This window comes from Crinia signifera, chromosome 11, assembly GCF_055691185.1.
Source record: "Crinia signifera chromosome 11, ASM5569118v1, whole genome shotgun sequence".
Lineage (NCBI taxonomy): Eukaryota > Metazoa > Chordata > Amphibia > Anura > Myobatrachidae > Crinia > Crinia signifera.
Genome location: NC_139227.1, coordinates 74,128,694 through 74,200,782, shown reverse-complemented (window position 1 = coordinate 74,200,782; position 72,089 = coordinate 74,128,694). Strand labels below are relative to the sequence as shown.

General features: G+C 44.5%; 1 protein-coding gene across 1 annotated transcript; it reads right to left on the bottom strand.

Annotated features, from left to right (window-relative positions):
- Positions 1 to 29,441: 29,441 nt before the first annotated feature.
- On the bottom strand, positions 29,442 to 66,608 carry LOC146045788 (solute carrier family 22 member 6-B-like). The gene is made up of 10 exons (XM_083164846.1): positions 66,234 to 66,608; positions 56,718 to 56,821; positions 51,717 to 51,871; positions 46,698 to 46,866; positions 44,442 to 44,565; positions 35,101 to 35,219; positions 34,785 to 34,999; positions 33,429 to 33,537; positions 33,146 to 33,346; positions 29,442 to 29,591 (listed from the first exon to the last, which is right to left on the bottom strand). Exons 1-10 carry the CDS (start codon positions 66,606 to 66,608, stop codon positions 29,522 to 29,524), a joined length of 1,641 nt encoding a protein of 546 aa, XP_083020972.1. The 3' UTR covers positions 29,442 to 29,521.
- Positions 66,609 to 72,089: the final 5,481 nt, after the last annotated feature.

Here is a 72,089-nt window from a genome sequence, read left to right as displayed (position 1 = left end):
AAAAGCTCCTGCGCCAAAAATTGAGCACAGATGTTGGTCAGTAACGTCCGTCACTGATCAGCGCTCAGCGGGCACAGGACACCCACAAAAGCACCGTGGGTGTAAAAACAATAAAAAAAAAAAAAACCACAGCACTCTCCAAAAAAAAAAAATTAAAAATAACTGCTGTGTCAAAGGCAACAGAAATTTGATAAAAAAAAAAAAAAATTAGTTCAACCCTGTGCCAAAAATGCTGATCAGTGATGTACGTCACTGATCAGCGCTCAGCGGCCACAGGACACCCACAAAAGCACCGTGGGTGTAAAAACAATTAAAAAAAAAAAAACCCACAGCACTCTCCAAAAAAAAAAAACTGGTGATCAGTGATGCAACACTGATTAGCAGTGAGGGGCAGCAGCCACACAACTGTGGGTGCAACCTGACAGGGTATATATAAAAAAAAAATAACCCCGCACCCCAAAAAAGGTGATGATCAGTTAGTTTATACTGATCAGCACAAAAGGGGGGCAGCAGGGGGGCAGCAGATACAAAATTATAGCACACAATATATATATCTCTGACACAATGACGCTGCAGCAGCAGCACAAGCAGACAGGAATCAAGAGCAACCAGGAAGCAACCAGGAATAGCTGGCAGCACGGATGCCACCAACGCTGATCAGGTCAGTATAGGGCACAGATGGGCACGAAGACCGCTCTGCACGCTGTTCCTGACCGGAATGGCGGCTGCAGGGCTGTCTCCGTTACCTCATTTGAGGTGTATTGGCGGTGATTGGTCCGTCGGTCCGACGGACCAATCACAGCCTTTGGGGGCAGGTGGGGTGAGGTGGGGTGACCACCAGTGACACCCTTACACCCGTGGTGATTGGTGCTGTACTTAACAGCACCAATCACCACCGATCCCTGTGTCACCGGCGAACGTTATTCGCCGGTACACAGAAAACGCTGTAATTGGCTGTTCACATTGAACAGCCAATCACAGCGATCGCCGATGGGTGGGGGCATCGCTGCCCCCCCTGGGCAATGAGGGAAGATGTCTGCTGTCAGGGACTGCAGACATCGTCCCTCTGTCACCGCGTCTATAGACGCGGTGACAGTTAAATGGCATGACGTACATTTATGCCATGTGTCGGGAAGTACATCCCGACCATGACGTAAATGTACGTCAAATGTCTGGAAGGGGTTAATTGTCCCATTGTGCCTAATCCACACACCTTGCTGAATCAGATCCCACCATCAGGGGCCTGGTTCACGGTGATCGATCTGGCGAATGCATATTTCTCGATGCCCATCACTAAAGACTCTCAAGAACTGTTAGCTTTTACACATGATGGCAAACAATACTGCTGGACAAGATTGCCTCAAGGGGGCGCCACTAGCCCCAGTGACTACTCTGAAGCCATGTCACTGGTTCTCCAGGCTTGGAGACCCTTTTACTCAGAAGAAACTCAGCTTATCCAGTATGTTGATGACCTCTTGTTAACTACAACAACTCAAGACAAATGCCAGCAAGAAACAGTGTCCCTACTCAAGTTCCTGGGAGAACAAGACTGCAGGGCTTCAAAAGAAAAACTACAGCTATGTAAACAAAAAGTTGTCTTCCTTGGACATTGTATCTCTCAAGGCATCAAACACCTGACAGAAGACAGAAAGAAGCTAATACTGCAAGCCAAGATACCAAAGACTGTTAAACAAGTCAGGTCATTCCTAGGCCTGGTGGGCTACTGCAGGGACTGGATACCTCTTGCATCAGTTTACATGCAAACACTATACAATACAATCAAAACAGATGGTCCGCATCCAACAGATGAAGAAATGGCTCAAGCGGTTCAGCAATTAAAGTTGGCCATTGCCTCTTCACCTGCCCTAGGCCTACCAGACTATTCTAAACCTTTTACCTTGTATTGCCATGAGGAAAAAGGACATGCTTTGGGAGTGTTAACACAAAGCCACGGAACAAGACAAAGACCTCTTGCTTACTATTCCAGCAGGCTTGACAATATCATTCAAGGATCACCTACATGTATTAAAGCTGTAGCAGCGGCTGCTGTATTGAAGGATAAGTGCATAGACATTGTTCTTAATCATGACCTAACCATACAAGTACCGCATGCTGTAACAGAAATCCTACAACAAGCAAGAACCAAACATCTTTCAGCAGCTAGACTCACCAAGTACGAAGTGTCCCTATTGAGTGCAACCAATGTGACAATCAAGAGGTGTCTCACTCTAAATCCCGCAACGCTTCTCCCTGCCCTGTTGCCAGAACTGAAGGAGTATGAACATCAATGTTCAAAAGGAGGGAGAATATCTACAGCAGCTCAGAGAATGGAAGTAGATCCAGAAGGTGAAGATGAGGACAAAGATGAAAATACTTGTACTCAAAATTTTTCTCATGACTGTCTTGCTTTGATGGAACAAGAAACCCAAACATTGCCACATGTCCATAGATATGCCCATACCCAATGCTCATTACGAACTATATGTTGATGGGTCCAGGTACTATGAAAATGGCACACCCTACACTGGATATGCCATCACTACCGACACTGAAGTAGTAACTTCTGGAGCCCTACCAGCACAAGCAGCTGAACTTGTGGCCCTTACTAAAGCATTGGAGCACGCAGAGCATACAACAGCGAACATTTATACAGATTCTATATATAGCTGGGGAGTGACAATGGACTATGGGTTGATCTGGAAAAGCAGAGACTTCAAAACAGTTACAGGTAAACAGATACAACATGCTGACCTCATTAAAAAACTTTTTCAAGCATTAATGAAGCCACACAAAGTTGCCATCATCAAGATTCAAGCACACACAAATAATCAAACAAAAGAAACAAGAGGAAACAATCTTGCAGATGCAGAAGCTAAGAGAGCAGCTAAAGCCCAGCCAGTAGAAAAAAGACACTACTTGGTTGTGACAGAAACGGAAGAACCACAACACATGGCAGATATGCAACAATTAAAGAAATTCCAAGACCAAGCAGGTCCAGTGGAAAAAGCAGAGTGGCAAAGGAAAGGAGCAGCAAAAGATGAAGAAACAGAGCTCTGGAAAAAAGATGAACTGTTATGTCTACCCAGAGTACTGTACCCAGCCATGTGCCAAGTCACTCATGGACAGACCCACCTTGGGAAGGATCAAATGACTGCCATTACTAAAGATAGATGGATTGCTCCAGGATTCCAATCGGCAGCAGCATGTCACACACAAGCATGCTGGATCTGTGGAACAAGCAATCCAGGGATAAGAGTAAAAACTCCACAAGGGGCAATACCAAAAGCAACAGCTCCTTTTCAGAGACTGCAGATTGACTATATTCAGATGCCTAAGTGTGGAGTGTATGAGTATGCACTTGTAATAGTCGACATCCTGACTAAATGGGTTGAGGCTTTCCCCATGGCAAAGGCCACAGCAAGGAACACAGCTAAGAAAATCCTCTCAGAAATTGTCTGTAGATATGGTGTCTCAGATGTCATTGAGTCAGATAGGGGTACACACTTTACAGGTGAAGTAATGAGACACATAATGCAGGATTTAGGTATACAACAGGCTTTCCACTCGGCACACAGGCCAGAGGCCTCTGGCTTGGTGGAGAGATCTAATTATACTTTAAAATCCAAGATTATGAAGGCAATGAAGGACACAGGTAGAACATGGGTAGAATGTTTACCTCTAGCACTTTTTAGCATGAGGACCATTCCTCACAAAAAGTCAGGATACTCTCCATATGAGGTCCTATTTGGTAGCATACCTAGGATTGGATGTTACTACCCACAAGAACTTGTGCATAAACATGCAGATCTAACCTGTTATGTAAAAGAACTAACTAAAAGACTAACCCAACTTCATGTTGCAGCTTATGCTTCACTTCCAGACTCTACAGCAGAGAACAATCCTCATCATCTCCAGCCAGGAGATTGGGTATATCTCAAGAGACACGTACGGAAATCGCTTGAGCCCAGATATGATGGTCCATTTCAGGTTCTACTGACTACACCAACATCCGTGAAGCTAGAGGGAAGAGACGCATGGGTTCATGCCTCCCATTGTAAACAATTACTAGTTAAGTTTGGAGATGCAGTTTGCTGAAATGTTATTGGGGCCCAAATCCGATAAAAGTCTATGGGGATGTATTATGTGTTTGGCAACCACAATAGTGGCAATAATATGGTTATGTACAGTACTAGAGGTACCAGATTATGCTAATAACAACAGTACAGTACAAAGCACCTCCATAGTCTATCCCAGACCACATTATGTGAGAAAAAGGGAAGTAACAAACCCTGATCATGAATGTAGAAATTTACCACTCATCTCAAGGTGTATTTGTGAGTATTGTAGACAACCACCTGAGGAGACATGTATAGAATGGTGTAAGGCCCCTACTGGAGGAAACCGAAATATGTTGTTGCAATTACATAATTTGGTAGGGAATGCCCTTAACACTACAAACTGTTGGATCTGCTCTCAAGGTCCTACCTCAGGAGGAGGAGAGTGGACATTTATCCCTATCACATTTGAAGAATGGGCACTATTTGAAGATAACCGTGCAGATAGTGAACCATTCAGAGCATCAGTAAGCCAATACTTACGCAAGGAATCCCCTAAACTGCTAGCACACCTAATTACCCCAAATGTATCTTTTTGCATTGAATTTAAAAAAAAAAACAAGGTGAAACCATACTTGGCTTTAATAAACAAAAGGTTTCCCCCTCAAACACCTACTTAGGAACATTTCATCCTTGCTCAAAGGCCCCTTTTAGAGTTGGTAGTGCCCCTGACACCTTCGAATCAGGAGTACCTCCATACCAAATATTTTTAACACCATATGATGATAAACCTGCACTAAGGGAAATGTTAAATATTGGAGTGTGGCCAGGGCAAGGATTCCCTAGTTGGATGAATGAGACAGGAAGCAATCCTGACCAGTTCGTAGTTAATGGTACAGTAGCAGAAAAAGGATTGGTTAACCTAAAACAAATGTGGGATAGCATACCTCCAATTCTCCCAAATAATTTGTATTTTTTATGTGGGAAATATGCCTACAAGTGGTTTGTTTATGGCGACTATGGAAATTGTACACTAGGACGCATAGTACCTGCAGCACAAGTGATAAAGCATGAAGATCTAAAAAACATAATCAAAGGCCAAGAAGGCCAGGTAGGGAAGTATAATCCCATACACAGGGACAGAAGGGAAATAAAAGAAGCAGGGAAAAAGGCAAATAAACTAATCTACACACCCTGGCATGAGAGAATGGGATTTTTGGACCTATTTGGGTCAAAATCATATTATAGAGTTGAATCACTTGCAATGTTATTAGATAACATTACTGAAATATATGATAACACCTTCAGATATGTAGGAAGAGAAATCCAAGAAGTAAAAAAAGAACAGTTACAACACAGATTAGTTCTGGACCACTTAACGGCACAGACAGGAGGCTATTGTATGACCTTATATACTCAGACAGGAATATTGTGTTGTACATTTATTACCAATGAGACTGACAATGCTCAAGAGACAATAGAAAAACATATACAAGAGATAGAAAAGGAAAAACGGATTTATGCCACTAAGCATAATACACCTGACACTCTAGGAGGAAATTGGGGCTGGCTATCATTCTTGAATCCATCCACATGGTTTTCAGGAATCAGTGGATGGTTTATGGGAATTCTCATGTTCAGCCTAAAAATTATAGGATTATGCATACTGGTTTATATTGCTGTCAAGATATTGATGTGTGTTTTCTCTGTCTGTTCGAAACAGTGCCAGTCTGCAATAACTACAACCAAGTTCAAGAAACTCATATCTGGAAGGACACAGAAAGCAGAGGATCAGTCTATTCCGATGGATGTGAGCCAACGGCCAGTTGCCCTCTGACGACAGGGAGTAGCTACCCTGTTCTCAGGGATATAACCCACTAGACCCATCTGATGTGACTAATCCTTAGCATAGTTAGGCAGTTTGTATTGTAAGATGTCCAACCACTATGAGTTTTTTCTTACATTTATAATCATTTTTTGTGTTTTGTTTACTACTGTATGTAAACAATGTAATCTCAATTGTAATGTTTAATTATTATAAAAAAAGGAGGGAAAATGATAACGTTATAGTACTTAACATTATAATTTTTATATCATATTAGACTTGCCAGCCAGTACTAAGTATTGCTGAACTTTATTGTGCCTTTCTCTCCAGACTGCTGAAACAGTTCAATTCAAATGTATATCTCTCTAAGTCCAGTTTCCATTAGAAAAACTAAACATTACTGAAAATGGGCCCATTCAATGTAAACTAAGGGAGTACAGAAATGTATGGGGCCTCATATGTTTATACGAAAAACATGTGTTTCTACTTAGACTTACGGGAAATAAACTGCAAGAGTCAGCATAATATAGAAGCAACTCCCAGTCTATAGAGGTTCACTCCTTAATGATGTAAGAGATACCATTTATCCTATGTATTCCTACGTTTCTCACGTCGAACCAAAGTTTTAATTGTTAACCCCCACCTTAGGGGTGTGTTAAATATGAAAAAGTATGTTTTTTTGTACTAAGCACTCCTTTATGGGAGTGAAGGAACAGTATCTTTATGGTATAAAAAGGAACGAGCTGATAATAAAACACATCTTCTTCATCTTCTTCTTGAACTTCTGTCTGACGGTCAGTGTAACTGTGTCGTGTGATTTCCGAGTACTGAAACTCTCCAGGGGCTCAAAGTACAAGCCATCAAATCCATACAGTATCTGCATCTTCCAACAGAGAACACCAACGTGGATACTGGGGGCAGCGCCGGTGCAAGGCACCGGAGCGCCCCAGGCGAGGGGGGGGGTACCTGCGGCGCTGTGTGATCTGGCGGCGGGGTCCCTGCAGTGATGCGTGCTATCCGGCAGCCAGGCGGCGTCGTGGGAAGCGCTGATGGGTTTGAAAACTCGCCGCACGCTGATTGGCTGAATCTCAGCCAATCAGCATGCGGAATGTTTTCAAACCCAGCAGCGCTTCCCGCGCCCCCTGGCTGCCGGATAGCACGCATCACTGCAGGGACACCGCCGCCAGATCACACAGTGCCGCAGGTACCCGGCACGGACACCCCTGCAGCCTCCATGCGAGAGGCGAGGGGCGAAGTGCCGCCCTCCAGTGGCTGGCGCCCTAGGCAAATGCTTAGATTTGCCTAGTGGTGGCGCCGGCCCTGACTGGGGGTATGACATGGATAGTGGGGATATGATGTTGTTAGTGTGTGTGTGTTGTGTGTGTGTATTGCTTTATACTTACATGTCCCCGGTGACAGCGTTGCGCTCCCCCCTCCTGCAGCGCTTGCCACTCTGCTCCGCTGACCAGTCACTGTGCCCCGGTGCCAGATCCGTAGTGCCGCTGGGGGAGCAGGGAAACCATGTGATTCTCCCCCAGTGGCAGTACACTGAATTACGTACATTGCTGCCGCCTTAGCCCAGGATGCATCTCCCCCCTGCCGGGTGCTGGTGTCCGCTGGGTTCTGGCGGTATCTCCCCCCTCTGCTGCCCACTGCTAAAGCCTCGCCACCCGCCGCTCAAGCCATGCCGCTTGCCCTTCAGCCCGCCGAGAAATTATAAAGGCACATATTAGTAGGGCGCCCGGCAGCGCTGCGCTGACAACGCAGCCTAAGGTACCGGGTGCCCTGCTAACACACAAGTACCGGATATTTAGCTCAATCTCGACTAATTTCTTAGGGGGCAATCCAGACCCGCTCAGTGCGGGCCGAATTTGCTCCCCCATCCAATGTTAGAGGTTTGTGCATTTACATGTGTGATTATGCACATGTGCAACCCCCAGAGCGAATGCCTTCAGTGAGTTTCACACTCGTTGGGGTGTGGGAGGGCTGGAGGCGGGCAGGAGACCAACCAGCGTTTCATGGGTGTGCCCACAAAAATGGAAATGCTGAGTGTTCCTCTGCAAACGCAGACATGTCAATGCCTACTTGGGTGAACGACCATCAAATGATTTTTCTTTTGTGTGGCCGCAGGCGAGTGGATCTGTATACCCGAGTCCAGGTAGCAAAACTAACCCTGAAAATGTTAGACTGGTCAGCCTTACATCCATTGTGGGGAAAGTATTAGAGGGAATAATAAGAGCGAGTATCCAAAATGTCTTAGAACAGGAGAAGGTGATAACTAAGGCTCAGCATGGGTTCGTCAAAAATAGATCATGTCAGACTAATTGAATTAGCTTCTATGAGGAAGTCACTAGGGGGCTGGACTTAGGGAAATCTGTTGATGTAATACTTTAAAGAAGCCTAGAGCTTCGAAACGCGTTGGATGACAGAGACTAAGCCACAAGCAAGCCGCAGACGCGCCGAGCAGCTGAACACGCTACCCGGAAGCCACGGACCCGAACTTCCGTTATCGAGTGCACGCTCTGGCATGAGGAATCCGCCACGCTGAGAAGCCGGCAGAAGGAAGGTAATAGATAGGGACCGATAGGGATCCCTGCTACCTGCCTCCTGAACGCTCCCAGTAGTCGGACCCACCTTGCATTAACATCCAGGCAACGGCATCTCACCAACCCTACATACTCCCAAAAGGAGTTGTAAACATTTGTAATAAAGGTGATATACTTTTTTTTTATATTTTAAAACGACATGCTATACATATCCATATTATCATTATTTTAACATATTTTCTTCACAAAGCACTTTTTATATAGCACTTTTCCTGATATGACTGCACAAGTATTATTTATTTTTTCTAGCAACTGATGATAATTCTGTACTGGCAGGGAGCATGGCCAATCAGCCCACCTCCTAACGGATCATTTAAATGATAGCTTCTGTGCAGCAGCACACATTGCACAAAGGGGTGCCTGATGAGGACACATGGGTGGCTGCAAAGGCAGCTGAGAGTGGGTTTTGCTGGTGCGATCCCCCACAAGTCATGCAGGAAGAGAGAGAGAGGACACTACTTCTGCAGCTGCCTCTCTCGCCAGGGCAGTACACAGCACCATGTGCTTTGTGCTGTGGGACCTGACCTTGCTGGGGCCTGGGTAAGAAGTGTCCGCTCCCCCTTCCTGATTTTTTAGAGAAATAAATTGCATATGCCATGGGAGCGGGTGCAAAAATGACATGGTCGCACTGCATGGGGCATGGCCTTGCTGCATGGGGCGTGGTCTTGCAGGAAAGATTACATTACACTCCATACATTGGTCAACACATGAAGATCAGTGCATGACATTATTATACAAGGAACTTACAGTAAAACAGACCGTGTATGGACAATACACGGTCCGTTTAACGGATCCGTTCGGGACTTAATTAGTACACATCGCATGCCTTGTGCATGCAATGTGTATGCAATGTGATGCGATGTGTAGCTAGTACAAAAAGTATGTGCAGCACATACTTTTTGTACCGTACTATGTGATGCGCGGGAGCCGGTCCACAACGGACCGTGTATGGACAGCTTAAGACTGCAAGGCTGTAACCAATGATGATGGTAGGAGGGCGGCCCGGGAATGGGGTGCTAGTCATGCTACAATGCGGTGTGACATCATCATGTCACACGTGCGTGTGCACTATTTTTTGCTGGTGTGTCCGAAGGGAGGGGGGAGAACAAGGAAGCTAATGTAAACTCCTGGTGGGTCTGCAAATGCAGAATGACCAGGAGCCATTGCCAGAGGGTAATAAAAGTAATAAATGATGTTTTAGGCACATGGGTGGTCCGCTGCACAATGCCCCCCCCCCCCCCTCCCCAGTTTTACCTATGGTGATATTATGTGAATAAAAATAAGCATCATTTTTGTGTGATCATAGCTACATTTTAAAAACTAATAGGTAAATGTTTAAATTGAGGGCAAATACTCTAGAGTCTTTTTTTTTTTTATAGCCAGAAAGGTCATTTCGCCACCTCTAAGGGCAAATTCAAATGGAAAACCAGCCCCCTGAAGCAGCCGTAAATGGTGGGGGTGTTTGCGGATGGGGCAGGAGACCGACTCTTTAGAAGCAAGAGGCCTATCACATCTACATGTTGGGATAAATGTAATAGTCTGCTATTGCAATCATACATTGAATTTTTTGCAAACCAACCTGCAGCGAGATGGGAAAGGGGAGGCCTGTAAGGAGAAAGTTGCATTAGTCGAGTTTATAATTTATGGAAGATTGGATAAAAGTTTTCAAGACATACTAGGAAAAGAAGGGTCAGATACAAGCAATGTTGGGAAGCTGGAAGGGGCACGATTAGACAATAGGTAGAATGAGATGGGGATGGATGGGAGGGATGAGCCAAGAATGACAGCTAGACAGGGGAGTTGTGTAAAGAGGAGATGGTGGTTTTGTTAACATTGATGGAAAGGTCAGGAGGGGAAAAAGGAGAGTACACAATGGGCGGTATTCAATGTGAATACCGGCGAGGTGCAGCGAATCCTGTTTAGGATTCGCTGCACATTCGCCACGTTCCGGAGCCTCGCCGGCTCCGGTATTCAACGAGTCGCTGCCCCTGACCGGCGAATATGAGCTCCTGCGGCGAATGCCGCAGGGAGCCTGAGGACGGTGGCAGGCAGGGAGATGGAAGTCTCTCTGCCTGCCCCAGAGCGTGTGTGGGGGGAGGTGGGCTCCCCGGGTGCCAGGCAGCACAGGCTGCCCCCCGGGGGTGCCAGCAGGGGACCGGGTATATTCACTACACCCGATTGTGCATATATAACGATCGGGTGCGGTGAATATATGAATATCTAATGAGCGGCTCGGCTCCGGCGCCCCCTGCTGGCTGCTGTGTAAAAAAAATATATATATATATTTTTTTTTTAAATAAATATATATTCATGTGCTTACAGCACATGAATAAAAATAGCATGCCCCTCCTCAGAATAAAAGTAATAAATGATGTTTTAGGCACATGGGTGGTCCGCTGCACAATGCCCCCCCCCCCCCCTCCCCAGTTTTACCTATGGTGATATTATGTGAATAAAAATAAGCATCATTTTTGTGTGATCATAGCTACATTTTAAAAACTAATAGGTAAATGTTTAAATTGAGGGCAAATACTCTAGAGTCTTTTTTTTTTTTATAGCCAGAAAGGTCATTTCGCCACCTCTAAGGGCAAATTCAAATGGAAAACCAGCCCCCTGAAGCAGCCGTAAATGGTGGGGGTGTTTGCGGATGGGGCAGGAGACCGACTCTTTAGAAGCAAGAGGCCTATCACATCTACATGTTGGGATAAATGTAATAGTCTGCTATTGCAATCATACATTGAATTTTTTGCAAACCAACCTGCAGCGAGATGGGAAAGGGGAGGCCTGTAAGGAGAAAGTTGCATTAGTCGAGTTTATAATTTATGGAAGATTGGATAAAAGTTTTCAAGACATACTAGGAAAAGAAGGGTCAGATACAAGCAATGTTGGGAAGCTGGAAGGGGCACGATTAGACAATAGGTAGAATGAGATGGGGATGGATGGGAGGGATGAGCCAAGAATGACAGCTAGACAGGGGAGTTGTGTAAAGAGGAGATGGTGGTTTTGTTAACATTGATGGAAAGGTCAGGAGGGGAAAAAGGAGAGTACACAATGGGCGGTATTCAATGTGAATACCGGCGAGGTGCAGCGAATCCTGTTTAGGATTCGCTGCACATTCGCCACGTTCCGGAGCCTCGCCGGCTCCGGTATTCAACGAGTCGCTGCCCCTGACCGGCGAATATGAGCTCCTGCGGCGAATGCCGCAGGGAGCCTGAGGACGGTGGCAGGCAGGGAGATGGAAGTCTCTCTGCCTGCCCCAGAGCGTGTGTGGGGGGAGGTGGGCTCCCCGGGTGCCAGGCAGCACAGGCTGCCCCCCGGGGGTGCCAGCAGGGGACCGGGTATATTCACTACACCCGATTGTGCATATATAACGATCGGGTGCGGTGAATATATGAATATCTAATGAGCGGCTCGGCTCCGGCGCCCCCTGCTGGCTGCTGTGTAAAAAAAATATATATATATATTTTTTTTTTTATTAAATATATATTCATGTGCTTACAGCACATGAATAAAAATAGCATGCCCCTCCTCAGAATAAAATTCCTGATTTTTTGACACCAAATGTAAAAAACAAAACACTTTATTTTAAAAGTTCACATTCCACTTCTCCATAAAAAGATAGCGATTGCTACTCGGTGAATCATGGCGAAAAAAACCTTCAAATGTATTCGCCATCTGGTCATTGAATAGGGTGATTCACCGTTTTAGTCAAAAATTCGCCAAACAGCACAAATTCTCCATAAAAACATGGCAAATCAGGCTCATTGAATACCGCCCAATGAGTTCAGTTTTAAAATGTTGAGTTTAAGAACGCATGAGGACATCCTGGCGGAGATGGCAGAGGTACCTAGACACGTAGGAGAGGTGGGAAGGGGAGAGCTCAGGAGATAAGTGGTAGAGTTGGGTGTCATTTGCATAGAGGTTATAGTGGAGGCCAAAGGAACTGATGAGTTAGCCCAAGGAGGAGTACTGAGAAAAGAACATGGGGACGAGGACAGATCAATGTGGGACTCCTATGAAAAGGCCAGATGGATGCAAGGTCAGTGCTCGGGTGTTCAGCTCACCCTATGGACAGGTAGTGGACAGCAACAAGTTAAAGAGATGGATTGTCTGGCAGTGAGTAGTTTGGCAGAGACATAATTAACCTGTCATAAATGGTATTTAATGGTGAATTAAATAACATAGTGGAAATGTGGTGCGTTAATAAATGCAGTGACTACAGATGAGGTATGGATAGTGTGAGAAAGACAATCAACCGCGTGGTAGAAAAAAGATACAAAATAGATGACGCAAGTAATGTGAGACAAACAAAAGGGTGGACAAAGGAATGGCAAGAGAGTGTGGAAACTAATGTGGGGTACACACCAGGACGATTTAGATACAATCTTGACCGATTGTATGTAAATCGGCCATGTTTTGGCCCATTTCGCTACCCTTTTGATGCGATCCTGATCCGATGGGCGGCCCGCGGGTCATTAGGTCTTTTCTGAGATCCTACCTGCTGCAGGTAGGATCTCAGAAACGACCATTGTAGTGGGTGCGGGTCGCGATCGGATCGCGATCACATCAGGGGCTTTTTCTGTGCCGGTCGGCGGCGGCTCGGTCAGCTAGTGAGCGGGTCGTACGTTCCTGTGACGACCCGCTCACAAGCAGCATCGTGCTGGTGTGTACCCAGCGTAAAGCTCTCAGCTAAAGGAGCACAAGATGCTGAGGTCAATGGCACAGAAAGATAATAAGCAACAGTATTATCGTGAAGGGGGACAAGTGTTAGCAGCTCCACGATGTATGAGTGGTGAGAGGGTCAGTGTGAATTAGAGTCAGACTTGCCTACACAGTCTAATTCTGCTTTCCATCCCGATGCCTTGGGGCCACATATCAGGATTGAAAATGCATCGAATGCTGCTAACACAGGGACTATATAGTCCAAATCGAATTGAAAGTGACCCTTTTGCTATTGAGCCTTAATAATAAGCAGGGCCGTAACTAGGGTAGTGCTGGTGGTGCCTTGCACACATTGATTATGGGTGCAGAGTGGTCTGACAGCACCCCCTGGCCACTCACTACTGCTAGCTGCAGCGCTGCTCACTGTCATGTATGTAATGGTGCACTCAAGCACACCACTACATACATGACAGTGGACAGTGCTGCATTCCCCCCCCCCCCCCCCCTTGCATGCTCTAACCCTTCCCAGCATACCCCGTCTCCAGCTGCAGATGCAACGTCTTCTAACAGAGACATGATAGCATCTCTCCCAGCCTGCTCCCATAGTGCCCTTGTGCAGCAAGGGGCCGCAGTGTTTGGGTGGGTGGAGGCAGTTGGTATTCCTCCAGTGAAAGAGTTTGTCAGGCAGTAGCACCAGTTTGAAGTCAATTGGTAACTGTACCTCCATCCATAAATGCTACAGGCTGGCTGATCATGGCATCACACTACACCTTGCTAACACACACACACACACACGCACACTAGACCTTACACCTTGCTCACATACGCAAGCACACTATACCTTGCTCACACTGACACTGCACCCTGCCAGGGCAGAAGAGGGGAGGGAGGATTAAGTGGTAAGTATAAGTGGCTCTGGAGTAACATGTATAAGGGGCTATACTGTGAAATATCTGTTATAACTGTGAAATTCCATAAATGTAAAATTTCAAGTGTAGCAGGAGGCATCTGTAGGAGATAGGTGACTCTGCATGCATTAGCAAGGATCCAAGTGCTGATTCTGAATTCACAGCCTAAGATCACCATCAAGACCAGCAGTCATGATCTGCAATGGTTACAGCCACTGACAAGCTTGCATAAGCTGAAGCTTTCTCATGATGTCTGTAGGATCCAGACACCAGGGCCCAGGAAGTGTACGTCCAACCACACAGACTCTGGACCCATCGAACTTTCAAATGGGGGCAACACTGTCCCTTTTTGAAGAACTGTGTTAGTGATCATCATACTGGGGCTGACAGGGGCTGCAGAACTTTTGCCTGGACAAACCCAAACATCGTATTTTTATGCATTTACTAATCTTTGGTGGTCGTCTTCATATTTGGTGGTTGTATATACGGTCACCAAATACGAATCGGCAACCAGTGCAGTCTTCACTGTGTAAAAAAATAAAATAAAAATAACGACGTGGGGTCCCCCCCCCAACGGCTATAACCAGCCCCGGGCTCAAAGAGCGGTCATGGTTTTAGAAATTCAGGGTTTAAAACAGATAGGGGACCCCCACAATTTCGAAAACCAGCACCAGGCTCATGGGCCGATCATGGTTCCCAACTTACAGGGGACAAAATGAGTAGGGGTCCCCCTTATTTTGAGAACCAGCACTGGGCCCAAAAATCCAGCAGGTTAATGCCACAGCTGGGGAAAACTATTTAAGTTCCCCCTCCTAAAGCATTATCCCCCTGACTGTTCAGTCGGGGCAATTCTGGGTAATTCTGGAGAAATGGGGACGCCCAATAAAGGGGTCCCCCCTCCAGAATTACCTTTGCCTGGGCTGAAGCCCGGGGCTGTCCCCAGTGCCCCAGGGCGGTGGGAACCGGGATGATTTAAGTGTAAAATGACACAATAAACTATTGTGGTATGTTGTGGAACTACAAGTCCCGGAAAGCCTGCACCGCATGCAGGGACTTGGAGAAAGACAAGTCCCAGGATGCAAGGCATTAAAGGACCTGCTGGTGCTTGTAGTTCTACATCATAAATAGTTAAATAATACACAGACACAGGACAGTCAAATTTTATTACATACTACAAAGATTTACACTATACTTACCTATTGGTCCAATAGAAGTCCATACGGATACCTGTGGAAGGAAATTATGCTTGCTGAGGCCTTCAGTGAAGATTGCATCCTCTTGATTCCATGTAGCATCCACAACAGGTTAAAAAAAAAGCGACACGTGTACCAACGGACCTGGAGTAGCGGAGAATGTATTGTTTACATTCTCCACTCCTCCCCCAAACTGCTGGCGGTTTTTGAGCCTGGTGCTGGTTCTCAAATTTTGTCCCCCGTACTTTGATTGGTCCTTGAGCCTGGTGCTGGTTTTAGAAATTGCAGGGATCCCCTATCTGGTTAGAACCCTGAATTTCCAAAACCAGAACCAGCTCTTTGAGCCTGGGGCTGGTTATAGCTGTGGGAGGAGACCCCACACCGTTTAAAAAAAGTATTTCTTTCTTTTTTCTACACAGTGAAGTCTGCACAGATATGAAAGATCTGTGCAAGCTTCAGCCAAATACACCCAGTGATTCATATTATACACCTGATGATTCGTATTATACACATGGTGATTCGTATTATACACATGGTGATTCGTATTATACACATGGTGATTCGTATTCTTTTGATGGCATATGCATTCGTATTGGGAAATACAAATATGAATATGCCTTGAATACGAATATGAATGCCCGTATACGTATACAGGTCTTTGTAGATTTGAAAATACAAATTCACAGCCGTATATGGGTATGAATGGCTAAGAATAGGCGTATTCGTAGCCATTCGTATTTTAGTAAATTTGTCCCCTCATGTTTTAACTCATAATAGTTAAAATTCATTCATCAAGTTTTACTCAGAATAGAATAGAATCAACTTTATTGCCCATGTATGCTTGCGCACACTAGGATTTTTTTGTGGATTACTCAGCTGTTGTAAATCAGCAATGGGGACAGAATAAAACCCCAGTTACTCTAATTTGGGTATCAGGAAAGAAAATGTATTATTATGAAAACAAATAACAAATGATTGAACATTAGGCATCAAATTCATAATGTTATGGTTTGACAGTGCACGAAAGAAGGGTTTCTAATGGTGCCCACATACGGTGCGATTATCCTGTGCGATCTGATCTTTTTAGTTTGTACCGCATCACGTCTAGTTCAAATCGCTCTGAGTTTATTTGCCTTTGCGATGCAGAGCTCGCTCCCGCTAGTCAATATCACAAGGCAAAAAATGTATTTGCATGCAGGCATTTTTGGTACTTGTGTATTTTGGCGGCGCCCATCGCATCGCATACCATAAGGCATACGATGGTATGCGATGCGACGCGATATCGCGCGATATTGTACAATGCCATACAATTTTAAAATTGTATGACATTGTATATGGCATACAATGCCATACAATGCGATGCGATTAAACATTGTATAAGCACCCTAATGGGTGCTTACAATGTTAAATGCACCCCCCGCCACCCCCCCACTATAAACGTGAACCCGAAGCATGGCGAGCGCAGCGAGCCCGCGAGGGGCGGCGGTACGCGTCCTCCGACCTGTTCATACCCCCACTATCCACGTCGGCGTGGAGTTGAGAATAGAAAGTGTGGCGAGCCCGAAGCGTGGCGAGCGGACGCGGATACCTGTGAAGGCCGCGAGGGGAGTCCGATACCTGTGAAGGTATCCGCGTCCCCACGCTGCGCTCGCCACGCTTCGGGCTCGGTGGCTCGCTGCGCTCGCCACACTTTCTGTTCTCAACTCAACGCCGACGTGGATAGTGGGGGTATGAAAAGGTCGGAGGACGCGTACCGACGCCACTCGCGGGCTCGCTGCGCTCGCCACGCTTCGGGTTCACGTTTATAGTGGGGGGGTGGCGTGGGGGTGCATTTAACATTGTAAGCACCCATTACGGTGCTTAAAAGCACCCTTTAGGGTGCTTATACAATCTTTCATCGTATAGGGGGCAAAAATCACGTCGCATCGCATGCCATCGGGTGCATGGCATGCGATGCGATTAAAAAATTGCGTGATGGAAATCGGGGGCGCCGCTATAATACACAAGTACCCATTTTTTAACTAGTTTGCATGCTCTGTAACTATTGCATTGTAGTCAAAATTGGGTGTAGTTCAAAATGTACCCATTAATTCTGCTAATATATTGGACAAAATGGTTTACTGCAGGGGAATAGCAATTTTCTTCCACACATTGCAACAAATCGTAGAACATAGCAATGACGTTGATGCTTTGAGCTACTGTGTCTACATTTCACAAGTTGTCATCTGAAGGGAGGGAAAAGAAATGTTCCTTTCTCCCAACTGACAAGTGTGAGCCAAAGCTGTCCTAATACATATCGTTTTAAGGAACATGATAAAATGTATTCTGGCAAATCAAGTGAAAGAGGCTATCCGAAAGAGCTACTGAAAGAGTAGTCCATAAAGCTGGAACTCAAAGCAGATGAGAACTCATTTTATACAAAGGAATGAAATCACAGAATACAGATTCAGCACATCAGGCACAAATAAGCGATGAGCTTGGGGTGGTGTATGTGCTGATCAGCAATGTTTATATGGCAGTATGTTGCTCTATATGTGTAGTGCTGGTATGAATGGCACACTGGGCATTATTCTGATCGGAGCGGCCAAACGTGCGTACGTTCGCCATTACCGCACGCTAGCCGTACGCGGCCGTTAGGGTTAAGTCCACCCACAAATCAGCCGCTTACGTACGGCCAGAAATACCGTAGAAGGGGAGTGGCGTACAAATGAGCGTACGGCAACGTACGCGGACGGCCCAGCCCTTGCACTCCTACAACAGGCGTACAACTGAGCGTACGGCGCCGTCTACGGCCGTCTTTCCTCCGTCTCACCACCGCCTTCTTGCGGAGATCTGAGCGTACGCCAGTTTGCACGGACGGGTCCCTATTGTTTTCAATGGAAAACTCAGCTTATGTCACCGCTCGTGAGAGTGAGCGTACGTCCGTGCACGCTGGCATACCCTTCACATATATGGACCTGCAAATCTTGCCTCTCAACTACTAATCTGACAATTGATTAATTAATCTATTTGTTATTCACTTATTGTTTTCTATTAACTCAATTGTCTACCTTAATAAAGATAAATAGTGGTCATGGGCTTCAAACATTGCTGAAACATCCTTTGTAGGTGTTAGATGTGGTTTATGTTATTGTATCCTAAATACAAAACCTATGTTAGTATTAGAGTGAACACGTTGACACATGTCGACTTGTGTAGATTGAGTGTGCTACTGCGTAAAGTCTATGAAAGCAGGTAGTGAATGTGTCTGTTTTTCAAATACCTACCTTAGCGTATAAAAAGATTCTTACCTTAAATTAAACAAACCTTTAAATGTGGAGAAGTATAGAAACATAAGCTTCCAATGTGTTTGCGTGCTGCATGTGTGGCTTGCAGGCAGTGAAATCATGGTTTGGAGTTAATAGACTGCAGCATTGCTTATTACATTCAGGTGTATGTGTTTGAGTACTAATCAGCGTTAATTAGCCAACTCAGGCGCACGCTGGCAAGCGGTATCTGTAGGAGTGGTTTTAGCTGGCGGTTGGCGGCCGCCTGTTTGGTGTCCAAAACGAACGGTGCCTCAGTCGATCGTGCGGTAGTAGCACCGCTCATTTCTGGTGCACACCCCCGTGTACGCCCATATTTACGCCCATTTTCCCTCATTATTTCGGCCGCTCCCATCAGCACGCCCCTATGCCGCCCCATTACCCGTACGCTCGCGTACAGGTTTTTTCGCACGTTGAGACACCGGCCGTAAGCGTTGTGGAGTGCTCGCGCCGGCGCATTAGCGTATTTGCACATGCGCAGATCGTGAAAAACCCCGGGACGTACGCGTACGGCCCGGACGCTCCAAGCAGAATAAGGCCCACTGTCAGTATTATGAGAGCACCCAATATAAATGAATCTTGCTTATTTATTGTAACTTAAATGTAACACATAATAACATCAAACGACTACTACGTAACATAGACCAAACAACACAATGATTGGTCTTTATGATGAAATAAAACAATAAATGGGAGCGACTAAATTAAGATGACATTTTAATCAGCTTTAATATAGGAGTCGGCTCCTTGAACTTGATTGCAGGAATCTGGTAGGCAGATGTAGTCACATTGGAACACAGCCAATGCCTGATATATATCTAAAGATATATCGCTACATCGTTCTGTGTGTATGGGCGATCAGCCCACTGACCGTACAGCCGAGGCAGGAGCTGCCGCTGATTGACATCAATGTGTGAAAACACATAATTAGATTATTGGTGATTAGGAGGCTCATTTATCATTAACTATTTGTGGAATGTTCACTAAAACACCTGTTTTTAAGTAGATACCCTCAAATATTAACATCTCAAGCCTCTGTCACTGCGTGTGGTTATAGACACATTCCGGTGGTAGTATCACATATTACAATGTATAGAAGGTTTGCTGCGCTCTGCCTCTTAAATGTGTCAGTATCTAAACAATCATGGATGGTGACTACACTTATGGTCTTTTGGTTCATATATTTATTAGGATAAAATTACTTGTCTGGCTGGACTTGCTATAAAGTATCATTGGGTGTATATCTATATCGCTCAAATAATGTAGTCCTAAATATGCTGTTATTTGGAACAATGGAGGTTATTCTGGTTGACTCGCAAGACTGCAACTTTTGCAGCCTTGCAAGTCCACCAGACACTACCCGCACGGCCGCCTGCCCCCCCTCGCACGCCGCGTTCCCCCACGCGGCTGCGAATGGATGTTTAGCATAAAAATCCATCACAGCCTTATGGGGTGGGGAAAAAATTATTTGAAGGTCGGTGACCACCGAATGTGATTTCTCCAGTGCTCACAGATCTGAGACACCTATGTGGTGTTTCAGATCTACGGGCGCCCTGCATGGGAAGCGGGCGGGCAGCTGACATCTGCTGACATCAGCTGCCCACTCTCTGCACCCGCATCATCAGGGAATTACCATGAGAACTCCCCGGCCATCCACACTGTTGTGTGCAAGCGCCCGGCAAATAATCTATTTGCCGTGGCCACTCGCACACAGTGGCTGCACATGCACATAACTATGCTCATGCACAGCCGCAAAAAAATGCTCCCCTGTGAGTACATACGCTGACGAATAATGGGCCTTATTCTAGTTCACTCTTTCTGACAAAATCCTTGGTACTTCTGTAGTTTCACGGCTCCAGTATGGCGCCGTGCGTCTGAGTCCCCTTGTGGGGCTCGCTTCGCTCGCCCACGCTGCGGGCTCGGTGGCTCGCTACGCTCGCCGCGCTATTTAAAATCAACTCCATGCCAACATGGATAGTGGGGGTATGAACTATCCATGTTGGCATGGAGTTAAGTTACTTTTTTTTACATATTTCGTAACGAGCGTAGTACCCGGAAGTAGCACGGCGCCATGCTGGTGCCGTGAAACTACAGAAGTACCAAATCCTTCTTAGATGGACAAAACCATGTGCACTGCAGGTGGGGCAGATGTTACTTGTGCAGAGAGAATTAGATTTGCGTAGGGTTTTACTTCAAAGTGAGATCTATATTGCAGTGTAAAAATAAAGCAGCCAGTATTTACCCTGCACAGAAACAAAATAACTCACCCAAATCTAATTCTAACTGCACCTGTTACATCTTCCCCCCTGCAGTGCACATGGTTTTGTCCATCTAAGAAGGATTTTGTCAGAAAGAGTGAACTAGAATAAGCCCCAATGTGGAGGACTCACTTTTGGTACAAGCCGCAGCACATCATGCTTATGGGACCTTGTGCTTAATTGAATGTATCCCTAAATGAAAGAAAGAATGGGGAGTTCAACAAAGGTTAATAAAGAGAGAAATGGTTTCCATTTTCACTCCACAAATAACCTAAATGAGGCTGCAGACATGACAGCCTGTATTTAATTAACGATCAGTAAAAAAATAAATAGTTTCCCTTGAAATACACTGTACATAAGAATTTTGATAGGATTTGGCAACATTCCAGTGATGTTGTTATAGTTAATTACCCTTAGGAAATCTTGTTTTGAATATCCTATTTTTTTTTGTATATTCTGTGTTAATTAATACATTTAAAAATTAGGACCATATTATTCATAATATATATACTGTATATATACATCAGTACTATTATGAGGGTAATCCCCAAAAGAGTAAGACGTTGCTACAGTGTGTGTGTGTGTGTGTGTACAAAGTTGTGCCAGGAGTGTTTAAAAATGTATTTGCTGCAAATATATAGATGCTCTTTTCTGTAATATATATAAAGTATGACCCAGACTATATACATATTTTATAATATTTTGAGATTTTATCTCTCTCTACATCCCACCTTCCTACACTCCCTTCTTTGTTCCCCTCCATCCCCCTCCTTCCTTCCCTACTTCACTCCCTCGTACACTGCCCTCTCTCCTTCGCACCCACTACTCCCTCCCTTCCTCTCTCCTAACCGCCTCTTTCCCCTCCCTCCATACATCCCTCTCCCCTTTATGCCCTCTTACCCTCCATCCTTCCCTTCCTCCCATGCAGCACATATGCAGTCTGCTGATAATTGCTCCATTGCGTAAGCATCGGCCATTGCTTACAAACATGAATCAGGCCCACTATACTAACAAGTTATTCAATTACCTGCATTATTTGCTAATCCCCAAAATACCCATAATTATTGCTACATATTATCAGAGCCATAACTAGGTGCGTGCCAGTGGTGCTTTGCCCACAGTGCATTTGCATTCGCTGGCATACACCTACTCTGCAGAGCGGGTAGATGCCGGGCACTCTTCGTGCTCTGAATCCTGCTGCACCAACTGCACTTCATGCTTTAGGGGGAGGAGCTACTCTACTGCGCTTTGACGGGACAGAACTTTAGGGACTCAACAGGGCCGCCGATAGGGGGGTACAGGAGTCCCAGGCCTGGCTAGAATTGGCTGCCAGGGAGTCAGGGATGCGGACAGCAGTAGCGCATTACGAATGCACTAGCCGCCAGCCAATAGGAGCTTCCTGATTGGCAGCCCACCTGGAGTGCTTTCTGTCCGGCATGTCCGAGTCTTTGGTGAGGTGGTACATGGAGTAGCTCTGCCCGACAGGTGAGGAGGGGGAGCTGCTGGGTTTCTGGCAGCATGAGCGGCCCCATTCCCTCTCCTGCTACTGACCAGTCCCTACCATCTCTGCAGCTGCAGCCTGACAGGTGAGCTCCTACGCTGCGCTGTTTCTTGCCACCCGCCCTCACTCTCCGATCTCCAGAGAAGGTCCAGGAGGCGGCATGAGGATGCAGTACGGGCGCAGACTACCCGCAGCATACCCCACATAAGCTACATCCTGCTGCCTGTACCGAGCTGTGCTGTACAGTACAACGCTGTGCAGCTGGCTGAATGTGCAGGTAATGATGGCCTGTGACTGTACAGGAGGCATTGAGAGGTTTATTCATTGAGAGAAGGAGGGAGACACAGGTACAAGGGTTCCAGGTGGATATATGTGTTTGTGTGTGCCACTTATGCTGTAGCACCCTGACTTTCCCCCTTGGGGGCCCTGCTCATTCTGTCAGTCTCGGGCCCCATGATTTGTGATGGTAGCCCTGGGACACAATAAGGAGGGGAGCTACGTGGGAGACTTGCATGGGCAAGGCTAATTATACAGGCTTTCTTTTTAAAGTTTGGGGATGGGGCAAGAGAATTCCCTTGGCACAGGACACCAAAATGTCTAGTTACGGCACTGCATATTATATTGGTCAACTAAAATAATTAAAACTGTTTAAAATCCCCCCCCCCCCCCACACACACACAAGAGGATATTGTAAAATATATCGTTCAGAAAGGGCCTTCAATATTGTTAACAATGTGCTCTCCCACTCATCGTTAATGACCCATGCCGTCTTCTAAGCATGCAGGTCAATTTGGTCATACTCTATAATCAATAACCTCCAAGTTTAGCGGGTCCCACTTACATCACTGACCGATATCGTTTACCGATATCAATCAATGTGTGTGCTCATATCGACCATCCTGGGCTGATATTTTTTACAATGTTGGATGCAACCCGGGTCGTCTAGTGTGTATGGGCCTTAATAAACTTTTCCTTTTATGTCCATAATGGGTGAAACAGTCATACAATACATGACTGCTATCAATACATGAGCAATTTGATATAGATATTGTCATGCTATTTTTAACTTTTATTTATTTATTTATTCTGAATAAACATTCTTTATGTATTTGGCAGGTATAAATGTATTTCACAATGTATTTGAACAAGTCTATAAGACACTAACAAGGGAGCAAACAAGGCTGAACAAAAGTGACTGTTACCAGCTTATTGGGACAAGTTTTTTTTGTTTATTATCTATGCTGCATCCGTCAACTGTTAAATCGCTGCACCTGTTGTTTGGCTTTCAAAACGCCTGACTCTACCTATAAACATGGCAGGATGTTTGTCCAGCCTATACTGTTATGCAGGTCCAGTGATCCCAACCTGATCCCTTTCCTGAAATTCTTGTCCACAGTGGCTAACATACAAGATCAGTTGATTTAACCCTTTAAGTGCCAACATCTTTGCGCAAAATATCTGCTAAAAGTGCCAGTGTCGCTCACATTTGTTATATAAATTCAAATAAAAAAGTGTTGTGTAAAAATAGATTGTATATCCTACATAAAGGTAACAATACAGGTCATTATGATAAATAAAAATATTTACTTGGGAATTTTGACACCTGTTTTGAGTTAAATTAACTTGGCACTCAAAGGGTTAAAACTGAATTTACAAGGTCTGTTTCACTTTCCTACTTTTTGTTTTAAGTTGTTTTAAGAATATTTTCACCTATCAAATTTATTTTAATAATTGATTAAGTGACCTATCCTACAATTAGGAGTACTCAACTCATTTTAAGATTTTGTAATAAAAGTTATATTTTATATTATATTACATTCTAATTATCCATTTATTCATCGCATCTAATTACCGTGTTCATGACGTTTTTTTGCCGGTTTGACCCAATAATTGGTGTAAAAGGGGATACTGGGTCCTGCAAACCTGTAGCAATGCGGCAATATGAACCGGTAAAAAACAAGGGTTCTTACCGACTTGTTGCCGTGTTGCTTTGCGGTGTGAACGGGTTAATCGAGTTGAGTGACTCGTTTCCCGTTCACACCAATGGAGGAGGCAGCGTTTCCTCCCCGCCCCCGATGATGCTCCTCCGCTCTGCCGCACCTCCGGATGATGTCAGTGAACCACTAATATTGCCGGTTCACTGAGGGGATGTGAACAGACCAAAATACAGGGTCGCACTGGGACTGAACCGTTTCAAACTCCCGGTGCGACCCTGCATTTCGAGATGTGACAGGGTTATGAGTTTCAACTTATTGTGACCGCGCATCGCTATCGCTCTGCCACTACACACGGAGCGTTGTAGGGGCATTTTCTAAGTGAGATCGATTAGTAAATGCCCCTACATCGCTACATGTGTAGGCCCCTTTACAAGCAATTCAAAACCCAATAATCAAATTTTAAATCTGAGTTCTGATCCACTCGGATTTGGAATTAAACAAGATGTTGTTTGTAGCAGTGTTTTATGGTCCAACTAATCAATTACCACTTCACATATTCACAATAAACAGTAGGTTTTAGCATCTTAAGGCCCCCATACATTAGGCCGACTTGTCCTAGGGACAAGTCGGACCCAATTTACCTGCGAGCCGCCCGGCAGCTCCCCGGGAGGCTCACATACAATTTGGCACTTGATGTGCCATTTTTTACATGGGATAAATCGCATGCGATTTATCCCATGTAAAAAAAACCTGGGGAGCTGCAGAGCGGTGAGGAGTAGTGGGGGCGGGCAGCGGCAGTAGTGGGGGCGGGCAGCGGCGGCGGGTGCGGTGAGCGCTGCTGACCTGGCCGGGCAGTGTACTTACACATAGCAGCAGCGGGGACGGGCAGCGTAGTGGCGGCTATTAGATTTTTAAAATACTTGTCAAATGACCGGCCGCTCTCTGATTGGCCGGAGAGCTCTCAGCCAATCAGAGAGCGGCCGGTCATTTGACAAGTATTTTAAAAATATAATAGCCGCCACTGCGCTGCCCGTCCCTCCCCGCTGCTGCTATGTGTAAGTACACTGCCCGGCCAGGTCAGTCAGCAGCACTCGACGGCGCTCAGGGACCCGCTGCCCGCCCCACTGCTCCCCCGGTGTCTGCATGCATATGCCTGTCAGGTGGCAGGCATATGCATACAGGGAGGTCGGACGTGATCGTATGTACAGACCGTCCGACCTCCCTGATCCGGTCCGATGCGCACGGGACCGCGCATCGGATCGGATCAGATATCACACACCTACGATTTTGGGCCGATATCACCCGATTATCGGCACGAAGTGCCGAAATCGGATGAAATCGTCCCAAAATCGCATAGTGTATGGGGGCCTTAAGAAGAAGTTCATTAACACTGCTAACAAAAAATGTAAATCTATTTACACCACTAATGATGCTAAATTGAGGCAGTCAAACTGACAGTTATAAGCGCTTCAATCTATAAAGGACACATCAAACTTCTGTCTGCAATGGCTCATGTTAACTGATACTGTGCAAGGTATTATGAAAAAACTCTTTTTTAAAATATTCAATATGCAGTGTTACAATGCAATCTACAGAGTCTCTAATTACTTAGAAACTAAAAAGGTATAGGGCAAGTTTCATCATGTCTTATAAAGCTTTTATAAACAATGGAAATGTTTTACGGATTGTCTTTATTCTCCATTAAACATTTTATATTTAACCTTAGTTATCCTTGGAGTGGCATGGGTCACATGGGTATGGTAAAGCTGCCCGACAGTCAGTATACCACCATCGGAATCCCAATTACTGATACTCCGACAGGGGGAAAGCGCATTGAAGCCCCTTGTAGGCTCGCTGGACCCCTACAAGGGAGAAGAGCCCCTGTAAGTCGAGATCCCGATTGTTGGGCATTTAACAGAGGTATGGCTCATAGGGTCGACAGTATGAAGGTTGACATTAGGTCGACCACTAAAGGTCAACGGGGCTTAGGTCGACATATGAAATAGGTTGACAGGGTTGTAAGGTCGACGCAAGCATTAGTTCAACAATAAGAAGTCAGAAGGTTGACATAATTTTTTCACCTTCTTTGTGTGTATGTTGACATAAGTTGACATAGACATCGTATCAGTGTACCGCGCCCCCTTGCGTGGCTGGCTGAGCTCGCCGTGCTTCGGGCACGGTGCCTCACTGCGCTTGCCACACTATTATATTCTCCCTCCATGCCCTAGTGGATGGTAGGGTATAAAATACCTCCTGTTTTTGTATTTTTTTTTAAAAAGTAATGTTGACCTTTTGACTGTCAACCTTCCCATTGTTGACCTAATGCTTGTGTCGACATTCCACCCTGTCGACCTTAAGCCTGTCGACCTATTTCATGTGTTGACCTTAGCCCTGTTGACCTTTAGTGGTCAACTAAATGTATGTCAACCTCCATATTGTTGACTTAACAACCATATCCCTTCAACAGTCAGGGTTCCGATGTCAGTATACTGACCGTTGAAATCCAGACTGTCAGGAAGTCATCCGACACCCATTCAAATGTATGCAATTGCAATTTCACTTTACAAAATGAGGAAACTGTGAGGAAGTGGAGGTAGGATGGCGACACTAAAGGGGGGGGGGGGGACTAAATTGGGCGCTAGGCAGTGGTGTATTTATAATGGATGCATGGGCCCATGAGTCTCAGGGGTGCCTAAACCACACACTGCACCCATTTTTGATACTTACCCCTCCAGAGTCCCAAGATGAAGTCAGCAGCACTGGTGGAAAAAAATTATTGCGGTGCCGTTTTTCGGAGTCCTGCACATACGCAGTAGAGTCTGAGCCCTTTGCGGCTCAAACTCTACTGTGCTGTGCACTAGAGCGGGGCTGCGGCAGTGGCCAGGAGAGAGAAGGGGGCCCGAATAGAGGAGGCTGCACTCGGACCTCCTCCTCTCTTAAAGTGCCTCTGGCACTAGGTTTAGCAAGTAAAACCTGACGGACCTCGCACCCAGGTTTGGATTACCATGGATATGCACGCTCCCGATACCTGTGGTATCCAATTTAAGAAAATAAAACATGGTTGGCAAGAGCAAAAAAAAAAAAATAGAATACTTATTTCTCCGGTGGTATAGCAGAGGGGGCTGCTGACAGACGAGGGGGCTTCTTGGAGGGGAGTTGGCTGCTGGGATATGTAGTCTCTACACAACAGTGCTCACTGCCCCACTGAATTGCTGGACTATTATTGTAAAACTTCTGCATGATGTCAGTATATAGCAGAAATATGTAATATGTTGTATATTATGACATTTAGGGGTTTATGAGGCTGATTTATCAATGGGTTTTATCATATGCAATGAGTTTTAAAACTTGTTGTATATGGTAAATGGTGACTAACCCTCGTACCCTGTGATTTATCCCTTCCCCCCCCACCTCAGCCTAACCCACACACACACATCCACTCACTCTTACCTTTGAAATAACAACAATGCAGTCTGACTGGGTGGGCCAAGAAATGCAGCAGCCTCTCTTTTGCCTTGTGTGCAGAAAGAAGCAGCTGCCTGAATCAACTCTAACTCCACCCGAGTCCCATGTAGCCACGCCCCCACCAAGTCTCACAAATCTCTGTCCCCGTGTAGCCCCACCTCTCAGCCAAGACCTGGGTAGCTTTTCCACACCCCGCTGGATGTTCTCGGTGGCTTAGGGTGGAGGTGGCCTGCTTTGGGCCCCTCAGATCAGCGGGCCCGGGACGGCTGTCCCCTTTGACCCCCTTGTCGCCGGGCCTGCTAATACAGTTTATATCACCCCTATGTACTAATACAGTGTATATCACCCTTGTGCACTAATGCAGTGTATATCACCCCTGTGCACTAATATAGTGTATATCACCCCTGTGCCCTAATAAGGCAATATACAGTACTACTGAGGAATGTTTTTATTACTGTAGATCAGAGGTGGCACTCCGGTTCCATCCTCTGTACCTAAGCCTGGAGTGTAGGAATCAGAAAAAGGATGTGAAGAGGAGCTGGTAAAAGTCCCCAACTGCAGTGCAGGACAGCCGGCTTTCAAATTAAAATGGCACCAGAGATGCTGATGTCTTCCGAGCGTGACAGTGCATGCTTCACCGCCGGGTCATGCATGGAAAGAGCTGGTCACACAGAGCTAGTCACACAGAGGAACATGCAAATGTGGAATACCTCCCAGCTCAGAATTACTCCTTATACTCCTGTGGTTGTTAAATAATTGAGCCACATGAGGCTCAAAAGCCATGGGTTGGCCACCCCTGTTATAGAATATAATGAGCCTCCCCTCTTTAAGTTAGAATTGGATCCCCACGCTGCCTTTAGATTCCATGCATTGACCAGTTCCAGCTGTGCTTCTCCTTGTATCATACAGTGAAGGAAGCTGCCTTGCCACCCCCAGCAGATGCCGCCCTTAGGCACGTGCTTGACCCTTGACTGGGGTGGTCACTGCTACACTCAATTCAAAATTAGAAGTGCTTACTCAATGGAATGCCACCATCACCTGACCATCAAATTTGTTCGACATTTTAACTTCTTTAGACCGTTTGAACGTATCTCAAAACTATTTGGATTGTTCTCAAAAAGATTTGAAGTCAGATCTGGATATCCGCAGAGATTCACATCATCCAGAAATCAATTTGATATTATTTGTGCAGTTCTTATAACCTGTATTAAAGTGTTTCTTTGAAAAATGACTACACTGTGGTATGCAAGCCTCTGTCTCCATTATTTTATTCCTTTAAAGGGCATGGCGTTAAGAAGACATTCAAGACCATCAGATAAGCTTATTATATTTGTCCTTTTGTTATGCATTACTATTGCACTGCATGTTTTGTTTTATAATACATGATAATACTAACAAGCATTCCCATTTTGTAGTTCATGTTAACTCTGCTGTTTCAAATAAGGGAAAAAAACATTCCATTTGAAAAAAGTCCCAAATGTTGTGTAGAGAAGATGTTGTACCTCTAATAAGTGTGCCCGTACGTTAAGCATTAATCTTTAGAAGAATTAAATTCAAGTTCAACACTTGTTTTTATGTCCCTCCCCTTTGTAATCAAAAATAAAACACCTTCGGCAGTATGGATATAAGTAATAAGTCACCATAGACAAGTCACCTATCTGCACCATTTAACAATATGCAAAAATATAAAAACAGCAGTAAAAGACTTCTGAATTCAAGTCCCAGTTTCTTGTTTGTGTACGTTCTCCAAGCCATATGGAAATGAGTGTTGATGGAAAATGTAAATGTATTAGGATTTAGTGAGATTTATGAGATTTGAGATTTTATAAGATTTAATTCAGTTTCTTCATTGCAGCTGGAGATCTCCTTCCCACGTCTACACAGATATAAGAAGTGTACATGGTCAGTAATCAATGACATTACAAACTAGGTAGGTGCAATCCAACAGACAGGTATGCAAGGAGAAATGATTTAAGGTATTAGGGTTAATTTAGGACAGGGGTTCTCAAACTCGGTCCACACAGTTCACGTTTTCCAGGTCACCCGGTAGGTACACAGGTGCATTCATCACTCTTTGAAAGCACCACAGGTGGAGCTAATTATTTCACTTGGGATTCTTTGAGGAGACCTGCAAAACATGCACTGTGTGGGGTCCGGAGGACCAAGTTTGAGAACCTTTGATTTACAGTAGGATGTTGGGTTAGGGCAGTGGTTCCCAAACTGTGTGCCGTTTCATCCTATGGTGCCTTGGGAGACTTGCAGGGGTGCCCTGGTTTGGTGCTCCATGGGCAATTCAAGTTACTTTTGATGAATGTATTAGGCAAATTGTGGACAAACAGAAGTGAATCCTGTGCATCACCACATAACAGACACGAAGTATGAGATATAAACACAATTTAGTTAAAAAAAAAAGTTAAATCCTTATTTTATCAATACGTTTTTGCCATAGGAGTGCCGTGAAGAAAGTTCTGATAGTCCAGGTACCTGAATTATAAAAAGTTTGGGAACCACTGGGTAAGGGTTTTTTCCCACACATATTTTTCCATTGGGAGTCCGTTTTGTGTCATTTTTTAAATTATTTTTTGGTACTTGTGTATTTTGGCGGCGCCCCCGATGTCCGTCGTACGACGAACAGATCGCATCGCATCGTATGCCATGCACCCGATGGCATGCGATGCGATGCGACGCGATTTTGACCCCCTATACGACCAAAAATCGTATAAGCACCCTAAAGGGTGCTTTTGAGCACCCAAATGGGTGCTAACAATGTTAAATGCACCCCCACGCCACCCCCCACTATAAACGTGAACCCGAAGCGTGGCGAGCGCAGCGAGCCCGCGAGGGGCGGCGGTACGCGTCCTACGACCTTTTCATACCCCCACTATCCACGTCGGCATGGAGTTGAGAATAGAATAGTGTGGCGAGCGCAGCGAGCCACCGAGCCCGAAGCGTGGCGAGCGCAGCGAGCCCCGCGAGGGGACGCGGATACCTTCACAGTTATACGCGTCCCCTCGCGGGCTTCACAGGTGTCCGTGGCGACGCGGACACCTGTGAAGCCCGCGAGGGGACGCGTTTACCTGTGAAGGTATCCGCGTCCCCTCGCGGGGCTCGCTGCGCTCGCCACGCTTCGGGCTCGCTGCGCTCGCCACACTATTCTATTCTCAACTCCACGCCGACGTGGATAGTGGGGGTATGAAAAGGTCGTAGGACGCGTACCGCCGCCCCTCGCGGGCTCGCTGCGCTCGCCACGCTTCGGGTTCACGTTTATAGTGGGGGGTGGCGTGGGGGTGCATTTAACATTGTAAGCACCCATTTGGGTGCTTAACATAGTATAAGCACCCATTAGGGTGCTTATACAATGTTTAATCGCATCGCATCGCATCGTATGGCATCGTATGCCATGTACAATGGCATACAATTTCAAAATTGTATGCCATCGTGCACTATCGTACGATATCGCGTCGCATCGCATACCATCGCATGTGTTATGGTATGCGATGCGATGGGCGCCGCCAAAATACACAAGTACCTATTTTTTTGCATATAGATACGCCACTAAATCCCCATTGCAATTATTTTAAATATAGATTATCTAAAGAATTCTTTGTTAATAATGTATTATATTCACTATGCACGGTATGAGGTATCCATACCAATAATCCCATACAGTATATAGAAATGAAGTATGCTACAGTATACAGTATGTAAGCAAAATGACAAGGGTGGGGAACTGTGGAGCTAAGGGACACATTACTGTCACCTAAATATGGACACCTACTGTATATATGCTGCCCTGCTCACATTCAATGCTGACCTGCAATGGACACTGTATGGGCCTATCTCTGTAAGTGCACCATACTTTACCCTCATCCTTCTCATTCAAGTGCAAAGGGGAGAAGGAAATCCCTAGCGCTCACCTGAATAAGAGAGGAGGGTAGGTGCACACCTTACTATTGACTGCCGGAATTCTGTACCCATCACTGATGGCTCTGCAGTGTGGCACATCAGTGACCGGCTCTGCAGTGTGGCACACCAGTGACCGGCTCTGCAGTGTGGCCCACCAGTGACCGGCTCTGCAGTGTGGCACATCAGTGACCGGCTCTGCAGTGTGGCACACCAGTGACCGGCTCTGCAGTGTGGCACACCAGTGACCGGCTCTGCAGTGTGGCACACCAGTGAAAGGCTCTGCAGTGTGGCACTCCAGTGAACGGCTCTGCAGTGTGGCACACCAGTGACCGGCTCTGCAGTGTGGCACACCAGTGACCGGCTCTGCAGTGTGGCACACCAGTGACCGGCTCTGCAGTGTGGCACACCAGTGTCCGGCTCTGCAGTGTGGCACAGCAGTGACTGGCTCTGCAGTGTGGCACACCAGTGACGGGCTCTGCAGTGTGGCACACCAGTGACCGGCTCTGCAGTGTGGCACACCAGTGACCGGCTCTGCAGTGTGGCACACCAGTGACCGGCTCTGCAGTGTGGCACACCAGTGACCGGCTCTGCAGTGTGGCACACCAGTGACTGGCTCTGCAGTGTGGCACACCAGTGACCGGCTCTGCAGTGTGGCACACCAGTGACCGGCTCTGCAGTGTGGCACACTAGTGACCGGCTCTGCAGTGTGGCACACCAGTGAACACACCTACAGGCTACTGCGGATACTGACTAATTTAGTTTACCAAAAACTTAATGATAATTTAATAAATTTCAGTCAATGGGGCTTTATTATGACATGGTCCTGTCCATGGAATACAGTCTGACCAGATCTGCCTGTGAGGGAGGAGTCCAGTTATATAATCATACACCCCCGGGGAGACTGTTCTAGGCTTTCCACTGAATGGATTTGGGAGATAATTTAACAGAGTAGTAAAATCAGATTCCAGAAGACATAATAGGGGGTTGGGATCCCAGTCGGACCTTCCGTTGGTGTACAATGGGCAGAGTTATGAACCAGGGATCCTGTTCTGGGCCTTCCACTGGATGGATTTGGATAAAAACTTTACTGAAGACAAAAAAAAGTTGTGTACCAAAAATTGATAACAGAAGGAAACCTGTAAACCCAGTTTTCAATTTAAAGTGATTATTACACTGAACAGAAAGAAAAGCTGGGGATCAGGTTAGCAGCACCCCAAAAATATAAAAGGGGCAGCCACCTCATGGGTGCATTGGAAGAGCTACTAAATATTTTTAATATGTTGACCATTAAATCCAACCCATTGATAACTTTATAACTGAAAAATGTAAACTGGGGCAACGCTGGGTACTTCAGCTAGTATATTTTTAATTTTATCAATAGCACCACTTAAATGGCAATAGTTTGATTAACTCCTACAGAACACTATACAGCTACATTGAATACAGAGCAGATGTGTAGCTACAAATTCCACTGTATAATGATGTATTGTATAGTGGAAAGAACCATTATAATATTACACCAACCTCTCCATATCTTGTATGGTCTCAGGGAGCGGCATATCAAGCGTCTCCGGAAGGAAACAGGTGGCAATGCCAGAAACAATAGGACAGCAGCTATAAATAATGAGGGGAAGATGGATGTAATAATCTGCAGTGATCTGAATGAGTGGAGCTACTATTCCTCCAAGCCGCGCCATCATATTACCCAGTCCCATGCCAGACTGCCTGCAATGGAAATGATAAGTCATTGGGCAGAAAAGATCAATAATTCTGGCCTCTTTTGCAGATCACATTGAGTTTTTCTCACCTGATCACCGTTGGGTACAGTTCCGCAGTGTACAGGAAAGCACAGGTAAACGATGCAGCCAGACATCCCTTTCCGAAGACAGTTATTGATGTTTGCACAATATAATGCTCTATGAAACACAAAGCACCATTAGACAGTTGCATGTATTTTAATGTATCTCAAGTCTTATACCATACAGAACTGTGAAGAATTCAGAATAAGGTTAAAATTGGGGTTTGGTCAAATCCTTAAACTTTGGCCAACCCAAATTAAATTTAGCATCCCTTGGTCTTTAGTGTGGGGGTATCAGTGGCATATATATAATGGGTGCAGTGTGTGTCGTGCACATGTGCCCCTGAGTCCCAGGGGTGCCCACACAGCACACACTGCACCCATTTGGTAATACTTAACCATACGGAGTGCAGCAGCAGGAGCGCTGCAGAAATCACCGGAAAACTGGCACAGTTCTAATTTTTTTCCCCGGCGATCTCATCTGCACATAGGAGTCTAAGCACTCCAGTGCTTAGACTCCACCATGCAGCGGAGGTTCCCTCATGCCCAGTAGGGTCTGAACACTAGAGCGCTCAGACCCTACTGCAGAGGAGGAGGCCCGGTCGAGAAGGCTGCTCACAGGCCTCCTCCTCTATTAAGATGCCACTCAGGAAAAAAGAGCCTAGAACTTGATGCTTACTTATATCATTTAAAGAAAGGGGCAAGATTCATACAGTATTTCTAATCTTTTGGAATTAGGTTCCATATTCAGTCTATTCTCTTGAATTTGGTACAGTCTGAGCTTGACGGAGGTGCGAGATGCTCGACGAGCGCAGATTTTTTAAAAATCATTTACATGGTTTTGCCTTATCAATGATTGCCGCTTTAGAAAAAATTCAGAGGTTATCTGGCATCCCAGCAAACTTACACTGCACCACTGGTAACTTTAAAGTCTGAGTCTTATGTTTTGTGCTCTGATATAATACAATGATTTCCCTTGAGCACTTGGAACAGACTAGATGCTGGAGCCTTGAGGTATATTACTCCTAATGAAACAGTGATGTCTCCTAATGGGGATACATATGGATGACCGGCAGTAAGGATGAATACCAGTGCCGCAACCTGAAGTAGGCAATAATGAAGCAGAGAACCCTACCTTCCAGCAGCCACTGTTTGATAAAACTCCATCTGAGCAAAATGCGTTAGTTGAAGCAGTACCCAGGTTTTCACACAGGGGAATTGGGACCTTACAATTGGGCTCATACAGTACTCATAATAATAAGCGGAATGAGCAAGTTGTAAGTGTTGTTATCTGAGTAGTGTAGAGAGCAGTAGATGGGCTGTTGAAGTCATTTATCAAACAGGAAGTATCAAGAAACTCATTACCTTCAGGCACAAAGATATTTACTAAGATGGCGGCACCGGCTAAGAACAAGCTCCCAGCTTGGAGAACACGACGTCCCAAATAAGTCATCACGAAGTAGGATATAAACTTAGCTGGGATATCAACTGTCCCAAAGATGATCTGAATGATGTAGATGCTGACCCCAAATTTCTGAAGGTCCATGGCCAGACCATAGTAGGCAAAACTGGTGGAGAACCTGAGAGAGCAAAGCCAAAGAGAAGAGACAATGACGGACATATATTTCTTCCAAACAACACAGGAATGACATTGATATGTATTGGTTAAAACAATACTTACCAAGTGCAAGATAGACAAAAGGATATCTGACGGATAACAGGTGTCCTAACCAGATCCAACACAGTATAATTAGTCTGACGAGTTACATTTATTTCCTTTCGCATGTCATATTTAATTGCCTGCAGAGAGGATAACAATTATAAATCAAAGGTACAATGGTATGAGAAAAAAATGTCTTAGTACAAAATGTGATGAGCGTAGCATAGGATTGTTAGCAGAGAGCTACCAATACAGACTCTTAATTAAGGGGGTCATTCAGACCTGATCACATGGCTGCAAATTCACAGCAGCCAGTAAATCAGTGAAATCCCGCCTTGCAAATGAATGTGCTCAATGTGTGAATGTATGTGTATGGGTACACATCCGTTCGCACCCTTGCGAATATGTCTGAAATCTTTCGGAACAGGCTCAACATTCAATGAATTTTACATAGGGCACAAGTCATCGCATATGCCGCGTAGCCTGACACTTACTGGGCGATGCAATGAAATACAGGCACATCCGCTCTGAAGCTGATGCCACAAACCCTTCTCTAATTCGGCTTGGCTCGCCTGCACTCCCACCATATTTCTTGCCAATCTCAAAAGCGTTTGATTTCCACCCCTAAATGTCCACTGCCTGTCAATCACCTTGCGAATGGCCAGTGAACAGAACTAGTTGCAGGGGTTCGTCGCAGGAAGACCTTGCGAATGCGTACTGTGAACCGTAGACATGCTTAGTGTATTAATAATCGCCCGCTGTGATTTAGTATTATAATGTATATTGAGTTTTGTATTGATTGTATAATTTGAAAATTGTATGTATTAGGAACTCATTGGATTTTAAACAATAAAATGCTTCTGCAGACTAAACAAAAAATAAATAAAAAATAATCACCCGCTGTGCACATTCACAGCCATGCGATCAGGCCTGAATTGGGTCCTAAAGGATATCGAAAATGTGTTTACCTATCGCAGCCTCCTCAGTCAAAGTCCTAATTTTTTTCTTAGAATATTATATTACTTAATGAGTTTGTTACCTCTGATGGATGAGGCATATATAATACTAGTAAGCCCTCTCAAAGCAAATGCTTGGAAAGCCTGTGTGTATGTACATGTGTGAGAAAGAGATATAGTTTCACTTGCTGCCAACAGATGGCAGTGTTTCGGAGACACACAGACACTAGACATATATATATATATATATATATATATATATATATATATATATCCAGAAAAAGATGTATGGTGCCACCTGTGTCCTGAACTAATTAGCACCCTAATATTGGGTTTAGGTAGGTAACCTTTTTAGAAAAAGGGTGACAGCTGGCCTTTAAGAATAAACACCTTGGTAAGGGGTGTATAAAAAGATTGCAACAGATTGGATAAAGGCTAAAGCGACTACAGATAATTATGCAAGAGACGTGTCTTTTTATAATATATAAAAGATTTTATTTAGGTACAAAAGTGTGCACAATAGCACTATTTAAAAGAACAAACAGTGAGTTTATATAGAAAAAAACACAAAAAACTAAAATATGCGAGTTACTACAAAACTGGCCCACATAAGATATCATAAGATATCGCTAAAATAAGGGGATATATATATAAAAAAAAGTTTTTTAAGAGATAGTATAAAATATGACTTATCTATTTGGGAGGAGTCAGCAGGCAGTACCCAACGCGTTTCGTCGCAGAGACCCCTTGATGAAGTCTGTGCGACGAAACGCGTTGGATACTGCCTGCTGACTCCTCCCAAATAGATAAGTCATATTTTATACTATCTCTTAAAAAACTTTTTTTATATATCCCCTTAGGTACTTGTTTCCTAGCACGGCCACAACGATTAGGATCTCGGGCATCGCAGGTAAAAAAATCACGTCGGTCGCATCGCATGCGTGCCAAAAATCGCATGCGATGTGACCGACGCGATGCCCACGATTTTACATAGGGAACAATGTAAAATGCCTCAATTGACCCAAATAAACATAGGGAACAATGTTAAATGGCCCACAGACCCCCCAAAAAACCCTGAAGTGTGAAATGGGCCCCTACAATATTGTTAACGCCACCCCACGATCAACGTCAACTCGAAGCGTGGCGAGCGTAGCGAGCCCGCGAGGGGCGGCGGTACGCGTCCTCTGACCTTTTCATACCCCCACTATCCACGTCGGCGTGGAGCTGAGAATAGAAAATGTGGCGAGCGCAGCGAGCCCCCGAGGCCGAAGCGTGGCGAGCATAGCGAGCCCCGTGAGGGGACGTGGATACCCTCACAGGTATCCGCGTCCCCTCGCGGGCTTCACAGGTATCTGCGCCCGCTCGCCACGATTCGGGCTCGGTGGCTCGCTGCGCTCGCCACACTTTCTATTCTCAACTCCACGCCGACGTGGATAGTAGGGGTATGAAAAGGTCGGAGGACGCGTACCGCCGCCCCTCGCGGGCTCGCTGCGCTCGCCACGCTTCGGGTTGACGTTGATCGTGGGGTGGCGTTATCAATTTTTTGGGGGGCCATTTCACACTTCAGGGGGGATTTTTGGGGTCTGTGGGCCATTTAACATTGTTCCCTATTTTAATTGGGTCAATTGAGGCAGTTTATATTGTTCCCTATGTAAAATCGCGGTCATCGCGTCGGTAGCATTGCATGCTTTTTTTGGCCGCATGCGATGCGACCGACGTGATTTTCACCTTTTTAATGCATTTCAATGGGAAATCGCGGGCATCGCGTCGGTCACATCGCATACCATTAAAAATGACCCGCGATGCCCGCGATTGTGGCCGTGCTAGGAAACAAGTACCTCCCCTTATTTTAGCGATATCTTATGTGGGCCAGTTTTGTAGTAACTCGCATATTTTATTTTTTTGTGTGTTTTTTCTATATAAACTCACTGTTTGTTCTTTTAAATAGTGCTATTGTGCACACTTTTGTACCTAAATAAAATCTTTTATATCTTATAAAAAGACACGTCTCTTGCATAGGTATCTGTAGTCGCTTTAGCCTTTATCCAATCTGTTGCAATATATATATCTATATATATAAGTCAGGAGGGGGTTGTGGCCGGCACTCCGCTACATACAGTTCGGCTGGGTGCCTTCCCTGGAGAGAGTAGATCAGTCCAATATAAAGCAGCAAACAGGTGGGTGGCACTCCCAGAAATAACGACACTAGGTCCAACGGATAAACCAACGTTTCAAATGTATTGTGACATTTTTCATCAGGGTGTACAGTGTAAACAATAAGAGCGGTATTTATACTTTACCACATCAGTGAGAAGGCATCCCGACACCTGGTCCTTCCGGCGGGCGTCAGGGGGCTGGAGCGCACTTCCGTGTCTGGCTTGACAGCGTCATGCGTCAGCGCGTCAGGCCGACGGAGTAGAGTCAGAGAACCAACGCGATCCAGCTTGCTGAGGTCACGTGGTCTCCAAAGCTTCCCCGCTGCCTAGCAACGCATCGGCTTTAGTGTTTACCCGTCAGCGGTGGCTTCCAACTTGCTGGCGCTCTCACAGGGGGACCTCTGGTGGTAGAGAAATATGATTAACAACTAAAAACACATCTAAGGACAATGTAAGTGCCTGTAAAGAAAAACAGGCTAATCTAAGAAAGAATATTATTAAAGTGAAAAATAAAGCATGAAACGGCACAATTCGCTGCATCTACTGGATAAAAATGCGCACTGATTGTCAATCAACAAGGTGCTGGCTACTACATATGCTGCACTAGTGTATAACAGTCCAGTCCAACTTCTCCCTGATTCAAGTTGCCAGCTGCTACAGAAAGCAGTTTAGACTGCAATTTTCGTTCAATCCCCTAGGGGCAAGAGTGTCCATCTTTTTGATCCATTGGACCTCCTTTTGTAGTAATAAACGAGCTCTGTCTCCACCACGTTTGAGAGGGGGTACATGATCTACTAATTTATATCTAAGTTGGGCCAGAGAGTGGCCAGCTGCTTTGTAATGTTTGGCCACTGGTTGGTCAACATCTCTGCCTGCAAGTATCAATCTAATGGCTGACCTGTGTTGGCCAGCTCTTTCTCGGAAACAGCATGTCGTCTTGCCGACATAGGCGAGTCCACAGGGGCATTTAATAACATAGACCACAAATTTATCATGGCAACTGAGCACATGCCTAATTGGCAATCTTTTACCAGAATAGGGATGGGTGATGTCTGGACCAATCTCTAAGTGGCTACAAGTCGCACACCCTATACATCTATATGAACCCGGTTTTTTTGTGAGGAAGTGACTCCTGGTCACTTGGCCAGTGGTGAACACATAATTTTTCACTAATAGATCTTTAAGATTTTTTCCCCGCTTTTGGCAATGGAGTAGCCTGGTCTTCTGTAGAGGTTTTAAGTTGGGGTCATTTTGTATGATGGGCCACAGACGTTTAGCCGTTTTCGAGATGATTGCACTTGAAGTGGTGTAGTGGGTGACAAAAGGGAGAATCTCTTCGTTTTTGTTTCTAATTTTGGGGATCAGGCAGGATGCTCTGGTGATGGACAGTGCTTTCTGTTTTGCTAGTTCCAGATCTTTTTTCCTGTAGCCGCGTTGAAGAAATTTAATCAGAAGATCATCCATCTGGGCAGAGGCCAGCAGTTCATCACTTGTGATTCTTCTGATTCTCAGGAATTGTGAATAAGGTAAATTATACTTCATGGCAACAGGATGGAAGGAAGAGGCATGTAAAAATGTATTTTTATCTGTAGGCTTGTAATATGTTGAAGTACAGAAACGGTCTTCTTTTTGTTGGATCAAGACATCAAGATAATGTATTTCCGTGTAACTGCAGGAATAAGTGAATTTAATCGTGGGATCTTTCATGTTGATCTCCTCCATAATTTTATGGAATTCACTTTCATCTCCAGCCCACATAAGCAAGATGTCGTCGATATAACGGCAGAATAAGCCAGTATCTGCCGTCAATCTGGGGTTTTCCAAGAAGAGTTGTCTCTCCACCTCAAACATGTAAGAGTTGGCGAAGGCCGGTGCCACATTGCTTCCCATGGCACAACCCAGGATTTGTCTGTAATAGATGCCATCAAAAAAGAAAAAATTCTTCTTCAGAGTCTGCGCCAGTAGCTCCAAAAAGAAAGAAATGTCAGGGCCCTTGTAGTGTTCATTGTCGGACAGTAAATTCCTGACAGCAAGGAGACCCTTGTCATGTGGTATATTTGTGTAGAGTGATACCACGTCTATACAACACATTAGGTACTTGCTTTTAAGAGGCATCATCTTCTCTAATTTGATCAGAAGATCAGTTGTGTCCTTCAAGAAGGTGTTTTGATTGACAACCACAGGTTGTAGCCAATAATCGAGGTATTTGGCTATATTGCTGAATAACGACTCACGGGCTGCGATGATAGGTCGCCCGGGTGGCGTCTCCAAATTTTTGTGCACTTTCGGTAGTGCGTAGAGCAATGGCATGATGGGAAATTCTACTTGTAGTGCTTCCATTGTTCTTTTATCAATCGTCTTCTTCTGGACGCCTTCCTGCAGTATATTGTCTATTTCCTTCTTATACCTGGGAGTGGGATCAATGGGTAATTTTTCATAGACATGCGTATCCGCCAATTGGCTGTGTAGCTCTTTTTTATATTTGTCCATATCTTGGACAACGATTGCCCCTCCCTTGTCAGCCATACGTATCGTTATATTTTCATTGGATTTTAAAGATTTGATAGCCGCCAACTCTGCTTTGGAGAGATTGTCGTCATAGATGAAGCTAAAACCAATCACAACATGAAGAAAAACCTCTCCAAAGCAGAGTTGGCGGCTATCAAATCTTTAAAATCCAATGAAAATATAACGATACGTATGGCTGACAAGGGAGGGGCAATCGTTGTCCAAGATATGGACAAATATAAAAAAGAGCTACACAGCCAATTGGCGGATACGCATGTCTATGAAAAATTACCCATTGATCCCACTCCCAGGTATAAGAAGGAAATAGACAATATACTGCAGGAAGGCGTCCAGAAGAAGACGATTGATAAAAGAACAATGGAAGCACTACAAGTAGAATTTCCCATCATGCCATTGCTCTACGCACTACCGAAAGTGCACAAAAATTTGGAGACGCCACCCGGGCGACCTATCATCGCAGCCTGTGAGTCGTTATTCAGCAATATAGCCAAATACCTCGATTATTGGCTACAACCTGTGGTTGTCAATCAAAACACCTTCTTGAAGGACACAACTGATCTTCTGATCAAATTAGAGAAGATGATGCCTCTTAAAAGCAAGTACCTAATGTGTTGTATAGACGTGGTATCACTCTACAAAAATATACCACATGACAAGGGTCTCCTTGCTGTCAGGAATTTACTGTCCGACAATGAACACTACAAGGGCCCTGACATTTCTTTCTTTTTGGAGCTACTGGCGCAGACTCTGAAGAAGAATTTTTTCTTTTTTGATGGCATCTATTACAGACAAATCCTGGGTTGTGCCATGGGAAGCAATGTGGCACCGGCCTTCGCCAACTCTTACATGTTTGAGGTGGAGAGACAACTCTTCTTGGAAAACCCCAGATTGACGGCAGATACTGGCTTATTCTGCCGTTATATCGACGACATCTTGCTTATGTGGGCTGGAGATGAAAGTGAATTCCATAAAATTATGGAGGAGATCAACATGAAAGATCCCACGATTAAATTCACTTATTCCTGCAGTTACACGGAAATACATTATCTTGATGTCTTGATCCAACAAAAAGAAGACAGTTTCTGTACTTCAACATATTACAAGCCTACAGATAAAAATACATTTTTACATGCCTCTTCCTTCCATCCTGTTGCCATGAAGTATAATTTACCTTATTCACAATTCCTGAGAATCAGAAGAATCACAAGTGATGAACTGCTGGCCTCTGCCCAGATGGATGATCTTCTGATTAAATTTCTTCAACGCGGCTACAGGAAAAAAGATCTGGAACTAGCAAAACAGAAAGCACTGTCCATCACCAGAGCATCCTGCCTGATCCCCAAAATTAGAAACAAAAACGAAGAGATTCTCCCTTTTGTCACCCACTACACCACTTCAAGTGCAATCATCTCGAAAACGGCTAAACGTCTGTGGCCCATCATACAAAATGACCCCAACTTAAAACCTCTACAGAAGACCAGGCTACTCCATTGCCAAAAGCGGGGAAAAAATCTTAAAGATCTATTAGTGAAAAATGATGTGTCCACCACTGGCCAAGTGACCAGGAGTCACTTCCTCACAAAAAAACCGGGTTCATATAGATGTATAGGGTGTGCGACTTGTAGCCACTTAGAGATTGGTCCAGACATCACCCATCCCTATTCTGGTAAAAGATTGCCAATTAGGCATGTGCTCAGTTGCCATGATAAATTTGTGGTCTATGTTATTAAATGCCCCTGTGGACTCGCCTATGTCGGCAAGACGACATGCTGTTTCCGAGAAAGAGCTGGCCAACACAGGTCAGCCATTAGATTGATACTTGCAGGCAGAGATGTTGACCAACCAGTGGCCAAACATTACAAAGCAGCTGGCCACTCTCTGGCCCAACTTAGATATAAATTAGTAGATCATGTACCCCCTCTCAAACGTGGTGGAGACAGAGCTCGTTTATTACTACAAAAGGAGGTCCAATGGATCAAAAAGATGGACACTCTTGCCCCTAGGGGATTGAACGAAAATTGCAGTCTAAACTGCTTTCTGTAGCAGCTGGCAACTTGAATCAGGGAGAAGTTGGACTGGACTGTTATACACTAGTGCAGCATATGTAGTAGCCAGCACCTTGTTGATTGACAATCAGTGCGCATTTTTATCCAGTAGATGCAGCGAATTGTGCCGTTTCATGCTTTATTTTTCACTTTAATAATATTCTTTCTTAGATTAGCCTGTTTTTCTTTACAGGCACTTACATTGTCCTTAGATGTGTTTTTAGTTGTTAATCATATTTCTCTACCACCAGAGGTCCCCCTGTGAGAGCGCCAGCAAGTTGGAAGCCACCGCTGACGGGTAAACACTAAAGCCGATGCGTTGCTAGGCAGCGGGGAAGCTTTGGAGACCACGTGACCTCAGCAAGCTGGATCGCGTTGGTTCTCTGACTCTACTCCGTCGGCCTGACGCGCTGACGCATGACGCTGTCAAGCCAGACACGGAAGTGCGCTCCAGCCCCCTGACGCCCGCCGGAAGGACCAGGTGTCGGGATGCCTTCTCACTGATGTGGTAAAGTATAAATACCGCTCTTATTGTTTACACTGTACACCCTGATGAAAAATGTCACAATACATTTGAAACGTTGGTTTATCCGTTGGACCTAGTGTCGTTATTTCTGGGAGTGCCACCCACCTGTTTGCTGCTTTATCTATATATATATATATATATCTATATATATATATATATATCTATATATATATATATATAGATATATTTATATATATATATATAGATATATATAGATATATATCTATATCTATATATATATATATATATATATATATAGATGATGATGATGATAAATATACATATATATTTATACATTTTTTGCTTTAGTTCACTTTCAGGATCCTGGATAATGGACTTTTGGATATTACGAGATGCTATTACAGACAGCATGTACATGGAGGTACTGGGGATTGCCTGTTTTTTTGTGCTACAAACAGGGGCAAACGCAGGATTTTCAGAAGGGGGTTTCCAGGGGGACGGAGCAAAGCCGGGTCAGTTAAAGAATTATAGATAGACCAAATGTATATAAATAATAATAAACATATATAGTGGAGTGGGCTTATTATTCATAGTTTTCTGGTGGGAGGACAGCTTGCTTGACTGCAGATATCTCCAGTTCCCGAAAATAGATTTCTTAGCTTTTAATGGAGATCAGAGTTCAGGAGGCAGAGCAATCTGCCAAGGAGTATATAAAACTACATACCAGGTGTGTGGAGCTGGAGCAGTAACCAGCTGATGGATGGCTGATATCTCTGGTTCTGAGCACAGCAGACACAAGCTACTAGTGTCCATCAAAGGAGGAGGGTCCCAGCTTTTGGGATATACCCTCAGAAAAACTCTACGTCAGAATGAAACCTGAAATATCTGACTGGGAAGAGCAATTAACAGGCTTGGATGGGGATCACTGCTTTGAAGTCAGATATCTCCGGTTCCCAAGGGCCGATTTTTAACATTCTTGTACCCTTGAAAACAGGGGACCCTCAGCTTTCAGCCTAGGGCCCTTTCTGGGTAGTCAGAAACCCCCCTGCGTGAGCTAAAGAGTATTTCCCTAATGTATAACAAGATTTTATTGCATGTCCTGGTATATTACTATTATTGTTGTTGTTGTGTGGTGATTTCCTGTGTATGTAATATCAGGAATAATGTAATCCCCAGAAAAGCTACTGACCTCCACAGTAAGTTTTTCCACCTCCTCGGCCTTCCCATTAATCCTGGCCACTTTCTTCAGGTCTTTTATTGCTTGCTCATATTTGCTGCTAAGAATAAGCCAGCGGCTGGACTCAGGGAGGAACCTGGAAGACACAATCAAAGACATCATCACTAACAATTAGGTTGATGGTAAGGTTTGGATTCAAATACATATGGTTTGTCTCAAATTCATGATGATTTTGATTGGTTGACTTTACTGTACTAAGGGCTGATTCAGACCTGATTGCTCATGTGTAGAGTTGCAGATGACCGCGAGCAGATAGCCGCCGCCCAGACATAAAGAAAAGCCACCTCATGCAAGTCTTGGAGTGAATTGTGAAATATCACTAACCGCTATCCATACGCAATTCACGAACCATCAAATGATTTTTTCAGCCTGTACAAGTGTGCATAACTCTGACCCATCAACAACTCTCCGACTGAGACAAGCTCATCGATGATGCTGCTCACATCACAGACCATCCCTAAAAATGTCTGGGCATGGTGTGTTTTTTCTTACACTCCCAAAAAACGTCTGTTTTTAGTTTGGCTCGCACATGCGCACTTTGAACCATATGCATGCGCAGTCACATAGTAAAGGAACGGATTGTGAATTCACACAACAGGGATCAACTCTGAATCAAGCCCTTAATGAAGTTGCTTTGATGAAATGCGTTAGTTGGTCTTCCACATGTGTTCTGTTTCCTGCCCATTAGGTGAAATGTCTCTATGGAAACTGTGATTATAGACAAAGATGAGGCTATGGAAAGTTGAAGGTTATATTTTTCCTCACATGCTCCGGCCTTGGTGCTAGCACAGGATTTTGTGACTAGCTGAACTCATATTCTCAAAGCTTGGGAGCAGAATGGATAGTTTCATGTGCCCGGATTATCTGGCATCCCCAATTTTCCACAGACAGCTCAAGCACAATCACTTCCATAACCAATTTTTGACATCCTGATCTTCACAAACAGCTCAAGTACAATCACTTCCAGCCAGGGTTGGGTTGGTCCAAAGGGGTACAGGGGAAACCCCCATGGGCCCCACTGCCTAGGGGCACAATTCTTACTCTAGGAATCAGGCTCCAGGCTGTGCACTTGAATTGTACACTATACATATGTTCAGGGCCTGTGTTTTTTTTTTTAGATAAATGTTTTGTGCATGGGAGTGGGGTAGTGTTGCAGCTTTACCTATCTGCCAATGAGACAATGATTAATGGTGTTGAGCATCGGGAGCCAAGGGACACTGATAAGTGTGCACTGCATTACTGGGAGTTGACTAAGTCACATGAGACATTGCACAAGAGGTCAGAGGCTGAGAGGCTTGTGCTGAGCTCTGATTGATGGAGCTCATTACATGCTTCTCAGGCCCATGGTGGATAGCAGCAGCAGCAGCCTTGTCATAGGAGGGTTTTTAATTAGAGGCCTCTGGGCAGCTTGCCACATCCTCTGGAGGCTGATCACACCCCAGTGGGCTACTACCAGGGCATTCACCCGGTGAGCCCTTCGTGTCCCAGTCTGACACTGCTTCCATCACATTGCAGGCATAGGGGCTGTAGGTGTAGGCATCCGCATGTAAATTGACTGTAGTTGCAGGCCCCCAAATGCAAAGTGGCTGTAGGTGTGGACACCTACATGCAAAAGTGGCTGTAGGTGTGGGCACCCGCAAGCATAAGTGGCTGTAGGTGGGGGCACCTGCATGAAAAAGTGGCTTTAGGTGTGGGCACCCGCATGCAAAAGTGGCTGTAGGTGTGGGCACCTGCAGAAACCAGATTTATTACCCTATGCTAATAGAAGAACTGTTCAACTAATTTGTTCGGGTTCGTGCATGTGCAATCAAAAAGTCATGCAGTCCCACAATACTCCCATGACACTTCTATGACACTCTCATGACACTTCTATGACACTCCCATGACACTACTAAAAATCAGGACATAAGTCTGTCCAGTACTCAGTAGCACTGATATTTATAAACAGTTCTGAAAATTATGAATCCTATGTTGTGACATCAGATTAGATTATCATTGACAGCATAGTATATCACTGAAATCAATTACAAATGTTCTTAAATGCTGCGCGCTCTGATTTAACTAACTAGCGTTATTAGTTGTGCAGAGTTTATACAGTCATTTATAATGATCTAATAATATACAGAATATCATTGTTAATATTAATTTTACTTTGATATTTCAGAGCAATGCTGTAATATGAATATTATTGAGAAAGATATGCAATACCATGTATATAAAAAGTAGATGAAGAAGGGAATAGCTGAAACCAACTGCAGCATGCGCCAGTCCTGGATTAGATAAGCCAGTCCCACCAAGACTAGTTGACCAATCGTGTAACAGTATCCTGTGACAGTATTGGTGAAGGCACGACATTGTGTGGGGATCCATTCCACAACTACAGAAAAAACATCATTTTAAAGAGCAATTAAAGAATTGAGCCTTTTTTTTTAGAAAGTAACATGTACTGTATAAAAGCTAAAATGACAATAGTGCCCACTCAAATGGGATTGGGTGGAGGTCTATTGAAAGAGATCAAAATATGATACGAGGGAGAGAAATTTAGGTGTGGAGGGGTCAGCAGGACATTAATAGGAATATTAAAATCAATTAAGATGAGGGATGAAAATAAGGGAATCTAAAGAAAAAGTGTAGAAGCCAGATGGCACAGTGATCTTTGAGTATGGAGATTGGACCAGGTTTGGCATAGATAACTCCAAGAGGGTAATCATGGTGAAGTAGGCTTGCTCATTGAGAGGGAAGCTTGCATACTAAAGTGAAGCTTGATTACTTAAGTGAGTTGGAAACTGAAGCAGGTGAGTTAGAATACTGAAAAAGGTGAGTTTGAACACAGTCTAAATTTTCATATTCTGTTTTATTGTAATATATTCATCTTCTTTCTATCCTATTGTAACCTGTTGCTCAATTTTGACATTTAATTCATTTTATCTATATTTTTCCAACATTGTATTTCATTTTACTCATTCACTATTATTTTCTCTTATCTTTGCCACACATTTATTGCACTCTGTTTCCCTCTTCACGCCTGCTCACATTTGCCTCACTTCTGACCTTCTCTGTTCCCTTCATCCTCTCACTTGTTGTTTTTTCATACTTAATTGGATTACTCAATCAACCTGATTTTACCCACTTGTCTCCTCTCTGACAGTAGTTCCTTGCCTGTTACCTTCTCTCTCACTCTGTTTTCTACCACATCCTCGCAAATCTACTACAGACGCTGTCTGTCCTCCCAAATCCCTCTGTCTGCTTTCACTAACCTACCCTCTCACCTTCGGTTCCTCATGGCTGTTAATCTCTCAACTTCACTTTCTCCAACTGCTCCTCCCCCCTCCCATCCCATACCTATCCTGACCACTCGCCCCCGCACCCCCACCCTCCCAATGACCCCCCCTCGCTTCTGCAATCCCAAAAACCTTATCCACATAAATACACAACCCACCCCCCCTCTTTACTGTGCACTATGGAACGCCAGATCCATCTGTAACAAACTCCCTGCCATCCATGACCTATTCATCTCTAGAGCATTCCACCTCCTTGCTATCACCGAGACCTGGCTCTCCACCTCTGATTCTGTCTCTCCAGCTGCTCTCTCCCACGGTGGCCTCTCTTTCTCTCACACTCCCAGGCCTGACGGTCGCCAAGGTGGCGGTGTGGGTTTTCTCCTCTCAGCCTCATGCACCCACAGTGTCATTCACCCTGAACCCTCTCTCCTTTTCTCCTCCTTTGAGTCTCACTCTATCCGTCTATACTACCCCTACCACCTCCATGTCGCTGCAATCTGCCGCCCCCCTGGTCCTATCTCCCAATTTCTTGACAACTTCGCCGCCTGGCTTCCACACTTCCTCTCCTCTGACCTGCCATCTGTCATTCTTGGTGACTTTAACATCCCCTTGGATAACCCCACTGATCCTGGCACCTCCAAACTCCTCTCTCTCTGCTCCTCTCTTGGCCTATCTCAGTGGACTACCTCTCCCACCCACATCCAAGGACACTCCCTCGATCTAGTCTTCTCTCGCTCTTGTTCCCTTACTGACTACACTATCTCGGTTTTCCTCTTTCTGACCATCACCTCATCTCCTTCTCCCTCACTGCTTCCCCCTCTCCCACCCCCCCTCCCAAGCGCATTGTCTCACGGCATAACGTCAACACACTTGATCTTGCTGCCTTTTCAAACACGCTGTGTCCTCTTCTCGCCCCAATCGCCCTCATGTCCTGCCCGAACCTCGCTGCCTCCCTCTATAATGACACCCTATCTTCGGCATTGGACTCTGCCTGCCCTCCCTCCTCTATCCCCCTTCGATGCTCCAACCCCCAACCGTGGCACTCGCCTATCACCCGATTCCTTAAAAAGTGCTCTCGCACTGCTGAGCGCTTCTGGAAGAAATCACGCTCCCTTGCGGATTATCTCCATTTCAAATTCATTCTTTCCTCCTTCAGCTCTGCCCTTGCTCTGGCCAAGGAATCCTACTTTAAGTCCCTCATCCTTTCCCAATCATCCAATCCCCGCAGGCTCTTCGCCACCTTCAACTCCTTGCTCTCCCCCCTCCTCCAGCTCTTCCGTCCTCCATCGTAGCCGCTGATTTTGCTACCTACTTTTCAACCAAAATCTCCTCTCTCAGGACTGCCATCACTGCTGCCATGACCTCACCCTCTCCCTCCTCCCCTCCTACATCTCCACTCCCCTCCTTCCAACCCCTGTCCTCATTTTACCCCACCACTGCTGCTGAAGTCCACTCTATCCTTCAATCTGCTTCTCCCTCCACCTGCCCGCTCGATCCTATCCCCTCCAATATTATCTGTCGTCTCAGTCCGTCAGTCTGCTCTCACCTGGCTCACCTTTTTAATCTTTCCCTATCCTCTGGGATCTTCCCTTCCTCCTTCAAACACACTCTTGTCTCCCCAATTCTCAAAAAAACAAATCTGGACCCCAACTCTCCATCCAACTACAGGCCCATCTCCCTCCTCCCTTTTGCCTCCAAACTCCTAGAACGTCTGACCTATAATCGTCTCCTAAGCCACCTTACTGCTAACTCCATTCTAGACCCCCTCCAATCCGTATTCCGCCCTTTACATTCCACTGAAACTGCCCTGACCAAAGTCACTTACGATCTACTATCGGCTAAATCCAAAGGCCTCTTCTCTTTCCTCATCCAGCTTGATCTGTTGGCTGCCTTTGACACTGTTGACCACCCTCTCCTGCTCAACACCCTCCGCTCCTTTGGCATCACTGGCACGGTCTTCTCCTGGTTCACCTCATACCTCTCCGATCGCTCCTTCTCCGTCTCCACTCCAAGCTCCTCCTCTCCTACTACCCCACAGCCAGTCGGTGTTCCCCAAGGGTCAGTCCTTGGCCCTCTCCTCTTCTCCCTCTACACCACCTCTCTGGGCACCCTCATCAGCTCCTATGGTTTTCATTACCACCTTTATGCTGATGATACCCTAATCTATCTCTCCTCCCCCGACTTATCCCCATCACTCCTGTCCAAGGTCTCCGAATGCCTCACGGCCATCTCAGCCTGGATGACCCAACGCTTCCTGAAACTAAACATGGCTAAAACTGAACTTCTAATCTTCCATCCCCCGAACATCCCCTTTTCTCCCACTATCTCCATCAGCATTGGTGAAACCGAGATCACGTCCACCGACCAAACGCGCTGCCTCGGTGTCATCATTGACTCCTCCCTCTCTTTCACCCCCCACATTCGTGCTCTCTCACAGTCTTGCCGCTTTCACCTACGCAACATCTCACGCATCAGACCATTCCTCTCCACTGACGCGACCAAAATTCTCATTCACTCTCTTGTCATCTCCCGCCTTGACTACTGCAACATCCTTCTCTCTGGGCTACCTCTCACCCGCCTCGCACCTCTCCAATCCATTCTTAACGCTGCTGCTAGGCTCATCTTCCTCTCCCGCCGCTCTACCTCCGCCTCCCCCCTCTGTCTAGCTCTTCACTGGCTCCCCATTCCTTTCCGAGTTCTCTTTAAACTCCTCTCCACCACCTACAAGGCTCTCTCCTCCTCCACAGCTCCCTACCTCTCTTCACTGATCTCTATCCACACTCCCTCCCGTCCTCTTCGCTCCATCGCTGACCGCCGACTGACCTCTCACCTAATCAACTCCTCCCACTCCCGTGTCCAAGATTTCTCTCGCGCTGCCCCCCTGCACTGGAACAACCTCCCGCCACCCATCAGGCTATCTGATTCCCTTACCTCCTTCAAGCGCTCCCTCAAAACCCACTTTTTTTGACTAGCCTATCCCTCCTCCTAACCTCTTTTGATCCTCCTATCCTGCCTCCGTTCCCCTCCGTTCCTACTTATCCTATTGTATTTCGTTCATCCACCCACCTATTTTTAGTATGTTAACTCTTATGAGCAGGGCCCTCCTTCCTCACGTACTCACCCTACCTCATTACCTCACCTCTGCTCCTGTCCTGTTCTTCCCTTCCTCTACTTTATCTTCAGTCTCCTTGACAATTTTGACACCTACTTCTGAACTGATGCTGATTTTAGTTCTACCAGCTATACCTCTATTTATACTGTATCTTTCAACACACCCTGTACGTTACCTTGTAATTTGTTTTTTTTTGTTTGCTATGTACGGCGCTGCGGACACTTTGCGGCGCCTTATAAATAAACGTACTACTACATAGCATGTACTTCAAAGCAAGAGAATGCCAGGGATAGTTCTGGGAGGAACAACAGGGAGCAGGGAGAATAGAATGAGCCAATTTGCTGACTCCTAGAGGGTATTAGGCCAGTGGTTCCCAACCCTGGTCCTCAAGTACCCCCAACAGTGCACGTTTTCCCAGGTCTCCACACTGAATCACAGGTGACATAATTAGCTCTGTTAAAATGTGTCTGAATAATGAGTGCACCTGCAGGGTGACCTGGAAACCGTGCACTGTTAGGGGTACTTGAGGACCAGGGTTGGGAACCACTGTATATTAGGGAATCAGGAGCCACCAGGGGAGAGGGCATTGAGAGTTGTGGTGCCAGATGGAAAGGTATATGGTTTAGTCATGGGAGTATGAGAAGAAAGGGTTATGTCTGGGAGGCAGTTTTTTACAGACAGACCTGGTGTTCCAGAGGGCACAGGAGAGATGGACAAGGTGGAGGTGGAATATGTAAATGAGATGATCAGAGCTTCAGTTAGATGTATCTGAAGCAGGATGATGATAATGAGAGCGTTCTTTTCATATAAAAGTAGGAGGGATTTTATACTTACTAAGGGAGTTGGAGTTGAGTACAATGCCAGAAAGAGCGACCCCGGTCAGGAAACGGAACACGCAGTACACAATGTAGTTAGGAGCAAATGCTGCACATAGTCCAGAGACAAACATCTGAAGGTTGGACCAGATATTCAATGGTTTGCGTCCAAATCTGTGGGTACGAGTAAGGAAAATATTTGTTAGAGTGCTGGCATTTAAACTGATCATAATTTCCATGTATAAGAGGATGTAAGATTTGCAATGATGCATACTGCCATATATATTTATATACCGTTTCTTATATAGTGCAGCAAATTTATTTAGTAAATAGTATTGCTGAGAAATGGAGCCCACAATCTGAAACACATTTGAAGTTATGGTACAAACAAGATGGAGGCCAACACTTACAGAGAGGTCTAAGGCTTTGCTTAGAACAAAACCCTTGTTGGCTGTTTTACAATAAACTTAAAAAATATAGAGCAGAAGCCATTCAAGCTGTGAAATCGCCCTCAGAGACTCATTTATAAAGATGTTTTTATTGTGAATGTCATTCTACACCAGTGTCACGTCAGGATGTTGTATTTGTAGCTGGCGAGCACCTGAATAGATGTTGTTTACAGGGCTTATCCACAAATCATTTGTCAGTAATAGATAAGCCCATAGCTGTGACTGAGGTTAGATCGGTGATCAAATCTCTCAGAGTTATTATGTCCCCTGGGTCAGTAGATTTGCTGGGGAAATTATTAAGAATCCAAACTGAATGTGTTACATGTCTCACTGAAATGCTTGATGGGATTTTACAATAGATGATCATGATTGCACTCACTTTCAAGTTGGTAAGCTTAACCTAGCAAATATCCAATTAAGTGTGTTAGATAAAAGCCTTATCTACAATGGTTGCAGGTGTGCTGCTTTTGGCTTGGCTTACATGTTGACCATCAGATTAAAAATGTCCACATTTTTTTAAATGTATTTATTCCCGTAGATGGTCTGTAGATGCAATATACAGAAATTAACTTATTTATATATAAAGAGCAAAAGAAGAGGGCACTCACCAATCGTTGAATGAAATTTGAAGAAAAAAACGATTTATTAATGCTTACATGACAGGGCTAACGTTTCGGTCTTACACAGACCTTTGTCAAAGCCAAGCAATATAGAGAGCAGGTCCTTCCACCATGAACACCCAATTCATACTGGCCACCATAGCAGTATATATACCTGTTACACATCACATGGTACATCAAACAGCCAATCACAGTCACATGGTATCAAACTAACATTATAACAAACTACATGGCTACTAGGCATGTTGTATGGCAACTTGGCATAGCGTTATATCAATCAGGGTCATTCACTAGGAAAAAAGGGGGACAAAGATGCTGAAAACAGGGTAAATAAAAAACAAACTCAGCGACAACCGGAAGTAGCGTGCGTTCCACGCTGTTGGAACGCACGCCAGATCCCGGAAATGCCCATTAAAGTAATGTCTGCATGTCAGTGATAAAAGTAGGTTACTACAACACAATCAGGTAGCGCAAACAGCGCCTTACATGACAAGCTAACAAAGCAATGAGGGTAACTTACTATGTAAAAAACGTGAGAAAGGGTTGAAAGAAGAGGTTAAATCAGTGTTCAACCTCGCGAAAACGGAAGTAGCGTGCGTTCCACGCTGTTGGAACGCATGCTGGATACCGGAAGTGCCGGTATCGCAGTGTCAGCACATCAATGATGACCTCCCACAGCTGGAGGAAAAAAGGGGGCCGGATAATCTATCATGTTAAGCAGCGCAAACGGCGCATAGAAAACTGTATAAACAGTGCATATATGCCTGCACTGTGTCATCCTATTATAGGCACAAAAAGAAAAAATAAGCATAATCACTGGCAACTCACTGCAGGAACATTGACAATGGGCAATCAACTCAAATAATAATAGAGAGTTGATACATACATCCCTCTGATGAACAAACGCTGCCAAGTCACTATGACAACCAATACAAACAAGATATATAATAAAGGTTTAAAACTGCTATATAGGTGGTCAGGTAAACCTCATAGTATGCAAAAACAGATTATTCAAAATTACAGACAAGACAAACATATAACATGTATATATAAGTAAAAAAGGCAGAAGTCGACAATGTCGACCATAGCCCTCCACTCAAAAAGAATGGGTAAAATGTAACATAGGATGCCTTATCAGTATCCTATCTGACACTCAAACAACTCAATCTCAAAGCGCCTGTAATATTGTTCCACCTAGGTGGCACAATAATTCTCTAAAGTATCCTATCTGACTCTACCAAAATCAGCTTAGGTTCACAAAAAAACATTCAAGGAGTTGTACTCATTCAATCCCTTCGGGGTAACCGTCCCCAACGTAGCAATCCATTTTGCCTCTCGCTGCTTTAGTTTTCGTTCCCGATCGCCTCCTCTCGGGAGTGGGGGTATATGGTCGATGACCATACATTTGAGACTTGAGATGGAATGTCCCATACGAAGAAAGTGTAGGGCCACTGGCTTATCACTTTTATTTGTATCGAGCGCTTGTCGAATTGAGTGGCGATGGTTCGCCATGCGCTCTTTAAAACTGCGTATCGTCATTCCGACGTACATTTGACCACACGGGCAGGTCAATGTGTAGATCACATGGTTAGATGTACAAGTCAGCCTGTGACGTATCTGTATCGACTTGCCACTATGCGGGTGGGAGAATGTCGAACCAGAGGACATTGACCTGCAGGTCGTGCAGTCCGCACATCGAAAGCAGCCCTTACGGCCAGGGGTAAGCCAGCTTGATGCTCCCTTAGCTGGTTGTAGGGTCGGTCTCATGAGAAGTTGTTTTAGGTTAGGACCCCTACGATACGACAGCATAGGAGGTTTTTTGCTGATGTTCTGGAATTTGGCATCGGACGTAATCACAGGCCAATGTTTTCTGACCACCTTTTCGAGGCGGTGGGAATCGGTGTTAAAGGTGGATGTATAGATCATACGATCCTGATCAAATACACGCTTTGTATCCGTGGCCTCGAACCTTGCTCTAGCTTTAATCAGACAACGTTGGATGGTATAAGGTGAGTACCCTCTTTCCAAAAAACGCTGTCCCATATCAGTCAGCTGTTCTTCCGCTAAAATATCAGAGCTGTTATTCCTCATAACCCTGAGGAACTGAGAGATCGGAAGGCTCTCTTTGAGGGAGGGCGGGTGGTGACTTGTGGCGTAGAGGACAGTGTTCCGGTCGGTCTCTTTCCGAAAGAGGGTGGAACTCAACGTATGGCCTTGCTTGTAAACGGTGACACACAAGGAAGTTCATTTTTTCACTATCGATGTTGTATGTGAAATTTATCGGATTGTCAAGCTGATTAAGAGACTGTACCATCTCAAAAAATTCTGCCTTGGTGCCATCCCACAATAGAAACACATCGTCTATAAAGTGTTTATAGAACCATATTTTGGAGCCAAAGCGTGGTAACAAGATAGTACTCTGGTACTGACCCATATATATGTTGGCATATGCGGGTGCCAGTAATATAGTAATATTAAATACTTCCAAAATACTGTATATGCATGCCAAATGGCCTTTGATAGAGAACTAGGGGCCTAATTCAGTACCGCTCGCTGAGAAGCGGTCGTTTGCTGCTTAGCGAGTGGCTTAAATATGCCCGCCACCCGGCCGAATGCTCGACCCCCCCAGCTGAATCCCCTTAGTACTATAGGGGGGGGGGGGGGGGAATGTATGCAAACATATCACCTCTCATGCAGCCAAAAAATCATTTGATGGTCACCTACGTCATCTACAACCTTCATAAAACTCTTAATGACACCTTCATTTTCATAAGTCCAACCTCGTAGTACCCATTTATTTTTCTAATGCTTTGAGGTCAGCAGCATGGTCGCATTTGCCCAAATGGTCACAACCTCATTTGCTCTAATAATAGCTTGATGCAGGACAGCGTTTCAACCACTTTTGCGCATGTGCACTGTATATTATACATACTGTATTTGCTGGCGTATAAGACGTTTCCCCTGAAAAACATGCCTCCAAGTGGGAGGGTCGTCTTATACGCCGGTTGCACTTATATAACAAACACTATATTTTGAGTGGAAATGTTGGGGGGTCGTCTTATACGCCCAGTCGTCTTATATGCCGGCAAATACAGTACCTCCCAACTGTCCCACTTTTTGCGGGACCTTCCCATTTTTGGGGGATGTTCCCATGTCCCACCCAGGGCCGACAGTGTCCCACAGCGTGGGGCAGTTTGGAGTCCCCCTTCTCACCCGTGAATAGTTGTCAGAGAGGCTGTCACCCATGAATAGTTGCCAGAGGGGCTGGGGGAATGCCCAGCAGCTCACAGAGCCGCTGGCTATGCCCCCACAGTGGCGAAAACGGAGGCATGGCCTCATGAAAGTGACGTGAGTATAGGTCACGCCCCCTTGCCGCTAGGCCACATACACAAATCGCCGGGCGGCCGCCTTCGGCACACACAGTGGCCGCTTCTTGTGCAGCCAGAGTTGGGAGGTATGTATTATATACTGTAAGTGGCGGACTATATAAGTTAAAAAAATCCAGGGATCGACAAATGCATGTTGATACAGAGTGGCATGCAAACAGTTCTGCAACCAGTAATCTTCCTTTAAATGTGCATGCAAATTCTATTTACAAGCTTATTTCACTGGCTATGTGAACGGTATCCTCGCTGGGTTTAGGGCTCCAGTGACTATAATCTAGTGATTTATTCCAACTGCTTTGTGTAACAAATGTGTGTAGACCAGTGCTTCCCAAATGTTTTTGACTCAGGAACCTAGAGTATCAGAATTTGTTTCACAGCACCCCTAGACCTAAAGTATCTTACAGAAAAATGGCAGCCACCAGCACTGGTTTTGTCTATTACAATGACTGTAAACAATTTTAATTTATAAATACATTTTTCAAGCTATATATATTTGTGCACAGACACGTAGCAATCAAATACTATCGGTAGTATAAATCATTGATTTGAATGATCAAAATCTTACTTGTCTGAGAGACCCCCAAACACAATGGAACCAACCAGTACACCGGACATGTAAATGGACTGAGCCAATTGCCTCATTCTGCGACGAGTACAGACCAGATCCCACTGGAAAACGGGATGAGAGCAGAATGTAGAACAATGAAACAGACAGAGGAAATGACATGTAAGTGAGTTTTAAATAATATCATTAGTCAATGAATGATACAAAATGATCTGTTTGTACAAGTAGCATAGTAGAATCATAGGCGAATCTAGAAATATGGTAATGGGTGGTCCCAGATCCAAACAAAGAAGCAGGCCAGACCTTTGCACGGCGTAGCTGAGCGGCGAAAAGGGGGCATGGCCTTGTGGAAAGGGGCGTGTCATCACAAAAAGGAGCGTGGCATTACACATTATACCACACACCGTAATGCCCATTACACATTTTAGCAAACTCCAGTAATACCCATTACAAAAAAAGCCACACACCGTAATGCCAATTACACATAAGACCACACACCATAATGCCAATTATACATAAGACCACACACCGTAATGCCAATTACAGATAAGACCACACACCGTAATGACAATTACACATAAGACCACACGCCGTATTGACAATTACACATAAGACCACACACTGTAATAACAATTACACATAAGACCAGACACCGTAATGACAATTACACATAAGACCACATGCCATAATGACAATTACACATTGTGCCACACATCATGATGTCCATTACATACTATTTAACAAACCGTAATGCCTATTACATATTTGACACATAAGTGCCGCTTACCTATATGTTCACTGCTAGGGGGTTCTTGCTTGATGCTAGGGGCTTCTCCTTCATGCTCGATGCCAAGGGGGCTTCAAGCTTTTTGCCAAGGGGGATGGAATTGCTCATTGCCATGTGGGAGGGTACTGCTCATTGCCAAGGGAGAGGGAATGGCTCGTTGCCAAGGGAGAGGGTATTGCTCCTAACAGCCAGACCGGCAGTCATTACAATGTTGTCCACCAGATAGCATCTCTGTGCATCCCTGACAATTCCTGCAGTATCTGCTGCAGGCTGACTCCTCTAACTTCTGGGTGAGGTCATCGTGATCATTCCTGCTGGTCGTCCACTGCTCAAGCCATATCCTCCCACGGAACTCCTCTGCCGCCTCTTAGGATAAGGACAAGGTTAAACATCCCAAAGGTGTCGTCTTCCTCCTGCAATCCTGACGGTCAATATCCGTGGCCAGTATCCCTGGTATTCTGGCAGCCACTACCTCAATCGGCAAGAACTATTATTGGACTTCATCTTGTTTCCATTCCTTCTTTATTATCATTAAATCATCCAATCTTCCAATCATCCAACCATCCAATCTTTCAATCATCCAACCATCCAATCTTCCAATCATCCAATCATCTTCAAGCTTCTTCAATAAGTATTATCATTATTGTCTTCATTGTCATTCAACCGATATCTACAGTTATTTCATTGTGCCATCATCCATATCTTTGTACCGCAGTATCTTCATTAAAAAAGGTTTAATTTAATTCAATTGCTTCACTCCATTCTGTTGTTCATGCAACAGCCCTACATTAAAGCACCCAGCCTATATTACACTCCGGCTGGTGCTTCAGCAAGCTCAGGAAGCGTGACAGTTTGTACGACTCCATGGATCCAGCATCGGGACAGGAGCGAGGGGCTGCTCCAGATCAACAACTAGCGGCCCGCCTAGATCAACAGGAAGTCGCACAGGAGCAAGTCATTCATGCCCTCCAAGGACTGTCAAAACTACTGGTTACGATTCAAGTAACACTTCAGAGGGGCCAAGGGTCAGCAGTCACACCAGCGCAACCATCTAGACCCGTGTCTCCAACAACAGGTAACGCAGCATATCTCCAACTTCCCACTCCAACTAAATTTGATGGCAATCCAAAAAACTGTAGAGGCTTCATTAATCAATGTGAAATTCACTTTGAACTTCAATCTTCATATTTCCCTACTGATCGCACCAAGGTGGCATATGTAATATCCCTCCTTTTGTTACGATGCCCACCTGGGCACAGGGTGGAGCTGCTGGAGGCAGGAGGCTGGAGTTCAGGCGTAAGCCCGTAGCCGGGACCGCCGGTTAGGACGGCCACAGCAAATCCTACTCTGACTCTATTGAGTCCCCTGGGCAGATGGCAAACCCCTGCAAGAACTAGGCTTTGCCTGTGGCCGCCGCGTTCGAAGGAGCGAGATAAGCCCGCTCTGACCCGATGCAGCCAGGTCTTAGGTATGGACAAGGGGTGAGCAATCGCCAGGGAGTAGCTCAAGAGGATGGTCTAACTAATGGGGCTAACTGGGAAATTACCCCTGACTTCTGGCACCAGGCCAAAGATGGGATTGCGACCCAGTCGCAGACACAAGAGACAGAGGGGAAATCTCCAACTAGTGGTAAAACACAAGACAGTGAGTCCCCAAAGCAGGGTCCAGAATGGAAGAGGGAATCCCTGCCTAGATGGAACTAGGGAGACAGGCTGAGGGAAGATCCGGAGGGAACTGGAGGAAAATAACACGAAAGTGAGGAACGACGGGCCTACGACCCCCTGAAATAAACTCTGAAGTAAACAGCCCCAGAAAGCAAAGCCACAGCGGGCTACGGAGCAAGAGTAAAAACCACCGGGCTCCACTGGAGCACTTACGTGACCCACGGGGAAGATGGAGAGTGTGGATCAGCCACAGGAACAGGAACAGGCACAGGACAGTGGAGGAATGAAACACCAACAGAAGGCTGAGAGACCGGGACCAGACTGGGAAGAAAGATTCAGAGCAAAGAACTTCTGAACGCAGGCACAGGGGACCGGGTATATAAGCAATAAGCTATAACCAGCGTCTGTGCCCAGCAGACGCCAGCTATTTATTTGAAACTGGTGCCTCCTGCATGAAGTCAGGCGGAAGTTCGGGGACGTTGCCTAGCAACGCCCCGACGCCTGGCCTCAGAGCGAGGCTTGGGACGCTGCCCGGCAATGTCCCCAGCCCCACTGCTCTGCCTCACATCCGCCGTCCGTCCGGGTGCTGGGGGTCCCGGACGGCAGCGTGCAACACCTTTCTGGTTCTGCTCTAAATTGGGCATCTCCATTATGGGAAAAAGCGGACCCACTCCTAGCTGATTATCCTCATTTTATTTCCACCTTCAAAATTATCTTCGTTGAGCCAGGTCGACTTAGCTCAGCTGCAACTGAAATTCTTTGCCTACGTCAAGGTACTCGAACAGTAGGACAGTATCTAATACAAGAAGATTCTGGCAGCTGAACTGGCCTGGAATGAGGAATCCTTTCTTGCGGCCTTCATAAATGGTCTCTCTGATAAAATCAAGGATGAGCTTGGAGCAAGAGAATTACCCTCCAGACTCAAAGATTTGATATCCCTTTGCACAAAAATTGATTTATGGCTCAAGAGGGCTCAAGAGAAAAGTCGAGCTAATACTAGTTCATCCTTCAATATTCCTAAACCTCCACCACCACCAGCGGAGGAACCTATGCAGGTTCACCGTTTCAAGTTAACTCCTGATGAACACAAGCGTCGTCGTACTGAACGTCTCTGTCTCTACTGTGAAGATCCACATCACGTCGTTGATTCTTGTCCCAAGAAACCGGGAAACGCCAGAACCTAACCTGTAAGAGAGAGGGCAGGTTAGGGGTTGTTGTTACCTCTCCAAACAATAAAGACTGTATTCTTCAAGTGTCTTTGAAATCAAACATCAGTTCAGATAATTGCCGGCTTTCCTAGATTCAGGAGCGGCAGAAAGTTTCAGCACCACCGATGTTGTCAAGCGTTTACATCTATCTACCATACCTCTCCATCACCCGTTTTATCTCACCGCTGTAGATGGTAGCTGTATTCTGGGTGAGACAGTTACTCTTCAAACCCAACCACTGACTTTACAAATCGGACTTTTACATTCTGAAAAAATTCAGTTGATCATTCCTTAGTCCTCCTACCCAATCGTATTGGGTCTCCCCTGGTTACATGCCCATAATCCCAGTATCAATTGGGTAACGTCCCAGGTCCAAGCCTGGGGTGCCACTTGCACTAAGTCGTGTCTTAAGTCCGTGGCACCTACACGTCAAGTCTCTCTTCAAGTTCCTGAAGGGTTACCTACTCCATATCAAGAATTCTCTGATGTTTTCTGTAATAAAGCTACTGACAAGTTGCCTCCTCATCATCCTTGGGACTGCTCAATTGACTTAATGCCTGGAAAGAGTCCTCCTCGGGGTCGCACCTACCCTTTGTCCTTACCTGAAACACAGGCTATGTCTGAATATATACAAGAGAACCTAGCCAAAGGGTTTATCCGCCCCTCCTCCTCTCCTGCGGGAGCCGGCTTCTTTTTCATCAAGAAAAAGGATGGAGGGTTACGGCCTTGCATTGACTATCGAGGGTTAAACGAAATCACCATCAAAATTCGTTACTCGTTGCCTCTCATCACAGAACTGTTTGACAGGATCAAGGGGGCTACCATCTTTTCAAAACTAGACCTTCAAGGAGCTTTCAACCTCAATTGCATTCGTGAAGGAGATAAGTGGAAGACCGCTTTCAATACCAGAGATGGATATTACGAATATCTCGTCATGCCATTCGGCCTGAGTAATGTGCCAGCATTATTTCAATCCTACATGAACGAACTCTTCCGTGATCTTCTCTACAAACATGTCGTAGTATACCTCGACGATATCCTGATTTTTGCCAATAGTCTTCAGAACCATTGAGAAATTGTCAAATAAGTACTTTCTCGCCTCAGGAAGAATCTTCTTTTCTGTAAACTAGAAAAATTTATTTTTGAGGTCTCATCCATACCCTTTCTGGGGTATATCATATCAGGCTCCGGTCTGGAGATGGATCCAGCTAAAGTTGAAGCAATCCAGACATGGCCTCGTTCTCACACCCTCCGAGGGGTTCAAAGATTCCTTGGATTCGCAAACTATTATAGAAAGTTTAACAAAGGCTTTTCTACTATTGTAGCTCCAATAACTGCCCTCACTCGTAAGAGTGCCAAACCTTCCAACTGGCCCCCAGATGCCTCCAAAGCTTTTTCTCTTCTCAAAGAAAAGTTCATCTCAGCGCCAGTCCTAGCCCAACCAGATATCAGTTTACCCTTCACTCTGGAAGTCGACACCTCTGCTATTGGCGTAGGGGCTATTCTCTCCCAGACAAGTTATGATGGACATTCACATCCATGTGGCTTCTTTTCCAAAAAGTTTTCCCCAGCTGAACACAACTATGCTATTGGGGATCAAGAACTACTAGCGATCAAGATGGCTTTAGAAGAGTGGCTATATCTACTTGAGGGGGCAGCCCACATCATAAACATCATCACTGATCACAAGAACTTGCTATATTTAAAAAAATGCTCAGTGTCTAAATCCTCGACAAGCCAGATGGGCGTTATTCTTTTCTAGATTCAACTTTAAATTGTCCTTCTGTCCTGGAGTAAAGAATCGCAAAGCAGATGCTCTGTTTCGATCATGGGAAACTGAAGAGGAATCCAAGTCTTATGAGGGAAGTCCTATTATTAATCCTCTTGCTTTTTCTGCAACAACTGTACAGGCGTCAATTCCCACAGGTAAAACCTTTGTCAAACCAAGTTCAAGGAAAGAAATATTACGTTGGGCTCATGATTCCAAATTCTCCGGTCATTTGGGGATTCAGAAGACCTACGAATTTCTATCCCGAAGGTACTGGTGGCCTGCCTTGAAAAAAAATGTCAAAGAGTATATTGCTTCCTGTCCTCATTGTGCTCAACACAAGTCCTCCCATTCAGCTCCAGTTGGTCCATTGATGCCACTCTCCATCCCTCAAGGTCCTTGGACTCATATATCAATGGACTTCATCACCAACCTCCCATCATCAGATGGTCATACCACCATTTGGGTGGTCATAGTTAGATTCTTTAAAATGGCTCATTTCATACCACTCCGTGGGTTACCATCAGCTTCTAAACTAGCAAATCTTTTCATCGAAGAGATCTTAGGAGTCCACGGACTTCCTAAAGAAATAGTTTCAGATCGTGGGGTACAGTTTGTCGCAAAATTCTGGTGAGCACTATGTAAAGTTTTCAAAATCCAACTCAATTTCAGCACAGCCTACCATCCTCAATCTAACTGCCAAACAGAGAGAGTTAATCAAGATGTAGAGACTTTCTTGCATTTGCATGTCTCATCCTCTCAGGATGATTGGGTTGAGGTGTTACCATGGGCCGAGTTTGGTCACAACAATCAATACCATTCATCTTCCTCTTCTACACCATTTTCATATTTCCTTACTTAAACCTTTAGTTCTGAACAAATTTCATGCTGCACTTCCCAAATCTCCCAAAGTCTTCACGCATAGGGGCATTGAATATGAGGTGGCTCGAATTCTGGACTCTCGCATTAGGTATAAACGTCTTCAGCATTTGATTGATTGGAAAGGCTATGGGCCTGAAGAAAGATCTTGGACCAATGCTTTTGAAGTACACGCCCCCAGAATGATTCGGGACTTTCACAAAAAATTTCCAGCTAAACCCAAAGAGTGTCCTGGGGCCACTCATAAAGGAGGGGGTGCTGTCACAACCACCATTGCAGCTACCCGTACTCCCTGTGCTGTTCCAGCCCTGCAGACCTCTGACGCTATGTATCAAGTGGGAGCCAGGGTAGTGGGTGCCCAGAAAAGCTCCTTGACGAGTTTCTCCGCCGCAGACAGACGGCGGTTTCTTCAGAAGGAATGTAGTATGTTCTCCCACTTGATACACCCTTTCACCACCCCAAGAGACCGCACAGAAGTGCCTACTATCTCCAGCACACAGCCGCACACCGCTTAACAACAAGCGCCTGCAGTTTCCGGAGCTGGACACGGAGGACCTGTTCACCATACACAGGTCAGTGAGGCTTGCTCCCTGCAGTACTACCAACAGAGGCTTGCGTTACACAGCTAGAGCCTGAGCGGGTAGAAGGGAGCTCACTTACAAATATCTCCCAGGCTATTGCAGGTATTGTGCCATTTATATCTAAAGGAGACACCGCTGACTAAATAGCGCAATAATCTCTTGGGTGTTTGAAGATTTAACCACTTTCCAACCCAACAGTGGATCCTGTCACTTATATCCTAAAGGGAATAGAAGGACAATTATTCCTTTTACCAACCCAAATTTCACATACTTTGATGGATACAGAGATCTTTTTTCATTGACTTTTTTGACCCCGGAAGGTCTGGTCCAGATCTATTAATATTAATTTTAAGTAGTCAAGTGACCCTGAGCAGGGTAGAAGTATTGTACATTGTGTCACTGATAATTGTTGTGTGATTTTTTGCCCATCTATTTATTTTATCTTTATATCTGACATGTCAATTATACATGTCCATTGTCTATCATTTTAAATATTTTAGATAATAAATTGATATAATTTTTTGCAGATGTGTGGCGCTCTCTTGTATCTTGATCTAGTGAAGCGCATATGCGCATAAACCTACTTTCTACAGATTACCCAGTATCCGCTGCAGGCTGACTCCCCTAACTTCTGGGTGAAGTCATCGTGATCATTCCTGCTGGTCGTCCACTGTTTAAGCCATATCCTCCCATGGAACTCCTCTGCCGCCTCTTAGGATAAGGACAAGGTTAAACACCCCAAAGGTGTCGTCTTCCTCCTGCAATCCTGACGGTCAATATCCGTGGCCAGTATCCCTGGTATTCTGGCAGCCACGACCACAATCAGCAAGAACTATTATTGGACTTCATCTTGTTTCCATTCCTTCTTTATTATCATTCAATCATCCAATCTTCCAACCATCCAATCTTTCAATCATCCAATCTTCCAATCATCCAGGATTCTGGCTAGATACACTTTGCCGCTCATTTTCATGGTTCCAAAATTAAATCTTGTTTGTCTGTTCTGTGAACCTTCACAATTCAGCGAATCATTAAGAAAATGTCATATTTTATAAGTAATAGCGACAAGCCTACAATTATTTGCTTATCACTATAAGCAAACACTGTACCATGCGCATAGCTGCGGAGCCCAGTATCAAATTTGCAGACCGAATAGTTTGTGTATTCTGTAATAGTCATCACAGATATGTGGGGGGGGGGAGATATACTAAGGGGGTTTGCAATGTGCCGCCAATATCTCAGACGTGGGAAATAGCGGCGGCTCCCTATTCAATGCTGTCATTAACGACAGTATTGATGCGGGATCACGACAGAACGGGCCCGACTTCAGAAGCTGTCAGGCCCGGTGTGCCGATAACGGCCGTGGATTGTCATTATCTGGGCTGCAGAATGACAATCCACGGCCGTTTTCATGGCCACCCTCCTTTTGCGCCCATCGGTAGGCGGGACTTTGAATTAGTCTGTCGTTATGCGGTCGATCTGACCGCAAATGGGCCAGGATCACGGCTGTCGGCGGGGATCGACAGCCGTGATCCCAGATTGCATACCCCCCCTAAGCCTTCAAAAGTGATAAAATGGAGAGTGATGAACCACCAACCAATCAGCTCCTAACTGTCATGTCACAGGCTTTGTTTGAGAAAATAGGTAGGAGCTGATTGGCTGGTGCGTTATCACTCTCTATTTTATCACTTTTCAAGCTTAGTACATGTGGCCCTTAGAGTCCACAGGGATAGAGAACCGTGATAAAGGCCAAAAAAAATTCCAAATATTGTGACAAAAGTATGTTGACCTTCATGTATCAAGCATTGCCAAGTCAACATTTTCCATGTCTATATAGTAAAATGTGCAATAATACCCATATGTTTGGATGTGCAATTAAATTGAGATAATTTTTGTTACTTGTATTATACAGTACCATATTGTTAGAATTGTATAATATAATCAAAAATATCTAATTGAATTGACCCCAAGGCAATTTACTAATCAAAGTAAATTGCCTTGGGGTCGATTCAATAAGAGTCGAAAAATTTGAAACGGCCGTTTACGATTTTTTTTTCAACATATTCAATTTCTTTTCTGACAGACTGGAATGCTCCTACCTGTCGGAAACCACGTGGATTGGCAGATTTGACAGGTTTTGTCCCATTTCCGACAATCTCAATCCGACTTTAAAAAAAGTCGGACTGAGGAATTGAGGAATGAATGACTGTGCTAGGGTGAGCAGCAGCAGCGGTGCTACTGCTGCTCACCTGGCGCCATCCTCCAGCGGCTACTCCTCACCTAATCCCGGCACAGACGGAGGTCCCCCCCAGCCAGGCTTCTCTCTCCCGGAAGTGCTCCCCCGGCTGGCAGGCAGCGAATGCAGCTCCCTCCAGCAGGTCCTGTGATTTCACACACAGGGAGCTGCTGACAGCAGCAGCAGGATGGGGCACAGGAATGGGCAAATCCGACAGTTGGACTTGGCCGCTCATTGAATAGGGCTTGTCTGTTCCATTCCGACAAATGCATGTTGGAATGTATCTGATTCTAATTGAATAAACCCAATTCTGAGTAAGCTGTAGTGGGAGTTTGATGAAGGCAATATTAGGAGACAGAGAGATAAAAAATAATATATTTCAAAAATTCTCACCTGGTTTATGATAGTTGCAGAATACTCGCTGTCATCATAGATCCAGCCGCCTTCACACATCTCTGTCTCTACATTGCTGGTGTTGCCTGTAGAATTGTCATTGAGCAAATGAAATTGAGCATTCGTATACCTCCTGCAGCTGGAGAGATTTCCATTAGGGCCCACTGGAATAAAGGCACGTAGCCAATTTGTTGTAAAATTGCCATCCTCCCAAGAGTCGTTGAGTCGGCAGCGATGTTTGGGGATAGCTGCTGTGAAGTTCTGCATGAGGTTGTGGCTGGCCAACATAAACACCGGCAGGGACAGCAGAATGACATGTATGATCTGAAAACGTCCCATGCCCCCTATTCTCTCCAGGATCTCCTGAAACGCCATACTGCTGCTGAGCACCTCCACACACTAGGATCATTGGACTCTTGTTGCAGACCTCATGGCTGTTATTAAACCCACCTTTCGCTCTGGAATGGCACTCAGAGGCAGTGTGCTGTAACTTTGTACAAGGGTAAAGAAAATCTGAGGTTTTACAGAACCATCAGGAGTTGGGATTGTGTTAAACTTTTACTGATATACTGAAGCATTAACTTGGGAAAAAAAATGATAAAGTTAATCAGAGTAAAGGGCAGTCAGCGTATATGGATGTTGGCGAAAGTTATACAACATAACGTAAAAGTAACTGAGGGAGTTATGTGGTGTGAGAGATGTGCAAAGCATCATATAAAAACACCAGCGTCGCTCAGTTTTGTTATATAAATTAAAATAAGATACTGTATGTGTAAAAAAAAATTACATTTCCTATATAAGGTAAACGTTCCAGGTCATTATGATGAATAAAAATGTTTGCTTGGCAATTTTTACACCTATTTTAATTTTTGATAAATTCACACGGTAAAATGAGATAACAAAAAATATTATGTGATTTTTATCGGCTCCATATTGTATGGCATATTATGAATTTTAAGATTATGTTAATTAGGAGAAAACTTGTTTTTTTTTTACTGTTGAGTTTTTCAGTAAAAAAAAGCCTATAGAATATATATATAATAGGGGCCTATTGTGCTGACTGTGTTTTGCGAGATCCACGAGTGGAGAGCGTGAGAGTGTAACCGGCTCCTACAATCGTGTCTATATGCTGTATAATTGCGGTATTCTGAACCTCCTTCTGTGGTACGGGATTTGATCTATATCCCGTGTTCTTCTTTTTTTTTATTATAATAAAGTAGGTTCATAAAATATTGCACTATGGAGCGCTCTTGCTTGTTTTTTTTAGAAAATGTTGGAAACCTGTAGGATTCAGGACACCTGTGTAGTGAAAGAAAGGGGCAGCCGGTTCTAAGAAAACCAAGGTGCCTGTGTATCCAACAAAGCAGAGATTAGGAGCCATCTGGTTAATATAACCATTGGGACTTGTAGTTCCATGGAGGACTTGTAAGATTGTTTTAGCGCACTACTTGTTTCTTCATTTATATATATCTATATATAGAGTGCCGTTTTTTCCTATATTTTGGGATTATTGGACTGTCTATATATAGATATATATCTATATATAGATATATCTATATCTGTAGAACAGTGGGGGTTATCGGAGTGAACTCTATATAGTATCACCCAGCCAATACCTATAATTATTGATTTAACAAGATACAATGATCACACTTTAAATAGACGTTTTCTTGTCAGATTCCAAAAAATAAGATGTGATGTAGACCTCTTTCAAATCAATAATCCTTTATTAAAAACAACCAGACACGTTTCATCAAAACGACTTCATCAAAGTGACACAAAAAGAGACCACACAACAAGGTCTATAGAGCAATGCACTTTCTTAGTGTGTTAAAAAAATCAATAAGAACCTATTAATAGATGGTCATGGTGTCATATACACCTTAAACCAGGATCTTGGGGATAATGAAAGCTCTTCGGCCAAAGGAAGGGCCGTATTCCATATATCAAGAGAGATAATAATAGTTGATTAAGAAATTTTCAAAACAAAGGTTGAAGTATCTTCCTGAATGGTTAGTGCACCAGACAAAGATTATAATATCCTCACTCCTCAACAGGCTGATAGAGCTGTGGTTATTTGTATTGTCCCTTTTGGATGGGTATGTAAATATGTTTCAATAATATATGAGGATAAATCACGTGGTGATAAAGCAGTAATAACGTGGAAGGTGCTACCGTACAAGCTAATGAGCACCTAACTGTCATTTCTCAAACACAGCTGGTGCGTTATCACATTCCACTTTATCAGAAATGTATCATCGCTTTATCAGCCTTAATATATCTGCCCCATTGTTCCCTTTTCCTAAAGTATGCGACGGAACATGGTCCAGATATATAAGTCCATCACCATTTTGGAAGTTCTTCTCCATAGCTGTAATAACTGTACACTTTAGAATAGTACTGTACTTTCTGAATTCATTATTCATTATTCCTTCAATGGAAATGAGGCTCTCAGCACTGCACAGGTGGACTGCAACACAACACATCTTTTTGGGGGGATGTTTTACATGTTGCTGAGGATATATTCATAGAACATAAATGGATTGGGAACTTTGGATAATTTATAAGCTCCTGTATTTCTGAGATCCATGTTTCTCAATGGTGAAAAGTTTTGTGCTTGGCTGACGAGTTTTCAAACAACCAAACACTGCCGAACATGAAGCATGCATGTACTAGTCTGATCCGTGCAGTGCTTCTGTGTGTAAAAAGAAATAGTTAAAAATGTTAAACATTGTGGGGTCCCCTCTTAAGCATAACCAGCCGTGGGCTATTTAAGCTGGCGCTGACTCAAAAAATACAGGGGAAAAAGGAAGTAAAATCAACCTATATTTTAATGCTGGGTTCCTGAGATGGTGCTGGATCCAACAATACAGGGGAACCCTACTTCTATGGCACCCTGGAAATGTCCCCACTTTCTGTTTTGGCCAAATATCCAGTACACTTGTTCTTATTCTACTTTGTTCATTACATTTCTCTATTTGGTAGCAGTGGGTGTGGAGTTGCTAAGATACCACCTCCACATGTTCATCTAAGGGGCTAGAACGTGGTTATTGGTGGGCAGTAGGCTGAAGTTATGCCTAAGGTGCAGAGAAACTGGCCCTTCTCCAGAGGTGAGGCATACCTACTCACTACTAATTCTTCTAGATCTCTCTGCTGCTTTTGATACTGTTGACCACACACTTCTCATACAAACACTACAATTTCTGATACATTATTCTGCCTTTCTGTGAACTATATGTAGGCCCAATATCCCTTGACCAGCCCAAGACTGACCACATCAGAAATTACGGGACAAAGAAAAAATTGATAACCCGTATCCATCCATATTAGCATAACTCTGGAATAGCTCTCATAACAACACTTGAACTCTAAATCCCCTAAGAACTCCTTTGAAATTATCCTGATCAGGAAATTCACATTATATTGAATCTCACATATATTCAGATTAACATTAAAGCTCGAGACTAAAAGAGCTAACCATCCGTCTACTATCCCCTGGATTAATGAAATATAAGATGAACATTGAATGAACAGACCCTAACCAAGGGTATTATTAGATTAATGTACCAAAACATTGAAAGTAATGTGGATTATAGATAGGTCCACATACAATCTATCACGTGCACCTTTATAGGTTAAGTCACTCAAATCACACTTTACCAACACATCACTTAATAACCTTGTAATTAATTATGAGGCACAATATCTTACATGGGCGGAATGTAATGCCCATATATAATATTATCACATTAACTGATTAAATCTTTATACACTTTTTATATATCTCCATATCACCCAGCATAGTTATATTTATATAATAATTTCACGTTTGTACCCACTAGTATTAAGCTTTTTGTTTTGTATCATATTTTTGCACTTTCAGGTTTTTACACAAATATAGGCTCTTTCATAAACTTTAATTCTAATAATATAAAAATTATATAAAAATCATCTAATACCCACACAATTTGGAGTGTTTAAATCCATTTAAAATATCCACAATGGATATCATATTTTCAAGGGGAATTAAAAATTAATATTATTCCATCAATCTAATTAAATATTAAATACACGAGAATAATAAGTTAACTAAACATGTGAATTTCCAATAAAATTAATTAATCTTTCTTTCTTCTTGCTGGGAATGCAGACAAAAATATGAGAAAATAAAAATGAGGGTACAGCAACATTATCTGTACTAATGAACTACAAAATTAAAATTCAAGCAAAATGCGGAATTATCCGCAACAAGTAAGACAACTGCTAAAGGAATGAATAATAAATTTGTGACTCCCGATAAATATCACCATATATAATGGAGATGAAGGGTGTAAATGAATAAGAGAGTAACATAACTCAATAATGTGACAGTAGAGTAAGGGATACATACTCCCAATCCAGTACTTACCAATCAGACCACACTGCTACATTTGAAAAACCCGATAAAAAATCACCATTGGTCCAAGTGTAGTAACGCCCCATTTGGACCAATTCCCATAAATAGAGCCCAATGGAGGCGGGCCAGATACCTATGTGACAGCCTAGAAAAAGCTACTGAGCGAAATGCGCATCGGCATTCACTCTGTGACCTTTTAGCATATGATCTGTGTTTAATTGCATATTTGTTTGGTGTTTAATTACTATGTGTAACCGATTTAGCGGTACCAATGTATGTTACTTTACCGCTATGAGCGCTCACTAGCAGGAGAGATTCATTCCCTGGCTTAGGAGCGGTTAATAGTATCTGTGCTCTATAACTGCTGCGGCGGAACTTACCAGCGAGTGAGACTCAGTCTCCGGCTGGAGGCATCCACCGGCACTTTCGTCTAAACGCTCTAACAATCCCTTGTAATTATATCTAGATCTCCTAAATCACGACTGTGGCAATACAAGCCAGTAAAGGAGACCAAGTCTGTGACTTAAGAACGCAAGAGACACTGATAGCCGTCATTGCAGCCCGACAGAGCGCAAACAAACGGCTGATATAATAAACGGTGTTACTGCACGCCAGAACACAGCTTCATAAATATAAATATTTATTGCATCATATGTATATGCTTAATATCGAGCACTTGCTTTTGCAGTTGTGTGGCCAAAAGGGATATATAGATTTGAGCAAATACGCTTTAACATGGTGATATAAACACCTGCAGTTTTCAGCACTGAATTTAGAGATAATAAAAGCAATAATTCTCTTATGAAACGTAATAAAATGCATAAAGTTACACTTATTCTCATTTAGCCATCATTTGGTGTATGAACAGTGTGATAAAAACACGGATTGAAGAGATCCAATCTTTGAGATAAATTGGCATGATTGCCACATGTGTACGCAAGTAATGTGACAAAAATAAAAATCACCTACTCTCATCCAGCTACCATTTGGTGTATGAACAGTGTGATAAAAACACGGACTGAAGGGATCCATTCTCTAAGATAAATTGGCAGATTGCCACATGTGTACGCAAGTAGTGCAATAAAAATAAAAATCAGACTGACATATATGCTTAACAGAGTAGAAAGGATCTGACTAACTGTGCATATACTGATTATTAACAAATCACCGATTGGATGTGATTATCATGCGGAACTGCGCAAAATAAATTATGAGTCCAATCTGATGATTGTCTGGTGTGTATGCAGGAGTATAATGTTTCGTTTTAAAACAAAATATTAAACTCAACGTATAAATGTGAATAAGAATACAACTCATCTGTCAACTATATTACCTGCATATACTAATATTAATATTGACATCACCAGCGTGCACATGTCTGATCACTGAAACATTGTAACAAATTGCATCAATGATTGTGTACCTTGAGAGGAGAGGCCACAGCAATACCACGAATTAAA

Coding starts and splice junctions, on each gene's coding strand:
- LOC146045788 (XM_083164846.1), bottom strand. CDS start 66,608: ATGGCGTTTCAGGAGATCCTGGAGAGAATAGGGGGCATGGGACGTTTT. Junction 56,822..66,233: donor CTGCAACTATCATAAACCAG/GTGAGAATTTTT, acceptor CCCGTTTTCCAG/TGGGATCTGGTCTGTACTCG. Junction 33,538..34,784: donor AAATATCTTTGTGCCTGAAG/GTAATGAGTTTC, acceptor TGTGTTTCATAG/AGCATTATATTGTGCAAACA.